Source organism: Nicotiana sylvestris, chromosome 3 (genome assembly GCF_000393655.2).
Source record: "Nicotiana sylvestris chromosome 3, ASM39365v2, whole genome shotgun sequence".
Classification (NCBI taxonomy): Eukaryota; Viridiplantae; Streptophyta; class Magnoliopsida; order Solanales; family Solanaceae; genus Nicotiana; species Nicotiana sylvestris.
In genome coordinates this window covers 168802795-168874883 of record NC_091059.1, presented here as the reverse complement: position 1 = coordinate 168874883, position 72089 = coordinate 168802795, and the positions used below count along the sequence as shown (strand labels likewise).

Below are 72089 nucleotides of genomic sequence, written 5' to 3'. Positions count from 1 at the left end.
TCTGGCCCACAATTTTCAAAAAATTCAAAAATATTTTCCATTACTTGCTTTTAGACCCCAATTTTTAAAAAATACAAAAATATTTTCTTTTAATTTCATCTCAAAATCCAAAAATATTTTCATTCTTCTTTCAAAAATTGAAAAGAAAATTCAAGATTCAAAAATAATTTCTTTTTTCTTTAGAAGTATTTCTTTCATAAATTCAAAATAAAAGTCCAAAATTCAAAAATATTTTCTTTCTTCTTTAGAAGTTTTTCTTTCGAAATTCCAAAAAAAAAAAAAGTCGAAATTCAAAAAAAAATATCTTCTTTAGAAGTCTTTCTTTTCAAAAATTCTGGAAAAAAAATCAAAATCAAAATCCAAAAATATTCTCTTTCTTCTTTATAAATCTTTCTTTCGAAAATTTAAAAGAAAAAAAATTCAAATTCAAAATCCAGAAAGATAGAGTTAGTTTATTTCCTTTATTCCTAATCTTCCCGAATTACGCAAGATCTGATTCATGTTCCCACATGATACGTAGGTAACCCACATCAGGTTCGATTAAATGTTTTTGAAAAAAAGAAAAAAGAAAAGAAGGTGAAAAAAAGAGAGAAAAAAGAGAGAGGAAGAATGATCATAATAAGGACCGACTGAGTCCATTCTAACCTCTTTTTTTATTTTGAATTGTAAAGAAAGTCGAGGTGGTCGATTTGTGGTAAGATGGTAACACAAGATCCAAAGGAAAAATGCCATTGACAACTGACATCGAAGTTGTTGCAAGCAGTCATGAGACTCAGGGTCAAAGGGCTCAACAAGAGTCTACTATGGTTGAGGAAAATAGAGTACTGAAACAAAAAATGACTGAAATGTGTCAAGCATGGCCAATGGCTAAGGACCGCCCTTTTCTTCTCATGGTTTCCTATAATTCACACCCATCTCGACTACTGCCATTCCGGTCTCATTGCCTGATCAGTCCCATCCACCTGGGTTTAGCCTTTATCCCAACTGTACGGCTACAGTTGGAACTTCCGTTGCATGCTCTCAAAGTTTGCCATTGACAACCAATCAGACGACCACTGTTGTTATGCCCGTCTTCACCATCCCACAATCGATGGTGGTGCAGAGGAAAAATCATGAGTCACAATTTGCTACCTAGCAAGAGCAGTAGCACTCTCCTGAGTACCACTCGTACTTTTTTGATCTTCCTGCAAACATTGAGAAGCCTGCCCAAAAGATGGCACATGAAGAAATTACCCAAAGAGTGAAAAGCTTAGAACAACAGTTGAAAAACATGCAAGGGTTGGTAGGTCAGAATAGTATTGCCTTCAAAGATCTATGTATGTTCCTCAATGTCCACTTGCCACCTAGTTTCAAGAATCCCAAATTTGAAAAGTATGATGGACATGGAGACCCCATAGCCCACCTGAAAAGGTATTGCAATCAACTAAGAGATGCAGGAGGAAAGGAAGAATTACTGATGGCTTATTTTAGGGAAAGCCTTATGGGAGCAGCCTCCGAATGGTTTATGGATCAAAATACCTCTCACTGGCATGTCTGGTATGACATGGCTTGGGACTTTGTCAAACAGTTCCAATACAACATCGATATTGCCCCAGATCGCAATTCCCTTTCAAACCTGAAGAAGAAACCAAGTGAATGTTTTAGGGAATATGCCATTAAATGGAGAGAGCAAGAAGCTAGAGTTAAGCCACCCATGTATGACCACGAGCTAATCACTATCTTCCTTCAGGCACAAGAGTCAGATTACTTTCAAAACATGATGTTCGTAGTTGGTAAATCCTTCTCGGAAGCAATCAAAATAGGAGAAATGGTAAAGAATGGCCTTAAGACAGGCAGAATTATAAGTCAAGCAGCTCACAAAGCTGCAACTCAGGCTGTCCAAATTGAATCTGGTGACACAAATGAGATGGATGAAGAAATCATGATGATATCGAGGTCGAGAAGAGGTCCTAGGAGAACGTCTAAAAGGTATGGCCAGCCTTGTATGTTTTCCGATAACTCCCATGAGCATTACTATCCACCTCAAAACCCACAATACTCTGTTGCTCCTCCTCAGTATGTTGCCCAGCCACCAAAACACCCTAGAAGGCGAGCACGAGCACCGCAAAATCTCCACCAGCCTCCAAAAAATTTTCAAGTGCCCTATAACCCACATCCAAGCCAGGGGTATAAGGGGGAACAAAGGTTGAAAGATAATTTTACACCAATAGGAGAGTCTTATGCAAGCTTTTTTTTAGAAATTAAAGCATTATGACATGATTGCACCTATCCCTCCAAATCATGTGGACCCACGTGCGAGAAGCTTTGACCCTTATAAAAGGTGTGAATACCATTCCAATGCCCAGGGGCACAATGTTGAAAGTTGTCGGGATTTGAAAAGAGAAATAAAAAGGATGATCCAGGAAAACCTGATTGTGATCCAATACAGTGACACCCAGAATATCATGCAGAATCCTTTACTTGCACATGATGATGCACACTTTGTAGGGATGATACTGGTGACATGGAGTATGAGAATCCTTTTTGGAACTTGCCGACTGAAATTGGAGAAGGCCATGGTGATTCTGATGAGTAAATTTGTGGCTAAATGTCAAGCTTAGCAATTGAAAAGTAATTCCCTCCTCATTAGGAAGGAATCTTGGTAGTTTGTTTTGATGTTTTTTCTATTATTTGGGTTATTTCAGGGTTATGATCCAGATTTTATTTGTTTTATTGAGTCAAACCCTTCTATCCCTCTATTCTGTTCGTGTGAGTCTTGTCTACATGTTTTGTTGCTATTTTCATTCACCGAGTTGTTTTAGGGCTGTAACTCGGATTTTAGATTGCTTGTCTTGTTGTCAAACCCTTTCATCCTTTACTCAATGAAATATAGTTTGTCCTTTTGTGCATTTTGTTCTTAGTTCTTTTCTCGCTAGTTCTAATGACATGACATGCATGCGGAAATTTTGGCCAGATCTTAGAAACTTATTTAATCTGGAATTGGATAACTGAGAAAAAAAACAATTTTGAGGATGAATAAAAAGTTGAAATACTTTGGAATTAAGTTTGAGTAAAATTCACCTTCAAATCATTGTGAAAATTGGTCTTGAAGATGTTTAATCAATTGAAATTTGTTGGAAAATTTGACATTAATAGATGGGAAGTATCTTTCGACCACGACACACCAAGAAGATAGGCATGTTCATCAATGCTATGATTGCAAAAGGATACTATGTTTAGCGTTCTCAAGGCTGGGAAGCCCTTTTTCTGCTATCCAAACATTTTATATCCTTCGCTACCCCTTTGAGCTTGTGTTATTTTCTTTGATCACCCTCTTTTGGAATCAAGTTTAGAGTCAAGAAAAAAAATGAAAAAACAAGAGAAAAAGAATAAAAATCCATGTCCCAAGAGTACAAATTGGATCAATTCTTAGAAAGTTCAAATAAAAAATAGAGAAAAAAAGAACGGTCGAAAGTCTATGCCATCAGAAGATAGAAGCTGGGGCAAACAAAAAAAAAGGAAAAAAAGAAGAAGAAAAAGAAAAGAAAAAAAAAGACAAAAAGAAAAATGAAAAATAGTTTAGGTCAGATGTTTGAACTCCGTTAGACCTGATTCCTTTAAAAAAAGGCATACGTAGACAACCTTACGGTTCAGTCCAACCAAATAAGAATTCAAAAAAAAAGAAAAAAAAAGAAAAATCCAAAAATCCCCAGTATCTGAAACTGGGGCAAAAAATTTATTTCATTTTAAAAAGAGTCGATTCCATGAGTTGTGAGTCTATAACCCCTCATTTTGAGTTTACGTTGAGTCTTCATGCCGACCTTTCTTTCCAAACCTATCCAAAAACTTTCCAAATAAAGACATCCCGATATGCCTTCAAGAATGTCAAGAGACGCATGTAATGAGCAACAGTTGTCATGACGTAAAACACCGTCGAGTTGTTCACAAAAAAGAGGGAAAGAAAAAGAAAAAGAAAAAGAAAAATGAGAGAGTCTTATTAGTAAAAACCCTCACGGGCACTGTAATACGACGGTAAGCAGAGATGAATAAATGAGAGAGACTTGTTGGTGAAAACCCCTCGGGCACTACTTGTCGAAAGTGAGTCGTGAAGTTGATGCGAAGAATTGGTATAAACAAGCCTGACTTCAAAGGTCATAAGAATGGTAAAAGGGAAGATTGGATTAGTTTGGTAGATCGGACGTTAAGTCCAAAATGCATGTCATGATCATTAAGGCTAGTTATTAAAAAAAAGAACTCTTCATTATGTCCTTCCGACAGGGGCATTTCTTGTTAATACTTGTTTCTTTGCATCATTGTGTCCTTCATTCTGAGTTAGTCCTGTCAAAACAAGCAAGAAAAGATTTCAAAATCTGCTACCAGCTTTTCAGTTGCATAAAGTAAATTTGGCCAGCACACTCAGTTGTTACTGTTAGCGTGCCTTGAGGATTCATGCAAAGGCTCCCCCAAAAGACTCTTGTCAGCCTACTTAGTGCAAGCAAAGATAACATGTGATTCTCTCTGATAGACAAATTGCTCAAAAGCAGGAAGTCATTCAAGATATCAGAAAAAGTCACCTAAGAAAAATCTCCAGTTGGGATAAGGCTGAGTGAGCCACAAATACAAATGGTCATGGGTGTAAAACAATTAGGGTTGATGCAGAGCAAAAGTCTCTTGAAACCGACTCAACTGATTGAGCAGAAGCCAAGCTGCCCAAGACGTCAAGGCCACAAACCGACCATCACCTTTTAAAACTGACAAAGTTTTCTTTGTTTGAAACAAGAACATAGCAGCAAGGAAAGTGGTTCAAAAAAAAGAAAAAAAAAGGAAAAGAAAAAAAAACAACAAAAAAAATCAAAAACAAAAAAGAAGAAAAGAAAAGAAGAGAAGAGCCGACAAAAGGAAGTTTATCAAATCTTCATCTTTATTTGTCTTATTATTATGTATAAAATCTTGCCATTAATCTTCACATTTTGCCTCCTAGGATAAAAAGTCCTAGTCTGATGGATTTTCCTCCCAATATAAACGTCTTAGTCTGATGAATCTTTCTCCTAAGATAGAAAACCTAGTCTGATGAATTTTCTCCTAGGACATAAATCTTAGTCTGATGAATCTTTTTCCTAAGATAGAAAACCTAGTCTGATGAATTTTCTCCTAGGATAGAAGTCTTAGTATGATGAATCTTTCTCCTAAGATAACAAAAAAAAGCCTAGTCTGATGAATCTTTCTCCTAGGATAAACATCTTAGTCTGACGAATTTTTCTCCTAAGATAAGAAAACCTAGTCTGATGAATTTTCTCCTAGGATAGAAATCTTAGCCTGATAAATCTTTCTCCTAAGATAACAAAAAAGGGACCTAATCTGATGAATTTTCTCCTAGGATTCAAATCTTAGTCTGATTAATCTTTCTCCTAGGATAAATGTCTTAGTCTGATGGATTTTTCTCCTAAAATTAGAAAACCTAGTCTGATGAATTTTCTCCTAGGATAGAAATCTTAGTCTGATGAATCTTTTTCCTAAGATAGAAAACCTAGTCTGATGAATTTTCTCCTAGGATAGAAGTCTTAGTCTAATGAATCTTTCTCCTAAGATAACAAAAAAAAAACTAGTCTGGTGAATCTTTCTCCTAGAATAAACATCTTAGCCTGACGAATTTTTCTCCTAAGATAAGAAAACCTAGTCTGATGAATTTTCTCCTAGGATAGAAATCTTAGTCTGATGAATCTTTCTCCTAAGATAACAAACAAAAAAAGGACCTAGTCTGATGAATTTTCTCCTAGGATCAAAATCTTAGTCTGATGAATCTTTTTCCTAGGATAAACGTGTTAGTCTGATAAATTTTTCTCCTAAAATTAGAAAACATAGTCTGATGAATTTTCTCCTAAGATAGAAATCTTAGTCTAATAAATCTTTATCCTAAGATAGAAAACCTAGTTTGATGAATTTTCTCCTAGGATAAAAGTCTTAGTCTGATGAATTTTTTCCTTGGATAATAATTTCTTAAAAAAGATGTCTCGATTAAAAAAAAGGCGTTGGGACAATTTGTTTAAAAGAATGATTTTCTCAAAAAAAATGACGATGATTTTTCTAAAAAAAATTCTTCTTGGTTCATTTTAGCATGGGTACACAAGTCAGTAGTCTCATTTTTTCAACATAGGGTGTCCACTCCCTAGTTGATTTTATTTTAGACATAGGGTCTCCACTCCCTAGTTGCTTTTTCTAACATAGGGTCTCCACTCCCTAGTTGAGTTTATTTTAGGAATAGGGTCTCCACTCCCTAGTCTGATTTTCCAACATAGGGTCTCCACTCCCTAGTTGAAGTTATTTTAGACATAGGGTCTCCACTCTCTAGTCTCTTGTCCAACATAGGGTCTCCACTCCCTGGTTGATTTCATTATATATATAGGGCTCTACTCCCTAATCTCTTTTTCTCAAGGATACACAATCCTGACTTCTATTGCTTTCAATAAAAAAGTAGTTTAGAATTTTGTTACAATAACTTACAAAATTTTCCTAGTGAAAACTGGGGCAGAAAAATTTTGTTCGTTTGTTTGTTTTGGTGTCTGAGCAGGTTTTATCTCGAGGCACAGGGTTCGAGACGACTAAAAGAATGAGTCTCAATCCAGAATAAAGAAAAAGAAGAAAAAGAAAAAGAAGTGAACTCAAAGTGCAGAGCGGAGAAAGATGTGGACTGTTCAAGATATGATTGAAGTCACAAGCTTCGCATATCCCGCCTTGACCCGAAAAGTTGAAGAAGAAAGAACCAGCACCTGCCGCTAACAAGCATCAAGATTCAGATCAGAGTCCGCATGAAGAACCAGCCAAGACTCAAGATCAAGATTCAGAAGACTCATAGATAGGAATCTTGTAACTCGTAGCTGATAGGCTTAGTCTTTTTAATTTGAATTTTGATGTAATAACAGGACCGCGGACCGGAACCTCGACAGAACGGCACCTCAATCGGCTCTCCAGCTCAGTACTCCATCACTCTTCCTAATTCTGAACTACACGTGGCCTGATTCTTTTATAACCAAGGATATGTATGCAGCTCAAATACTAGGGCTCAGTCACATTCTCCTTTCTCTTAGCATTATGTCTCTCAGAATAAGGGTCGGGTCAAAAATAAGTTGTCTAGTTGTTCTTTGTCTGAAAACTCTTCGTGTTTCCAGTCAAAGAGGGGCAGCTGTAGACATGTAATTTTTGACTCTCCCCAAGATTTTACATATTTTAGTATTTAAATATTTAGTTTAGGTCTAATATAGATACTTTAACTAATTTTGACTCTTTTACTTTATTTTTGTTATAAAAAAAATGAAAATTCCAATATATATATTTCTTTTATTTAGGTAATTGATATATCATCTTGTTACTTTTAATTTATCTACCTTCATAAAAGTCGAAAATACAAAAAAAAATTAGTTTCACTTTTATTATTTAGTTTTATATTAGTTTATTTTAATTAAGAGTTATTTTTACACTTTATAGATAAATTGCATCATTTGATCTTCTTAGCCTAAATTCAAACCCAAAAGTCATGGTCCAACCCAATTTCCTAAATCCAAACCCAATTACTTTTAGCCCAAATAATTTTAGCCCATTACCTCATCCTTAACCCTAGAGACCTCTTCCCATAAATAAAGACATATATCCTAAGATTCTAAGAGGAACGGAAAAAAAAAAGCAACACATTTTAGGGCTACACTGCATATTTTAGAGTTGGACAAAAAACACACCTGCCTTCTTTTTCTTCTTCCCCACATTCATCTTCTTTCTCTAAACCTCCATTAAACTCACCCCCAAAAACAGTTCGTCGAAGCCCAGCAAATTCCAGCCAAACCACCACCAAAGTCGACACAAAAAATATCCAAAAAACCAATGCCAAACAGATCTGAAAATCTGTCAAAACCAGCTAAAAATCAACCCCAATAACCAGTGAAAAGCAGCCCGAAAAATGCCAACAAAAGCAACCCCAAAACACAGCTGAAATCTTGCAATCAGCTGCCAAATCCAGTCAAAAAAAGCTCCAACAACTCACCGAAAACAGATCCAGAAAAACACCAAAAATAGCACAAAAAGAGCTCAAAGTCTTCACCACAACTCCAATGAAAACCCATCCTAAATTTCGGCTTTCTATTTGCTGAAACACAGTAAAACCACCTGCCAAATACCATAAAATCAACAGGAAAACTCAATTTTTTGGTGCTTCAAATTTGAGCAAAAATAGTGCAAAAAGGGGGGTCTTCGGTGGAGTCACATTCGAGCCAACGAGCTGTCCGCCTGCAACTCTGAGAGGTTCTGGTCGAGTTTCTCCTGTGTGGTCACGGTCGATGGATAAGTTTAGCTGCCAATTCATTGTAGCTATCGTGTACGCGGCTGGAGTTTTACATTTTTTTGAAATTAATATAAAGCTTCAATCTTTAAGGTGCAATCCCTTTCTTTTCTTACAGTTTCAATTACTTGGTTAACTTCATGTTTGTTTAAATATATGAACGCTGCCCCTATGTTGTTGATTTAAGTAGTTTGAGCACGTTGATTATTTGGAATGTTTAATATTTCTTTGATTAATATTGCCTCACTGATTTTCTTAATAAGGAATTTTCACATTAGGTCACAGTAATTATTATGCATATGCTTGTACATAAAGACAAAGCGTATTCTTCGAGCTTGGGTTTAGATACCCATTTTTGAATTTTCTGTATTTCATTATTATGTTAAAAGTTGATTGGGTGATATTTTGGGGCTGTCTAGTATTAAGGAAAAGAATTTGGGCCTAATGGTTGATTTTTGGTTAATAGGCATAAACTTTGGAAGTGTGATGTGACAAAAATTAATGAATGAATTGTAAAGCCTCAGTTCTTAAATAATTGAAGAGGAGTCTTATGACAACAAAGAGTTACAATGGTAGTGCTTAGGCAAATGTCTTCTAAATTTATAGTTATATTTGTTCCAACAAAGGTTTCTCCTCTTGATTTAACATATTGCACATTTTACAACTTATTCATTAGAAGGAATTCGCAGGATGTTTCTTTTTCTTCAAACACAAATGCTATGTTTTCTACGAAAAGAAGAGTTGAGATAATAGGCCTAATGGTCGATTTTCGTTTGATCGGATCCGATAAGAGTTACAATGTTGTCAACTTATTAAGAATGTGCTAGAACTCATATGCCGTTTCCCCACAACTTCATATCCATAAATTTGGCATCACCATAACTTCACAGATTAGGAAAATAATAAAAATGCATTGGTTGCTTTAGGCGCGCTTTACGATAAAATCATCGTGACTATGGGTACGACTCCCGTGACATAGTTATGATACATAATTTCTGAATTTGGGTGTGCATTTCATGTGACCCGATCATAACAACTTTGAACATTAATAAAATAAAATATGTCACGAATCGCGGGTGCATTTCATGTAGCGTGGTTTGCGGTGTGTTTTCCAAAACGATAAGTGTACGACAACCGTAACTTCTTCAAGAAACAATTCCATAAATCCTAAAAGTGTTTATAATAATTAAAAGGCGGTTATAAAGCTAAAAATGCACAATAGGTTTAAACATGTAGTAAATCAGATAATAAGGCCAATGTTAATAGTTTAAGCGACCGTACTAGAACCACGGAACCCGGGAATGCCTAACACCTTCTCTCGGGTTAACATAATTCCTTACTTAGAATTTTTGGTTTTGCAGACATTTTAAACAAAGTTAATTTTCCTCGATTTGAGATGTAAAATAAACTGGTGACTTGGGACACCAATAAACTATTCCAAGTGGCGACTCTGACTAAATAAAATAATCCCATTTGAATAATGTCACTTTAATTAGAAAAACTCCCATATTCCCTCGGGTGTAAAAATGGAGGTGTGACACCCGAGTTCTATGGTTTTAGCAGGGTCGCTTTGATCATACTTGGCTTAATAAAATTGTTTAATTACTTATGTAAGAAACCTATGTGCTTTACCTCTTTTAATTAAAAAATTATCCTAAAACGAGTCACGCGTACGTGTACGCATTTCGTTTGGCACGCAAAAAAATCATGTCATGCGAACGTGTCCACAATTAATAACGCTTTATTATTATTAAGAAAGTTTGGCCAAAGTTGCGCGAATGCATACTCCGGTTTTTTTTTAGGATTGTAATTATGTCACGCGAACGTATACGCAACCACGATGATATATTAAATGTGCCTAAAGCAAACTACAAATATCATTTTTAATATATAATTATAACATTTGTGAGGGCCATAGGTGATTTAATTAAGATGGCACACCTTACTCTATTTTAAAGAAAAGAACTACGTTCAATTAGAGGATTATAAAGTCCTTGATTAATCTACCTCAAAAATTTAATCTAAAGCATTGAGATAAATTAACGGGCCCAATTACATTAAACAAGATTAAACTAACTGTGGACCAGCTGATGTTTTAACAAAAAACACATTGGGCTGGATTCGAGATTGAGCCCACGACTTGGAATGGAAAGCCATCCCTTCCCAGCGTTTTAGTTGGGCCAGAAAACAAGCCCAGTAATATGATGAAACTCTGCATCACAAGTCATTTTTTGGGGCAAAAGAAAAAAAAAGAAAAGGCTGCGGCAGATGATTCTTGGTCCTGAAATTAGGCCAAAAACCAAAGAAAACCAGATCTGGTCAATTTGGGCCTTGCATCAAACAAATTAACTCATCAGGTCCAGAATTAAACTGAAGGCCTTCTTGAGTTTTGGCTGCTTAGACACACACAAGAAAGGCAAAGCTGGATATCAATACTAAAATAATTGAGCTATTTACAGGACATGAAATGTTAAATTAAACATAATGATATGTTAAAACATCAACTAACTTGACTGAAAACAAACTAGCGACTTAATACTTAACCACACTATACAAAGCATATCTGTTAAATACAAAGTACCATTGGACAACACTCTTGTTATCACGAACGGCCCAAGCCAATTTGGGGTGAACTTGCCTTTCGCTTCAGCCTGATGTGGAAGGATGCGTTTCAATACTTTCTGACCCACTTTAAATTTCCGGGGATGCACCTTCTTGTTGTATGCTCTTGCCGTTCTCTTTTGATACAATTGGCCATGACACACTGCTGCCAATCTTTTCTCGTCAATCAGACTCAATTGCTCCAAACGGGTTTTGACCCACTCATCATCATCAATTGCGGCTTCAGCAACAATCCGAAGGGATGGAATTTCAACTTCCGCATGTATCACTGCATCAGTACCATATACCAACAAATAAGGAGTTGCACATACTAAAGTGCGAACAGTAGTAAGATAACCCAACAAAGCAAAGGGAAGCTTTTCATTCCATTGCCTAGAAACTTGCACCATTTTCCGAAGTATCTTCTTTATGTTCTTATTGGCTGCCTCGACTGCTGCATTCGCCTTGGGGAGGTATGGGGTGGAATTTCGATGCGTAATCTTAAACTGTTGACATACTTCTTTCATCAGATGACTGTTAAGATTAGGACTATTATTTGTGATGATCACCTTTGGGAAGTAGTCAATGGCCACCAGAATGAACCTGTGTCCGTTTGATGCCGCGGGCTCAATTGGTCCAATGACATTCATACCCCAAGCAACAAAAGGCCACAGTGCAGACATTGTACTCAGACGACAGAGAATGAATCAAGTCTCCGTGTACCTGGTATTGATGATACTTTCGCACAACATTGATACAATCTCGTTCCATGGTGAGCCAATAACAACCTGCTCGAAGAATTTTCTTTGGCAGAACATACCCACTCATATGTGGCCCGCAGATTCCGAAATGCACTTCGGTCATGATAGTTGTGGCTTGTCTGGCATCTATGCATCTCAACAATCCAAGATCCGGAGTTCTTTTGTACAAAACTCCTCTACTGAAGAAAAAATCTGTTTGCCAAACATCGAATTGCTCTCTTTTGATCTCCCGTGGCTTGTACCGGATATACCCCCAACTTGATGTACTCTATGATATCGTGGAACCCGGGTTCACCATCAAGTTCCTCTTCCACCATGTTACAGTAAGCGTGCTGATCACGGACCTGAATATGCAAAGGGTCAATATAAGTCTTATATGGATGATGTAACATCGACACCAGAGTAGCCAAGGCATCATCAACCTCATTGTGGATCCTAGGGATACGCCTGAAATCCACTGATCTGAACCACTGACAAAGATCCTGCAGACATTGTCAATATGATATGAGCTTTAAATCTCGAGTCTCCCATTCTCCCTGAATCTAGTGTACCAACAGATCTGAATCTCCTAAAACCAGCACTTCCTAGACTCTCATGTCCACAGCTAACCTTAAACCCAAAATGCACGCTTCGTACTCAGACATGTTGTTGGTACAATAGAAACGAAGTTGAGCTGTGACATGGTAGTGGTGCCTTGTTTTAGAAATGAGTACAACTCCTGTTCCAACACCTTTCATGTTAGCAGCCCCATCAAAGAAGAGTTTCCAACTGGGCTTTTCATCCTTCTTGACCTCGTAAATATGCATTACCTCTTAATCAGGAAAGTAAGTCTTCAAAGGTTCATATTCTTCATCCACCGGGTTCTCGGCCAAGTGATCGGCCAAAGCTTGGGCTTTCATCACCGTCCGAGTCACATATGCGATATCAAGCTTTGTGAGCAAAATCTGCCACTTTGCGAGCCTTTCTATGGTCATGGGCTTCTGAAAAATATACTTTAAAGGATCCAGGCGAGAAATGAGGTAAGTAGTGTAGGATGACAAATAATGCTTCAACTTATGTTCTACCTAAGTCAGGGCATAACATGTCCTTTCAAGGGGAGTATACTTAACCTCATAAAATGTGAACTTCTTGCTGAGATAATATATGGCTTGCTCTTTCCTACCAGTGATGTCATGCTGACCTAACACATAACCAAATGAATTATCCAGGACTGTTAGATAAAGAATTAGAGGTCTCCCGGGTTTCGGCGGAACCAACACAGGTAGGTTCGACAAATACTCTTTGATTTTATCGAATGCTTCCTAGCACTCATCAGTCCATTTGACTGCAACATCCTTCTTTAGAAACTTAAAGATGGGATCACAAGTTGTCGTGAGCTGAGCAATAAACCTGCTGATGTAATTCAGCCTTCCTAGCAGACTCATCACCTCGGTCTTGTTCTTTGGCATTGGTAATTCCTGGATAGCTTTGATCTTTGACAGATCCAACTCAATGCCCCGCTGACTGATTATGAACCCCAACAATTTTCCATATGGAACACCAAATGCACACTTTGCAGGGTTGAGCTTAAGATTGTACCTGTGGAGCCTCTGGACAAACTTTCTCAAATCTTTGACGTGGTCAGACTGCTTCCTGGACTTTATGATCACATCATCCACGTAAACCTCAATCTCTTTATGCATCATGTCATGGAATATGGTAGTCATTGCCCTCATGTAAGTTGCCCCACTATTTTTCAAACCAAATGGCATGACCCGATAGCAATATTTCCCCACGGTGTGATGAATGTCGTCTTTTCCGCATCTTCATTATCCGTTAAGATCTGATAATACCCCGCATAGCAGTCCGCAAAAGACCCAATCTCATGCTTGGCACAATTATCAATCAAAATGTGGATACTTGGTAGTGGGAAGTTGTCCTTTGGACTTGCTTTGTTGAGGTCACGGTAATCAACACACACTCTGGTTTTACCATCTTTCTTTGGCACATGCACAACATTGGATAACCATGTGGGATACCACATGACTCAAATGACCTTTGCATCAACTGCTTTGTGACTTATTCTTTAATCTTCACACTCATGTCGGTCTTAAACTTCCCTAATTTCTGCTTGACGGGAGGGAAGGCTAGATCAGTTGGCAATTTGTGGACCACCAAATCGGTACTCAAACTTGGCATGTCATCATACGACCATGCAAAAATAGCCTTATATTCAAATAATGGTTTAATTATTTCTTCCTAATTTGTGGTTCAAGAAGGACACTTATCTTGGTTTCTCTGACATTATCTGGATCTCCTAAATTGATTTTTTCCGTTTTATTTAGATTAGGCTTGGGTTTTCTTCAAAATGTTTTAGTTCCTTACTAATCTCCTCAAATGCTTCATCCTCATCATATTCTGTTTCATCATCACACTCTATTTCTTAGATTATTATTTCAGAAGTAGATTGACTTTTAAGACTTGGCCGAAGATTCCTCATGCATGTCATGTCATTGAAACCAGCATAAAAAACTGTACAACGAAGAAAAGAAAACAAAATAAGAACTATCAAATGATGGAAAAGGGAAATTGCATTTCATCAAAAATAAAGGATAACAGGGTTTGTACATCAAACAAGCAAAAAATAAAAAATCTGGGTCACAACCCTGGAATAACCCAGATAGAAAGGAAAACAAAACAAACTACCAAAACTCATTCGGAGTAGGGAGAGGAGTAGCCTTCCAATTGTTAAGCTTTATATTCGGCCCGACGAACTGCACGTCTGCTTTGCTGGAACCTTCTCAAACTTCTACCATGTTCACATCATCAAACAACTTCTGGAACCTTTCAATTAACTCTTCATCAATGTCAACTACAAGACTTGGAACTGTTGACATTGAGTGTTTCCTGGCACCGGGATTGACAAAGGACCTAGAGAGATGCGGGATAGGCTTCGAAAGTTCCCACGCATTCTATTTCAACCTTTTGGCCCTTTTCACATATGCCGTTGTGGGTTTGAATCTGAGACCGAACATAAACAAATTTTCAGGGAGGGACACTGGCTGTACGATACCCTACAGGGATGCACCCAGACCTTTACCTGGCACAAAGCCATTTTTCAGCATTTCAGAGGCCACCATGACGGATGTAGAGGCTATCTTTGGAGTTGGAATACATTTCCCTTATGGAATCTTCTCAACCTGCACTGTTTCAGAAATATGATAGACCCAAGGCCCCTTGTCATCTTCGGCCTCAATAAACGGGATAGAGGCATCACTGTGAGCACACAAATTCTCCTCACCATGTACGACAATCTCATGTCTGTCCCATTTGAACTTGACCATCTGGTGCAAAGAGTACGGGAGTGCTTTGGCGGCATGTATCCAAGGTCGACCTAATAGAAAATTGTAAGAGACGGCCACATCCAGTACCTGGAACTCCATGGTGAATTCGACTGGTCCTATTGTCAATTCAAGCACTATATCACCAACCGAGTCTTTTCCTCCACCGTCAAAACCCCGAACACATATGTTGTTCTTTCGGACCCTTTTAGTATCAATTTTCATCTTGTGCAGAATGGAGAGAGGGAACATGTTCGCACTGGAACCAATATCCACTAACACCCTAGTGACCACAAAATCTTTACATTTTACTGTAAGATAGAGAGCTTTATTGTGTTCAGTACCTTCCACAGGCAACTCGTCATTAGAGAAGGTGATCCTATTCACCTCAAATATCTTGTTGGTGATTTTCTCCAAATGGTTTACTGTAATTTTGTTGGGGACATGAGCTTTGTTCAAAATTTTCATCAGGGCCCAACGATGCTCATTTGAATGGATTAACAATGATAGCAGGGAAATCTGAGCGGGCATCTTTCTCAACTGCTCCACGATGGAGTAATCTTGTACCTTCACTTTTTTCAAAAACTCCTCCGCTTCTTCTTCAGTGACTGCTTTCTTTACTAGAACTGGATTATCTCTAAATGTTTTAGCTTTCCTTAACTCTTCCGGGGCAAAACATCTCCCCGAACGAGTTAATCCCTGGGACTCATTGACTTCTTCTTTCACTTCCTTCCCCTTATAGGTCACTATCACCCATTCATAGCTCCATGGGATAGCCTTGGTGTTGACTACTGGCAACTGGGTTATAGGCTTGATGATGACAGGGTCCGTACGGGCACCTCTACAATTATGATAGGCTTACTCGCCAACCCTGGCACTATCACCTTTGACTTATCTTGCTTTGCTACAACATCACTTGGGGATCTTTTCTCAACTACCACAGATGACTCACCATTTGTCATGCTCAACTTGTTCACTGATCCTTCAACCATTGGTTTTTTGATTGGCTTGACCTCACTAGACCGAATCATCATAACGGATTGTGAAGGCTTCTTGGGCTCCCCCTCCTTATGTACTATATCGATCATGTTTGTTTCATCATGCGTTGGCAATGGGTTCTAATTGATGTTAGCTGCTTCCGGAGTTTGGACCACAATCTAGTTTGTGTCGATGAGCTCATGGATGGCATTTTTCAAGTGCCAACACTTCTCTGTATCATGCCCCAGAGTACCAGAACAATATGCATAGCTCAAGGAGTAATCAAGATTTTTTGGAGAAGGGTTTGGCAATTTTGACTCAATTGGACTCAGCACATCCAACTGCCTCAATCTCTGAAATAAACTGGTATAAGACTCCCCCAACGGGGTGAAAGTTTTCTTCCGCTGCAACCTCTCATTTTTAAATACTGGTTTGGGCCGGAAACCTCAACCGACAGGGTTTCGGTAGGCTCATGGGGGTGGGTAAGCATTTTGTGGAGCCAGGTAGGTGTTTTGTGGGGCTGGGGCACGCTATTGTGAGTAGGAAGGAGGTTGAGTATATGACTGTCCGTGGTGGATAGAAATCTGAGGGTCTGATGACGGGAAGTAATGTTGGGGTGGATTATATAGGGTTTGGGTGTAGGTTCGGTGATGGGGTCGAGGCTGGGTATAATGGTGTGATGGGCCCCTTGGTCCAAACCACGATCCTGAATCAACTATTGTCACAACTTCTTTCTTCTTCTTTCCGATCACTCCCCCGGTACCATTCTGAATGGCTTAGGTAGTTGCTTTGATGGCCGAGTAGCTCATGTTTTTGCTTGATTTAAGCCCTTCTTCCACCATGCCACCCATCTTCACTACCTCGTTGAAAGACTTGCCTATGACCGATATCAGATGGCGAAAGTAAGTAGGCTCCAGAGCCTGTAGAAAGTACTTTACCATTTTGTTTTCCTCTATCGGAGGGTTGACTCTTGCTGCTTGTTCTCTCCAGCGAAAACCATATTCCTTGAAACTTTCACTAGGCTTCTTCTCAATCTTAGTCAAAGACAAACGATTTGGAACAATCTTGATGTTGTATTGGAAATAACGAGCGAACGCTTGGGCCAAATTATCCCAGGTATACCATCTTCTATGATCCTGACGAGTGTACCACTCCAATGCCGCACTACTCAGACTCTGGCTAAAGTATGCCATCAACAGCTCATCTTTCCTACTAGCTCCTCTCATTTTATTGCATAATCCCCTCAAGTGGGCCACCGAGTCTCCATGCCCGTCATATAGGTTGAATTTAGGCATCTTGAATCCCACAGGCAACTGAACATCGAGAAATAGACACAAATCTTTGTAGGCTACGCTCACCTGGCCTCCCAATCCCTGCATGTTTTCTGAACGATTATTCTAGGATTCTTACCTTTCTGAACATCTCCTCATGTTCTGGGTTTTTAGGTGGTTTCTCAGTCTCAACAGGGAGGTCTAAATGAGGAGTGTAGGAGTAATGATCTGGGGCCTTAAAAGTAGGCTCTGGGGGATAGTATTGATTATCTTGGTTCTGGAATAATGGCTCACTCAAGGATCGATGGAGTGTAGCTGGTGGGGGCGCTAAGAAAATAGGGGTGGCTGGTGGAGGGGGTATGAGATTGGTTTGGCTGGTGGTACTTGTGTGGTTTGGGAAGTGGTGGTAATGGGTGAAGCCTGGTGCTTGTTGTAGAGATGAATAAACAATGGGAGGTTCTTGGGATTGAGCTAGTGGCGGGATAAAAGTAGGGTTGGCAGGGTATGATGGTGGGGGATGCCCTTTTACCCATGCTTTGTACATTTCGGCCATCTGATGTTTCAACTTATGTAGTTCCTCTTTCAGATTAACCTCAGACTCTTCTCCCTCTCTCGATGGATCAATAACACTTGCACCCAGCTCTTGGCCAGCCATGTTCAACTTGTTTTTAGACCTGGTATTGTACGAGTGGGTTGCCAGAATGCCGAACAAACTAACCACCTGCCTAAACTTGATGACAACAAGCAAACTTGTTAGTGATTAAGAGCTTAACAGATAGGCAATCGCACATTGGGGATGCAATGCACCTAAGCAGTTAACCATTTCTAATATGCATTTGAATGGCTGCTTGCGTTATCCCGGCTTTCACTAATTATCATTTTGCAATTTCTTTCTCTTTTTCCTTTTATTCTTGCTTTTCTTTGCTTGATTCTTGTCTTTATTCTTTTATTCTCTCATTTTTCCTCTCTTGTTTTGCATTTATTTCTTTCCTCGCAATTTTCTTATTTTCTCTCCTCTTTTCCCTTTTCATTTCATGGTTATGATCGAATCCTATTGGGATTGCCTGCGTATTATGACGCTACATGAATCAGACCAAGTGTAGTTCTAGGGATAAAAAACACATTTTTGATTTTTCAATTTTTTTATAAAATAAAACATTCTGGGTTTTTCCTATTACAACGACTCCACGCTACAGACTTAAACATTTTCTAAAACTTAAAACAAGACTCGAAATGGACTAACAAACTCTAAAAGAAATTGCAATACAGACTCGAAAGATAAAATCAAGAATACATAAGTGCTTCCACTGTTGCTCCAGTTGGCCTTGCTACGGGCCTATGTGCCATATCTTCTCGGAGACGAAACATTTCATCCATGATCTGTCGAACAAAAATCATCACTAAAGCGAAGAACATGGACCGGGTCATATCTTCGCACTCGTTGCACTTCATCACAATATAGTCCGCAATCCTCCTAACCCTCTCCCTGATGATATCCTTCTCTTGTAGCAACCTTCCAATCTGCTGAGATCTGGAATCCAAAACTTATTCAGCTGTATGATTTTGCTCTTGAAGCTGCTGCATGTCTTTTTCTAGCTGCGACATCAGGGCATAGCAGTGCTCCCTTTCTGCTTTGAAGTCTCTTGCCTGCTTGGCCATTTCATTCTCAAGAACATTGACCTTTTTCTTTAGACCCACCATTCCTTTGTTGTACTTCTCCTTCAGTTGCCGAACGAAACTGGCCCATCCCTCTGCATTCTTAGCTAATTTGGCTCGGGCATCGGCTAGTTCAGCTTCAGTCTTTTGCAAATCATCCTCATAGTCACGTACTTTTTGCGTAAGGCTGTAGATGAGTTTTTCATCTTTTCTGCTTCTGCCCGGGTTTTCAGCAGCTATTCTCATTTTTCGAACTTGGGCTCAGAGATCTTTATTTTCTTGGGCCAACCTTCTTCTTTCACCTTCAGCCTCTTGTGCCTGGAGATCCTTATTGAATTCCATGTTTCTCAGTTTCTCTTCCAAGGTGTGAATCGCGGCTTGATATTTTTTCTCCTTTTCTCCCCAGGCCAATCTTTCTTGGATCATCAAAAGCTTGAACATGAGGTCTCTTGGAAGGCCTCTCTAGCTCGGGCTCGGGCTCAAGCTCTGGCTCATTGTTTGCACAGGACCTTTTCTCAAACCAAGCAGCGTAATCTGGATCCATTTCCCCCTTTGCAACATCTGGTACCTGGGTGCTATTTTTCAAATACCGGCAACCATTCCAATCCTGTTGAACTAAGGTTTCGGGCAATGCAGCTTCTGGATGTAGCTCAATGACCTGGGTGGTTAGATCTTCATCTTCGGGCACCACCTGATATCTTCCTAACTACCTTAAGACCCTCTACGGTGCATATGGATGGACACTCCTCAAACCCATCAACATTAGGTAACCCTTGGTAGTCGTCATGTATATGGCTTCTATCATCGGAAGCCATCCTATAGTCCACTCGACCTGACTTGCTTTGAGAGCTTTCAACTAGGAGACCCAGGCTTCAAACCCTTCTGGAGCATTGTAGTCCTTCACCCTTTCCTCATAGCTCTTGATGAAGTTATCTGTGCTCGAACCATAGCTCATAAATTTGGGGTGATGGCGGAGATGCACGATCAACCACATTTGTAGAAGAATATTGCAACCTTCAAAGAATTGAGCTCCGTCCTTGCACAATGTCAATGCTCGGTAAATGTATGCTAGCACTAACAGCGCAAGTGTATGATCTTTCTTAGTAATGAGGATTTGTGCAATTCTGGCCATACGGATATCCACTGTCCCTTCTGCATTTGGAAAGACCATAATTCCCAAAAACGCCACAATGAAAGCGAACCGACAATGAATTTGCCAGAGGCCCTTATCTTGTTTGTTGTTCAAACCCTTTTCATGCATTTCGAACCTAGCTGAGTGCCCGAACCTGAAGTACAAGAAGTAGAAAGAACAACACCCTTTGCTTACATGAGCCTTCTTCATCTGTTTATTGATATTCAGAAGGTCAAAGAACTCGTGCACAGAAGGAGCCCTTGGGAATATAAGTTGTTGTTTCCCCAAGTCCAGTCCAATATCAATATACCCGGCCATTTCCTCCAGAGTAGGGGTGATCTCAAAATTCGAGAAGCGAAAAACATTGTGGACGGGGTCCCAAAAAGTTACCAAAGCCTTGATTAGATCTTCTCGTGGTTTGATTTCTAGAATGTTTACAAGGGCACCCAACTGCTCTTTCACCCAATCCCGACCATCTTCATCTAGATCATTCCACCATGCGCAGCTGCAGCTGAGCCTGTTCTATGACCAACTCTGACGGATTCTGGACAGTGTTCATTTTTACCTGTGGAAGGTTAAGGTTAGGTTTGACTCTAGCGGATTTTTTTTTTTCAAAACAGGTTTTTCAATTTCTAAAAGAAAAATCAACGGACCATGACTCACTCCCCTCTATGCTATTTTAGCAAAAGTGGTCGTTTTTGCAAACATGGCCCCTTCACAATTCCAAACAAATTTTGAGGCCGGGGATAATTACTTTATGGATAATGACACTTTACCGACAGACTTATCCATTCTTTATGAAAATAGCCTTTCGACAACTGAGGATACTCTGAGGCTATCCCGGCAAGAGCAGCTTAAGACATATCCGAAGCTGGATCGGCTTATTCTTTTGACCAAAACCTTTCACTACATTTATTTGACCATTTACTCTTTTTCTCTTTTGTTTTTGAAAAATAAGGCTGAACCTTATGTAGGTTGCCTACGTATCCCACATCCGGTGAGAATCAGATATGCGTAGTTCGGTAAAATCGAGAATATACTAACGTTCTCTTTTTTTCTTTTCCTTTTTTTTCTTTTTTTACCTTAATGACTATTCTGATGAGAAAAGAGAAATAAAAGAAGCAAATCCTCTTTCTTTTTGAATTTTCTAGACTTAATGTTCTAGAAATAAAGAAAATATTTTGAATTTTCATTTGATATCCTAAAAGAAAGATTTCGACCCAAGAAATGAAAAAGATAAAAAATATTTTTGGATTTCAATTTGATTGCCTAAGGGAGAAACACTAAGAATAAACTAAAGATAAAGTATGCTTTTTTTTTTCTCTCTTCTATGTACAATGTCCTAAAGTTCTAGTTAAAACAAAAAGAATTTTTTTCCCATTAATTTCCCAAAGAACAACCTCAAAAGAAAATCTTTTTTTTTTTGGATTTTTGGAATTAATATCTTAAATAAAACTTTTAAAGAGGTACTAAAAGAAAATTCCTTTTTTTAGTCTTAATAACTAAAGAAAATATAAAAATAATTTTTATTTTGAGTTCTAGATATTAATTCAATAAAGGAAAACCACCTTAAATGATTTTTTTATTCCTAGAATTAGTATTCTAAAGAAAATTTCTAACGGAAATATAAAATGCAACATCTCTTTTTTTTTTGGACTTTTGATTTATAACACACTTTTCAAATGCAAAATAGAAAGTACAATAATAAAAAAAACTCGACATTACTATACAAAACTAGAAGGTAAAAGACAATATAAAAAGAAAAACAGACTCAATATATAAAAAAGAAAAGAAAATCTCCTTTTAATCTACTCCTGAATGAGCGATCCTGACTAGATGGTCATGGGGCTCTGTCATGCTCAAACTCCGATAAGTAAATCCACACCTGTATGAGAAAATTAAGACCAAATAAAGTTAAAGATCTAGAATGCTATGTGAGACAATAACTCTTCCTGTTGGATACATTCAAGACATGATTGTGACTATTTTTTAAAAATTAACCTATGTGGCTAAAAATGGCTAAAAATACAAGATTTGACTAAGACCCCGCGAAGCCAAGAACCTAAGACTCACTAGGAAGACCGGACCCTATGTGGGCTGCCTAAGTATCACGCCCTGAAAGACAAAAATCAGGTATGCGTAGTTTGGGCAGATTGGATACGGGCGAGAATTAAAAAAAACAACAATTAATTTAGAGAAAAATATGTTTTTCCTCTTTTTTTTTTTTTTTTTGAAAAATGATGAAACATGTAAACTCTTTTTGGATTTTCTTTTCCCTTCTTTTATTTTAGGAAAATGATGAAAAAGTGCAAAAAAAAATATTTTTGAATTTTTTCATGTTTTTTTCTTTTCTTAACAAAAATGTGAAAGAAAACATAACTGGGCCCTACTTTCTTTATTTTCACACTTCACCCTCTTTTTCTTTTCCTTTTTTTCCTTTGCCCTCAACTATCATTGGTCTTCCAAATGACCCTTTTACCCTTGAAGATTGCAATATGTAGCACATAGGATGCATCAGGATGGTCTTTTATTTTTGAGTACACCTATCCTAGACGGACCCAACCCCTGGGTTGAGTCCCCAAAGTCAAATGCACATGATACAAACAAACGTGCCTACTAGGGATCCGACATGAGGATATGTTATTCTAAGTTTAAACATGGGGTTGTGTTCTTGACCTGGCTTACCCGAGCGGACTACTCGAGCCGAAGAGGGGGCAACGTACCGGGAGCACTAAAGTCTATCGGCCTTGTTGTTGGCCCAACCTCGTTCTATTTGGTATGACTTCTACAGAAAAAGTGGGACACGCCAACGTGTGCACCATTTTTAGAATACTCAGAGGGGTGGCGTAAGAAAACAGTTATATACAATTCAAATAATATCAAAGCGATAAATAGACGGCAATTAGCACATTAAGTTCACAAAATACAGTAATATCAACAATAAATAAAGCTAAGTAAAAATCATATTAACAAACTCGAATTTTTGAACCCTGAACCAGAGATTCTGGGTTCGGTCCCCAGCAGAGTCGCCAGAGCTGTCACACCTCCTTTTTCTACCCCCGGAAGGATATAAGGGAGTTTTTCCAATTTAAGTGACAATCGAAACAGGATTATTATTAAAGATCAGAGTCGCCGCTTGAGATAATTTATGGTGTCCCAAGTCACCGGTTTAAAATCCCGAATCGAGTAAGTTGACTCTTATTTATGGTCTGCGAACATAGAAATCCGAGTAAGGAATTCTGTTAACCTGGGAGAAGGTGTTAGGCATTCCCGGGTTCCGTGGTTTTAGCACGGTTGCTTTGATCATACTTGGCTTAATCAAATTGTCTAATTACTTATTTAAGAAACCTATGTGCTTTACCTCTTTTAATTAAGAAATTATCCTAAAACGAGTCACGCGTACGTGTACTCATTTCGTTTGGCACGTAAAAAAATCATGTCACGCGAATGCGTCTACAATTAATAACGCTTTATTATTATTAAGAAAGTTTGGCCAAAGTTACACGAATGCATACTCCGGTTTTGTTTTTAGGATCGTAATTATTTCACGTGAACGTATACACAACTACAATGGTATATTAAACGTGCCTAAAGCAAACTACGAATATCATTTTTAATTTCTAATTATAACATTTATGAGGGCCATAGGTTATTTAATTAAGATAACCTCACTTTATTTTAAAGAAAAGAACTACGTTCAATTAGAGGATTATAAAGTCCTTGATTAATCTACCTCTAAAATTTAATCTAAAGCATTGAGATAAATTAACGGGTCCAATTACATTAAACAAGATTAAACCAATTGTGGACCAGCTGATGTTTTAACAAAAAACACATTGGGCTGGATTCGAGGTTGAGCCCACGACTTGGAATGGAAAGCCAACCCTTCCCAGCGGTTTAGTTGGGCCAGAAAACAAGCCCAACAATATGATGAAACTCTGCAGCACAAGTCATTTTTTGGGCAAAAAAAAAAAGAAAAGGCTGAGGCAGATGACTCTTAGTCCTGAAATTAGGCCCAAAACCAAAGAAAACCAGATTTGGTCATTTTGGGCCTTGCATCAAACAAATTAACTCATCAGACCCAAAATTAAACTGAAGACCTTCTTGAGTTTTGGCTGCTTAGACACACACAAGCAAGGCAAAGCTGGATGTCAATACTAAAACAATTGAGCTATTTATAGGCCATGAAATGTTAAATTGAACATAATGATATGTTAAAACTTCAACTAACTTGACTGAAAACAAACTAGCGACTTAATACTTAACTACACTATACAAAGCATTTCGGAACCCAACCGATCATTCTCAGGAATACTGGTTTCAGACTAAAGTCCTGCTTCAACACATTCTCAAAAGAACTCAAGGTTTGACATGAGCTTGGATATGCATTTATGAAGAACAAAGTGTATGCTCATTGCAACAAATCACTTGTAATACTCAGCAACGCTTTTATGACTTAACTCCATCTAACTTAACTAACAGCACTATTCTAAAAAGACAACAAACATTTCAGCATAATAAGCCAACAGGAGCATACGATCAGACGCAAAAACGTATCTCGAACCCAGAAAAGGCAAACAAAATTTCAGACATCATTTTAGATTTAGCTCGAACATGAATCGACATTCAAACCTTTGCAAACAAGAATAGACCTACAACTGCGAAATAGCATGGACTGGATTCATCTAAACCTAAAGATATGCATGGATTGCGTATACCAGTACAATTCAAATAACATTAGCAAGAAAGCTTTGCAGAGACATCAAAAGAGCTAATCAAACTTTTTCATTAGTAAAAGGACATACTTCATGTGAACTATACAATCATAGCAGATATTCATTTGAACAAAAATAGGCATTCATTTGAACTGAGAGATGGCAAGCCACTACAAGATAGATTCATTAACCAATGAACAGATCATAGATGCAAGTTCTCAAAGTTGTAACATTCTTAACACACTCGATACAAAAAGATCGAAATTTCATACCTTGAGAGCAACACAACAAAAGAAAAAGAAAAATAAATCTTTGATTTCTGAGGAATGAAAAAACCACAGAACCAAAGAGAATATCTACAGCTCAATAAACAGCAACAGATTCAAACTTTTCGACGAATTCCATTTTTCGCCCAAAATCCATAATCGAAGTAAAAAAACTTTATTATTTCGAAATTCTAAACAAAAGTTGACATCAAAGTGAAATCATGGAACACTCAATAATATTTTTTCTCTGTTCTGGTATAAGAAAATGAAGAAGAACAATGGAAAAGAAGAAGAAGATTTTGAACCTTAATTTTCTTCCTTCAATTTTTCTCCGAAAAAAAATCTCTCAAAAATCCTCCCCTTCTTCTGAAAATATCATTTCTCTTATATAGGCATTCAGGTATTCTCGAACCTTTTGCCCTCCTCTCCAAGAAATCTCCAAAAAAAAATCTCCCAACAAATCTGATTTTTTACCCCTCTTTTGATGAAAGAACGGACAAATAGAGGGAATGGATCAAATTGAATTCAATCCAACGCTCCTCATTTTTTCTCATTTCCATCCGAAGGAGTAAAAATCCGAAAATAAACCAAAGAGAGGGCATGTGAGAGAGAGGGAATTTATCAGAAACGGTTAAAATCATTGGTGACGTGGTGAAGATGGGGCCCGTGTGAGTGAACTCGCCTGAGTTTTCAGGCGAGTTAGGGTCGACTCAGCTGATAGAGAAGATGCATAGTAGAGAGGCGCTGTTTCTGGGCTCTTAGGATCTAGGGTTTGTTTTAGGAAAATATTATAATGGGGTTTATATATTTTGGGGTAGTGGGGAGGGTCAGAGGCAGGTCGGGGCATGAGTTGGGGCGGATTTGGGTGTTGGCTAGTTGGACAAGTTTAGAGCGTTGGGCCTGATTTGGGATGGAAAATTGGCCCAATTGGCCCCCTTTTCTCAATTCCCTTTTTATTTCCTTTTCTTCGTTTTTCTTTAATTAAAAATTCTAAATTAAATTTCTAAATTAATTCTAAATTATAAAATTAAACTAATTATCTAATTATAATATTTATAACAATTACTTGATCCTAAATTAAAAGAGAAAAATCACTATTCTAAGAATTAAAAAAAATGTAAAAAATGAACCAATTTTTTGTGATTTTCAATTTAGTAAAGCAATTAATTAACTAATTAATCCTGAAAACATGGAGACAAAATTTAAATGCAATGCATGACATTTTTGGTATTTTTTCATGATTTTAATAAAAGTAAACATGCACAGAAATGCAAACAATTAACAAAAGTTCTTACAAAAATCCTATAAAATTGAAAATAATTGGAAAAAATCTATTTTCTTGGATTTTATAGGAGTAATTCATATAGGGCAAAAATCACGTGCTCACAGGGGTATCACTTGAGGGGTATGATTCCCTAGGAGTTGGGTTTGTCTGGTGGACGATATTTTGGTTATTTTGTAGTAATTTTCCATTCTTCAGTTAGGATGTTTCCTTGCTCGCTCGTCCGCACGGTGCTTGCGTTCTTGTTTGAGCAAACAACAGAAGGTGGGCCAGGATGATGTTCTTCTTATCCCGATTCGATGAGTTGGTGAATGAAGGTGCATCTGTGGCATTGCTCGCTTTGCTTGGTGTTTCAATAGTTAATGGGGGTGGCACTTTCTGAATTCGGTAACCGTATTCAGCTCTCTTTCCCCCTCTTTTTTGTGCCTTCGTCCTGTGCGGGCTAGGCTTGTTTTGGTTGGTTCATGGGCTGCCCGGCGTGCGGGGAAGAATGTTAGTTGCAACTTCTGCTTGTATGACCTAGGTTGGCGTGTGAGGTTTACTTACCGTGCCTTTCGCTGGGTGATTATGTTTCTAATTTTTGATCTGGAGGAGACTAGGAATTTTTCACTAAGAAATCTCCACAGACGACGCCAAATTGTTTAACCAAAAAGATATTGAAACCTTTTTGATTAATACAATTAAAGAAGATGAAGAGTTAAATCTTATTCAAACATAATAGACTCCATATCCATAAGCAAATCAGAAAATAATGCATAAGATGAAATAGGGGCGATCAATCTTTTTGAGGTTTTTCATTTCTTCTCTCACTAATCGATGGAGATGAATATTTTACATAATCAATGGAAGATTGCTTTGTCTTCTTTTCCTAATAAGATTACAGAGGAGAGGAGAGAGAGAGAGAGAGAGAGAGAGAGAAGCCCCCATTTCTAGGAAGGTTCCCTTCCTATATATAGTTATGGAATCTTTACTATGTCCTTGGGTCAATGCACTTTCATACCACGTCCGCTTTCGTCGTTCCTTGAGTATTGTTCTTTGACATGGCGGATGTTGTGAGTACGAGGTTTGGAGCAAACCATATCGTTTTTCACTGTCTCGCTGCTTGGACGTGATCTCGGTTGGGTCGACCGCATCGTCAGATTTTGACCAATACAGTTTGAAGTTATATACATTTGTATTGTAAAAATTCATTTACACTGATCGACCTTACACTAGATCACACATCGACCATCGTATAGGCGTATTCAGGATTTAAACTCTATGGGTTTAACCTTTAAGGTTTTTAAAATTGAATCTATTATATTTTTAAATTTATGGGTTCGTATCTAATAATTATTTCAAGTTTAATGAATTTTTACGCTTAAATTTATACTTCACAACAAAAGTACTGGATTAAGTTGAACTGGATCCACCCCAGATATTGGGATATACTATTAACCATGCGGTTTAAATATAGTATTTTATTTTATTCTTTATAGAATAATTATTTATTTAATTTATTCAATTCAATAAAGTACTATTTTAAATAGATCATTTGTTACATGTGTGTCCTTTTATTTATGTTTTGGATAATTTAATGTATGGAGTCTTAGCTTATGCACAGAAGGTTAAATTGTCGGTTCTCATAATTAATAAACTATGTTCAAAATCGAAGATATTTGTCACGACCCAAAATCCACTAAGGGTCGTGATGGCGCCGAACAGCGTTGTCAGGCAAGCCAACGACAAATAACTAGTAACTTCTCATTTTGAATATTTCTGAAATCACTTCCTTTGTACGTTTAAACAATACATAATAAATTTCACTAAATAACTAATGAAACATTTAACAATTTTAAATCTCTGAATAAATCCATAGACATCCCAGAACCCAGTGTCACAAGTGCATGAGCATTTACTAGGGAATAAAATAAAATACAGTAACTATCCGGAATACAAGTGGACAGAAACAAATATATAATACAATCCTCTGAAGGAAACTCTGCTAGCTACGGACGTCTCGATATATGCAACTCATCTAAGTTTTCGTATCAACCATGCCGCTATGCCACTAAGCCACTAGCCACACATAAACCTGTGCAACAAAAATGCACAGCAAGGATAGTATGAGTACGAAAACAACGTGTACCCAATGAGTATCCCGTCTAATCTCGAAGAAGTAGAGATGAGAGGTCGACTTCGACACTTACTAGCAGTCAATTAGTAATATATTATTAATGCGAATAATCATGGATTTATTAAGAATGACAGTAATTTCAAACAAGACACGAACAAGTAAAAGTTTCTTTTTATATTAAAAGTCTCCAGATTCATAATTTATAAATTTTCAATTATCTCAAGCCGGGGAGAGCATATATCAATATCAATAATTCTCAAGGCAAGCAATACAAGTAAGCGCAAATCATGTCGAGGTCGTACGGCCCGATCCAACAATATTTAAAAATGTGCACTGCCAGAGGGTCGAATGGCGTGAACCATAGATGCATCTATTTAATCTACCGAGGCGTTCGGCCTATTCCAAAATTAAACACACACAGACAATCAATCAAGAAGTCAACAGGGAACAATTATCTAAGGAAACGCCAATTCTCTTTTAAAGATTTTTGAAAATGAAGTTTAAATCTTTTTAGAAATTCATTTACTAATCCGATATGATTTAAGCAATTCAAAATGTCAACAAGATTACAAATATTCCAAGATTAGCATGCTTTTGGGTCCTAGACTACCCGGACTTACACATAATAGTAGCTACGCACGGACTCTCATCACCTCGTGCGTACGTAGCTCCCACAAATAGGAGCATGTAACCAATTAACTCACCTATGGGGACAATTCCTTCTTACAAGGTTAGAAAGGAGACTCACCTTGCTCCGAAGCCTATATTCCGATTCAAGAACGCGCTCAAACCTCCATTTAGAGCTGAATGATCCAAAACTATTCAAAATAGGGTAAGAACTAGTCAATACATGCTCAAAAGTTCATACTCTAATTATTAAACCAATTTTCCAACCCTAAATGCAAGGTTCCTAAAATTCATCCCCAGCCCACGTGCCCGGATTCCAGAAATTTTTGAAGAAAATTGTTACCCATAACCTAAGGATTAAGAATATATGATTTTTACTCCATTCCCTAACAAATTTCGTGGTTAAATCTTGTTTTTACCAAATTCTAGGTTTTTCATCTAAAACCCTTGATTTTCCCTAATTTTCACCTGTTAATCTACCTATAATTTATGTATTTAACTTATGATGTGTAGAAATTACTTACCTCTTTGATGATGATGGAACCCCTCCTCAAATGCCCTCAAAAATCGCCTAAGACCAAGTGGGAAATGAGGGAAATGGACTAAGTCTCGGAATAAAAAGTCATTGCACCAGACGCAGAAGTCGCATTTGCGACTCCCAGCTCGCAATTGCGATGGTCGCATTTGCGACAAAGACATCACAATTGTGAAGCCTAACTTTCCCCGCCATGGTCGCATTTGTGACAAAATGCTTTGCAAATGCGAAGAGGACAGCATCGCAAAAGCGATGGCCCCCTCACAAATGCGATCTCCCCTTACCAACCCCCAGGTTTGCAAATGCGAGCTCCCTCTCGCAAATGCGATGTCGCATTTGTGATCCAAACACTGCAAATGCGGTCATACCAGTACCAGCAGAATCAAACCTTCTCCAAATTCCATTTTTGATCCGTTAACCATCCAAAATCCACCTGAGGCCCTCCCGGGACCCCAATCAATCATACCAACCAGTCCCAAAACACATTACGGACTTGCTCGAGGCCTCAAATCATATCGAACAACGCTAAAACCATGAACCGTACTCCAATTCAAGCTTAATGAACTCTAAAATTTCCAACTTCTACTTTCGGTGTTTAAACCTATCAAATCACGTCCGATTGACCTCAAATTTTACACACAAGTCATATTTGCCATTATGGACCTACTCCAACTTCCGGAATCAGAATCTGACCCCAATATCAAGAAGTCAACTCTCGGTCAAACTTCTGAAAACCTTAAAATTTTTATCTTTAGCCAAATGACTCCAAAATGACCTACGGACCTCCGAATTCACTTCCGATCGCGCTCCCAATACTATAATCACCATATGGAGCTATTCCCTGTCTCGGAATCCCAAACGGACATCAATAACACTGAAATGCACTTCAACCCAAACTTATAAAATTTCTTCCAAACTGCTAACTTCCACAATAGGCGCCGAAACGTTCCCGAGTCTTCCAAAACCCAGTCCGGACATACGCCCAAATCTGAAACCATCATACAAACCTGGTGGAATCTTCGAATCCTGATTCCGAGATCGTTTACTCAAAAATCCAATCTTAGATAATTCTTTCAACTTAAAGCTTCTGCAATGAAAATTCTCTTTCCAAATCAACTTTGAACTCCCCGAAATTCGATTTCGACCACGCGTACAAGTTATAATACCTAAAACGAAACTGCTCATGGCCTCAAACTGCTGAATGGCGAGCTAGAGCTTAAAACGACCGATTGGGTCATTATATTCTCTCCCACTTAAACATACGTTCGTCCTCGAATGTGCTAAGAACTGTGCTGGAGTTGTCCGAAATCACTGTTTAACACCTACAGCCCCTACCCATTTTACCACAACTCAGTCGAGCACCCTAGCTCGATCGATCTAAAGATATCCTTTTTCACTTAAGCAAATAAGCCTTAGAGCCCAATTCCAATATCCAGAATTCTATGTCAGGTCTGTTCTAACATACGTTCTTCGTATCAATAGCTACACGCAGCACCAAGACATTATTGTATACCTTAGCTGAATTCACTCCTTGCACCACTTTATGCATAGGACCGCAATAACATTCTCTGATCAAAATAGTCGAAATTCCATGAATCCGATGCTCCCATTGCACCTCATGACATAGATAGGTCATGCTCTAACTCTTACAATACTGCCACGACGGAAGAGATGTGTAGAAATTCATAACCAACTGCCGAACCAACAAATCATTGGGTCTATACTCCTGACAAGAACCATCACCTCATTCTGAACCAAATAATGGTCTTAGCTCCTTGATGTACTTCATATAATCAGATTGCACTGATCCGAAATCCAATGATCTCGTCTCACCCAGTACGAATTGCTCAGGCAATAAGTCAGCCAGACATGACCAAAAATCTCGTATGATGTCACAATGTGCCAATAGGCTACCCAACTCGAACGGGATACAAAAGGAAAACGAACCCCTGGAAGGAACTACTCAACTCACGCGTTATTATGAACTTTTCTCAGAAATGGAAAACAAGACACACAAAATAGAATATAGAAAGTTGTATTCAACATCACACTGTTGCGGTGCGCAACCCGATCCAAACAACATACCCATGGCGACGTGCCACCCGATCCACACATAAAATTCACATAAGGAGATACACACCGAGCTAGATTGCTCATTACAACAAAATACAATATGTCGGTCACAAGCATGCTAAGTGCATAATACCATCCCTGGGGAGACATATAGCGCTATAACCACAACCGAGGTGCGATATACTATCTGAATCTCAAGAGCCATTCTGCTCATATAACATTATCCCTACGCAAAATCTCAACACATAAGAAATTCACCAAGCCATTTCACATCTCACACGACGCAATGTGTCATTACATGAAATAGCTGACGATGAAATAACACCCGACTACTCTTCCATAAGGAGCGCATTGCTGAAATGAACGCATCTGGCCTAATATAGAGCCCATATTCACATTTAAATCCATCCACAGACCTCAAAGCTGATTCTGATCACACTGAACTAGGCCAATAACCTTTCATGGTTCTATAATAACCCTTTTTTTCTCATAACACTCAAGAACAACCATCATATCCGGAGTAATCCTCCACAGTTCACAACCCAATAAACCGAGTGCCCTGCAGGCATAAATTCTCAATTTAACAACATCACTACAATCTTCATACTTGATTTAACTCTTCAATCAATCAAGTGGCTACATGCCACACTAATACAAGATTCCCGTGGAGCACGCTCCCACAGCCTTCCGTAACAAATAACAGGCCTATACATCCAAACCACCGGCCGCACTAACGCTGAAAAGCGATCAAGAATCCTTAACCAGGATGCAAAGCCTTTTTCACAAAACACCGATCTCAACTAACGTTGAAGACAATACCAACTTACCTTAAACATCGAAACTCCTTTCCTGCTCATCCGAGCTCGTGACATCCTTGTCAACACCGAACTGCAACCTTGACCTCACTTCAAATTTCATACAGCTCACTGCACCTAACAAGTCAATATGCGATAGTACAAGAATTTCATCATAACTCCTGAACCACTATTAGGGTAAACACTTCATTACATAGAAACTTTTTACTTAGCTCATTCCAAGATAACCATAGCTACACGTGAGTGAATTCTCATAACGGTAGAACATTCAAATCCTCAAGTAGTTGTCTAAACTACCATAACCCTTCCGGGATCTGCCTATACATAACAAGGCCATAATACTTGAATACTTCCAAAAAAAATCAATTACGGCGGCCGTCAAGCCTCGCATGTACCACCTCAAATCACATGCATAACTTAATCACGCTGAAGAAACTGATCACCGCTTATGCCAATTCAACCATGGCTAATCAATCTAACTTCTTCTAATTCATCCTTAACTTGCCTTAAAGATAATAATAGCTCTATTACTTACATCACCAACCTAAATCCACACTCATCTTGAGTAACCCCATTCCACGAGACCATATTGTCTTCAAACCCATGAACCGTTTCACACCCTCCTTGTATGCACATTCGTATCTTCAACTGATACACCTATTTTGATAATTCCTCTACGAATCCGAAGTCTTTTTCTCGTTTTCCTCCCAATGCTACACTGCAAGTTGAAAATATCATAGAATATTCTGAGCCTCTTATCATAATCTTCTACAAAAGCTCGATTCTTAACCATACTTAAGAACTCGAAATCCTTAGGCACCATACTTTAACCTTTGAATTCACTAGGAACGTTATTCACATGAACACCCATCTGCACGAAGCACCCGACTGAATCACTTCCCTTGTAAATCACCTCTGTATGAAGCATAAATCCTGAATCTTCCCAAAACCCGAACATGAGCCAATAAGGCCAACTATAGCACACCTTTAACAATTCCTTCACTTAAATTACTACTTATGTTCTTTTCCTTAGCTGAAATAACTCATCAATATGCTGGTAATCCTAAACTTTACAAATAGACGACTATGCAACCTAACCGTAGGCGGTGGGACTCTCCCACTTAGCTTGAAGTCACTATTACACATCTCTAAAACCCACCAGGATTCTTTATTTCTTATTAACATGACCTTACAAAATTATATCGCCAGATTCCTCGAAATCCTTCAATTAGCACTTCATGAATACCCTGAATTTCCATCAACATTCACACATTCGACCTCTTATCGGAATGGCCAGTAAAATCCTCCGCAGAAGCTTCGCCAACCACGCGACCGCTAACCTGCTCACAGGGATTAACCCACCTGTGGAAATCACTTTCTGACATCTTTCAACACTACTGCACGGGGTACAATCACTACGACATCAATAACCCATCCTGAGTCCGAGCTCACTTTCTAGCTGCATAAGTCCATTCACTCCTCGTGGACATCAACTAAACGTGTGACAATATCTCAGATTCAAAGTTATGTTGTATCCTTCTTCATTTCAAGTAGTTCTCTTCCGTTATATCAAATCTCCTGCCGCAAAATAGCCCATGCTCCAAATTAAATCCGTAGACCCCAATCATCAATCACTAAAATTCTCAAATCATTCCAAACTCTCCTTAAGGTGCGTAGTCATCCTACCGCAAAGCCCATATGCAACTCCGCCACTCCCTCACTTTGGCGGAACTCACGCCTTTAATCGACTGCTCGACCTTTGCTTCTTATACCTGGCCTTCTAGAAGTTTTAACCACCGCCTGACACTCCCCACATGTCCTTCCTTATCCTTTGCTGCTCAGTTGTTGCCTTAAATAAAATCTATCTTTGTAGCGCTTGAACCCACGAACCGCTACTAACTTTAAATCTCCTCGAGGTCATATTTCTTGGGCCATCAACCCTAAATATACTGATTCAATCCTTAACCACCGCACATCGCGATCTCTAACAGTCGTCTCTCCATTATTATTTCACAATATCCATACGCAAAGGCGAATCACAGAAGATCATAATACTGCCAACCTTAACATATTCCATCGAGGATGACGACACAACGTCGCGGATAAAAATTTCCACCACACTTAAAAACACCAAGTCTCGTTACTCCATCGATCCAAATCTGGACATTCATAGGCCAATTTCTTTTCTCCACCAAAAATGAAATACCAAATCTTGGAATTATGCACTTAGTAGACCTCCTATCAATTCATACACTGCTTCCACACATAGGTAAACATCCCACCATCACATCAAATATCGTGCGATAACAATTCATCAACATCATAGCAACCTCTGCATAGCCTTAATACTCTAAAAAGTATAGCTGCAGAGCTGAAATGACAGAATACCCTACCGCAAGGCGATGAAAATAGCCTAAACAACCATGCGGGGAGAAACATCCCGCACCACATCTTTAGTACCATTAAAATTCCTCAATTCCAGATTTATAATAAGCGTGTCACGTCGCATAAGATCAAATAGGAAGGAAATAAAGGCATAAGCCTCAAAGGAACCAAATCGCACGATGATGAATCAATGAGGGAAGTGCTCCTAACAGCCTTGTAGCCTCTCAAATATAAGTACAGACGTCTCCGTACCGATCCACAAGACTCTACTAGATTCGCTCATGACTCATGAGACCTAAGGGAACCTAATGCTCTAATACCATGTTGTCACGACCCAAAATCCACTAAGGATCGTGATGGCGCCGGACACCGTTGTTAGGCAAGCCAACGACAAATAACTAGTAACTTCTCGTTTTAAATATTTCTGAAATCACTTCTTTTATATGTTTAAACAATACATAATAAATTCCACTAAATAAATAATGAAACATTTAACAATTTTAAATCTCTGAATAAACCCATAGACATCCCAGAACCCGGTGTCACAAGTGCATGAGCATTTACTAGGGAATGAAATAAAATACAGTAACTGTCCGGAATACAAGTGGACAGAAACGAATATACAATACAATCCTCTGAAGGAAACTCTACTGGCTACGAACGTCTCGATAAATGCAACTCACCTAAGTCTCCGTATCAACCATGCCGCTATGCCACTAAGCCACTAGCCACATATAAACCCGTGCAAAAAAATGCACAACAAGTGTAGTATGAGTACAAAAACAACATGTACCCAATGAGTATCCCGTCTAATCTCTAAGAAGTATAGACAAGAGGTCGACTTCGACACTTACTAGTGGTCCACTAGTAATATATTATTAATGCGAATAATCATGGATTTATTAAGAATGACAGTAATTTCAAATAAGTCACGAATAGGTAAAAGTTCCTTTTTATATTAAAAGTCTGCGGATTCATAAATTAATAAATTTTCAATTATCTCAAGCGGGGGAGAGCATATATCAATATCAATAATTCTCAAGGCAAGTAATACAAGCATACGCAAATCATGCCGAGGTCGTACGGCCCGATCCAACAATATTTAAACTGTGCACTGCCAAAGGGTCGAATGGCGCAAACCATAGATGCATCTATTTAATCTACCGAGGCGTTCGGCCCGTTCCGAAATTAAACACACACAGACAGTCAATCAAGAAGTCAACAAGGAACAATTATCCAAGGAAATACCAATTCTCTTTTAAAGATTTTTGAAAATGAAGTTTAAATATTTTTAGAAATTCATTTACTAATCCGATATGATTTATGCAATTCAAACTATCAACAAGATTACAAATATTCTAAGTATAGCATGTTTTTGGGTCCTAGACTATCCGGACTTACACATAATAGTAGCTACGTACGGACTCTCATCATCTCGTGCATACGTAGCCCCCACAAATAGGAGCACGTAACCAATTAACTCACCTATGGGGAGAATTCCCTCTTATAAGGTTAGAAAGGAGACTCACCTCGCTCTGAAGCCTATATTCCGATTCAAGAACGCGCTCAAACCTCCAATTTGGAGCCGAACGATCCAAAACTATTGAAATAGGGTAAGAACTAGTCAATACATGCTCAAAAGTTCATATTCTAATTATTAAACCAATTTTCCAACCCTAAATGCAAGGTTCCTAAATTTCATCCCCAGGCCCACGTGCCCGGATTACGGAAATTTTTGAAAAAAATTGTTACCCATAACCTAAGGATCAAGAATATTTGATTTTATTCCATTCCCTAACAAATTTCGTGGTTAAATATTGGTTTTACCAAATTCTAGGTTTTTCATCTAAAACTCTTGATTTTCCCTAATTTTCACATGTTAATCTACCCATAATCTATGTATTTAACTTATGATATGTAGAAATTACTTACCTCTTTGATGATGATGGAACCCCTCCTCAAATGCCCTAAAAAATCGCCTAAGACCAAGTGAGAAATGAGGGAAATGGGCTAAGTCTCGGAATAAAAAGCCATTGCACCAGATGCAGAAGTCGCATTTGCGACTCCCAGCTCGCAATTGCGATGGTCGCATAACAAAGGCATCGCAATTGTGAAGCCCAGCTTTCCCAGCCATGGTCGCATTTGCGACAAAATGCTTCTCATTTACGAAGAGGACAGCATCGCAAAAGCGATGGCCCCCTCGCAAATGCGATCTCCCCTCAGCAGCCCCCAGGTTCACAAATGCGAGCTCTCTCTCGCAAATGCGATGTCGCATTTGCCACCCAAACACTGCAAATGCAGTCATACCAGTACCAGCAGTATCAAACCTTCTCCAAATTTCATTTTTGATCCGTTAACCATCCGGAATCCACCCGAGGCCCCTTAGGACCCCAACCAATCATACCAACCAGTCCCAAAACACATTACGGACTTGCTCGAGGCCTCAAATCATATCGAACAACGCTAAAACCATGACTCGCACTCCAATTCAAGCTTAATGAACTCTAAAATTTCCAACTTCTACTTTCGGTGTTTAAACCTATCAAATCACGTCTGATTGACCTCAAATTTTGCACACAAGTCATATTTGTCATTACGGACCTACTCCAACTTCCAGAATTAGAATCCGAACCCAATATCAAAAAGTCAACTCTCAGTAAAACTTCCCAAAAACCTTAAAATTTCTATCTTTAGCCAAATGACTCCAAAATGACCTACGGACCTCCGAAGTCACTTCCGATCGCACTCCCAATACCATAATCATCATACGGAGCTATTCCCAGACTCGAAATCCCAAACATACATCGATAACACTGAATTTCACTTCAACCCAAACTTATGAAATTTCTTTCAAAATGCTAACTTCCACAATAGGCGCCGAAACGTTCCCGGATCTTCCAAAACCCAGTCCGGACATACGCCCAAGTCCGAAATCATCATACAATTTTGCTGAAATCTTCGAATCGCGATTCCGAGATCGTTTACTCAAAAATACAATCTTAGCTAATTCTTTCAACTTATAGCTTCCAAAATGAGAATTCTCTTTCCAAATCAACTCCGAACTCCCCGAAATTCGATTCCGACCACGCGTACAAGTCATAATACCTGAAACGAAGCTGCTCATGGACTCAAACTGTTGAATGGAGCGCTAGAGCTTAAAACGACCGGTCAGGTCGTTACAATATTAATGGGTAAAATATCTTGATGATTGTGGCACAAGATTATAGTATCATTTGTCTTGATTATGGGAGTGGTTTTACTCCAACTTCTTGTGCTAATATACTTAGTGTATATTGAACAGACCAAGTAGAGAAAAGATGTTTTTGTACTGAATATATATAAAATATTTTCTCTAATTCATTAAATGAACTTATACTCCTAATCTTGACATAATTATTATGATCAATGTGATTTATTTATTGCTTTGATTTATCAAAAGGTACAACTATATTCGGAGTAGTGTATGCCTAACAGATTGGACAATAACGAATAGTATTTGTGAAATAATAATCACTAGTTGATAGAATTCATGACTCGGTTTTGAGTTTGATGATACCTCTTTAGGTAAGCTTATAAGTTTTCATGTGAAAACTCAGCCGGTGGATTTTGTATCCGTCACATGAAATAGTTTAAGCAGAATTATAAAAGATTTAATTAGTTGATTAAATTAAATTTTCAGTGATTTAGTTTAATTAACTGGTATTTGGGATCTTAACATGGGGAATTAAAATAAATGTTAGTGAATTTTCGAAATTCATATTGAGGAGTTCAATTGCAGTTTTTTTGTGGAATAAACTACAATTAATTAGAGTAAGAATTAATTCATGAAAATTTTCGAATGAATACTGTAATTAGCAGCCTATTATTATTTGGGTGAAAAGTGATTTTGGAGAAAAGTCATCCGGTAGAGTTAGAGTAGGATTCTACTTGTGCAAGTAGAATCCTACATGTTTTTTTAGCGCTATTTTTGGCTGAAAAACGTGTCTATTTGAGGAAGATAATTTTCACCTAATAACTCACTTTTAAGAGTTGTATTGTTCTTGCCCACTCAAAGCAAGTTCGTCCAAGGTCATACTAGGACCATAGCAGAAGACTACATCCCTAAATTCTTGATGTGTGAAGGATTTGTACAACGATTTCAAGAGGTTAATGCTTCTAATCTAATAATTATATCATTGTCTAGTTTACATGTATTTAATGTCAGGTTTGTATGCTTGCTTTCGCAACGCATGTTCTAACACCAGAGCCATCACAAGTTAAACATCTAACTTTTTAGCCATGTGTTTAGTCGTCAATCCTTGTCTTAAGTAGTGTCTAACTGAGAATTTCTATCAATATTAGAATCTTAGTAAAATTATTGCTAAAGGCCAGAAATTCAACATGACCCATGTTGCTAACCAGCACGATTTTTTCTTTTCTTCTGGGTTTACAATGCAAACATGATTCGTGAAAACTCTTTAATTTCTCTTTAACTCCTTTCTATAAATATTATATTCATTCTTGAAACTTTGTTATTTCCAACTAGCCAGCTGCTTGGCCGGTATCCAAATTACTTTCGGCACCGTTCTCTTCGAAATGACAAGAAACATAGAAAATCACATGCTCGTCTATTAAATAAAAATTATAGGTCCTGCCATGAAATTACTCGCTATTTGTCATTTACTGAAAATCACGAGGGAATTAGATTTTTTTTAAAAATTGGGTCGACATGAGCTTGGAATTTGGATCAAGCTATATTTTGGGAGTTCAGCGGCTTTACCCCACCGTCCAAATGTCCAATTCCAAGAGCTGTTAGACCAGAACCAGAGGCCAATTCTGATTTTAAGTTTTACGAGGCCAATTCTGTTAGACCAGAACCAGGGCTTAGCTTTCCCTTCTTCCCAAATCTCATCACGCCTTTTATGGGCGACATCCGAAGCAACACTCGCTCTCTGACCATGAATGTCACATCACAAACCTTGCGGTTGGCATAACTCTTCTGCCTGGACTGAGCTATACGAAGCCTATCCTGAATGATCTTAACCTTATCCAAGGCATCCTGAACTAAATCCGTACCCAACAAAATTGAGCCTCTCCCCGCTCAAACCATCCAACCGGCGACCGACACCGCCTACCATATAATGCCTCATAGGGAGCCATCTGGATGCTCGACTGGTAATTGTTGTTGTAGGCAAACTCTGCTAATGGCAAGAACTGATCCCAAGAACCTCCAAAGTCAATAACACATACTTGGAGCATATCCTCCAAAATTTGAATAGTACGCTCGGACTGTTCATCCGTCTGAGGATGAAATGTTGTGCCCAACTCGACCCGTGTACCCAACTCACATTGTACTGCCCTCCAGAAATGCAAGGTAAATTGCATACCTCGGTAAGAAATGATAGAGACGGGCACACCATGAAGACGAACAATCTCCCAAATATATATATTCAGTCAACCGCTCCGAGGAATAGGAAACCACCACAGGAATGAAATACACTAACTTGGTCAGCCTATCCATAATAACCCATACTGCGTCAAACTTCCTATGAGTCCGTGGGAGTCCAACAACGAAATCCATAGTGATACGCTCCCACTTCCACTCTGGAATCTCAATCTTCTGAAACAAACCACTAGGTCTCTGATGTTTGTACTTTACTTGCTGACAATTCAAACACCGAGCTACATACGCAACAATATCCTTCTTTATCCTCCTCCGCCAATAATGTTGCCACAAATCCTAATACATCTTAGTGTCCCCCAGACGAATAGAGTACAGGAAACTATGGGCCTCCACTAGAATCAACTCACGAAGTCCATCCACATGAGGCACACAAATACTACCCTGCATCCTCAAAAGTTCATCATCTCCAACTATAACCTGCTTGACACCCCCGTGCCGCAGCGTGTCCCTAAGGACAAGCAAATGAGGATCATCATACTGCCGATTTTTGATACACTCAAATAATGAAGAAAGAGCGACTGTGCAAGCTAACACACGGTTGGGCTCAGAAATATCCAACCTCATGAACTGATTGGCTAAAGCCTGAACATCCAAAGCAAGCGGTCTATCCCCGACTGGAATATATGCAAAGCTACCCATAATGGCTGAGTTCCTACACAAAGCATCGGCCACTACACTGGCCTTCCCCGGATGATACAAGATGGTGATATCATAGTCTTTCAATAGCTCCAACCACTTCCTCTGCCTCAAATTTAGCTCCTTCTTCTTGAACAAGTATTGCAAACTCTTGTGATCCGTGAACACCTCACACGACACGCCATATAAATAATGCCTCCAAATCTTCAGTGCGTGAACAATGGCTGCTAAATCCAAATCATGAACTGGATAATTCTTCTCATGGATCTTCAACTGTCGCGAAGCATATGCAATAACCTTGCCATTCTGCATCACCACTGTACTAAGTCCAATACGAGATGCATCACAATATACTATATATGGCCCTGAACCTATAGACAATACCAACACCGGCACTGTAGTCAAAGCTGCCTTGAGCTTCTGAAAGCTCGCTTTACAATCGTCCGACCACCTAAACTAGGCACCCTTCTGAGTCAACATGGTCATCGGGGCTGCAATAGATGAAAACCCATCCACAAACCAACGGTAATAGCCCGCCAAATCCAAGAACCTCCGGATCTGTGTAGCTGATGCGGGTCTAGGAAAGTTCTTGACTGTCTCTATCTTCTTCGGATCTACCTGAATACCCTCTGCTGATACAACGTGACCCAAAAATGCAACTGAACTCAACCAGAACTCATATTTCAAAAACTTAGCATATAACTAATTGTCCCTCAAAGTCTGGAGAACGACTCAAAGATGCTGCTCATGCTTCTCTCGGCTGCGGGAATAGATCAAAATATCATCAATGAAGACTATGACTAAGGAATCTAAGTAAGGCTTGAACAATCGGTTCATCAAATCCATGAAAGCTGGGGCATTTGTCAACCCAAATAACATCACTAAGAACTCATAATGCATGTATCGAGTGCGGAAAGTTGTCTTAGGGACATCGGATGCCCTAATCCTCATCTTATGGTAGCCAGATCTCAAATCAATCTTTGAAAACACTTTGGCACCCTAAAGATGATCAAACAAATTATCAATCCTCGGCAATGGATACTTATTCTTGATTGTGACCTTGTTCAACTGTCGATAATCTATGCACATCCTCATCGATCTATCCTTCTTCTTAACAAACAACACCGGCGCACCCCATGGCTAGACACTAGGTCTAATAAATCCTTTATCAAGCAGGTTATGCAACTGTTCTTTCAATTCTTTCAACTCTGGCGGGCCATACGATATGGCGGAATAGAAATGGGCTGGGTGCCCGGAGCCAAATTAATGCAAAAGTCAATATCCCTGTCGAGTGGCATCCCGACAAGTCTGAAGAAAATACCTCTGGAAACTCACGAACAACAGGCACAAAATCCATAGAAGGAACCTCGACTCTAGAATCACGAACATATGCCAAATAGGCCAAACATCCCTTCTCAACCATACGCCAAGCCTTCATATATAAGATAACCATACGGGTGGAATGACCAGGAGTCCCTCTCCACTCTAAACGAGGTAAATCCGACAAGGCTAAGGTCATAGTCTTGGCATGACAGTCCAAGAGAGCGTGGTAAGGTGATAACCAGTCCATCCCCAATATGACATTAAAATCAACCATATCCAAAAGTAGTAGATCTACTCGGGTCTCAAGACCCCCAATCACAACTATACATGAACGATAGACATGATCCACCATAATAGAATCACCCACCGGTGTAGACAAATATACATGAGCACTCAAAGAATCATTAGGCATGACCAAATACGGGAAAAAATAAGATAACACATAGGAGTATGTAGACCCTAGATCAAATAGAACTGAAGCATCTCTACTACAAACCAGAACAATACCTGTGATAACTGCATCGGAGGCCTCAGCCTCGGGCCTGGCTGGAAGAGCATAACATCGGGACTGGGCCCCACCACTCTGAACTATGTCCCTGGGATGGCCTCCTGCTGGCTGGCCTCCACCTCTAGTGGCCTGACCTCCACCTCTAATACCTCTACCTCCACTTTTAGCTGGATGAACGGACAGTGGAATACCCGGTGTCTGAACTATGACACGGGAACCCTGATGCTATGACTGAACACCCACTAATCTCGGACAAGCCCTTTGGATATGACCATACTCACCGCACTCAAGGCATCCACCTGAGTGCTGCACCTGAGGAAACTGAGACTGACCCTGGCGGGAAGGCTAACCATGAAAATAGCTCTAAAGAGGAGGTGCTCTGATAGGAGCTGGCTGTTCCGAAGGAGGTACATAAGAACCACCCCCCTGAAGCTCCATGAGATGCTTGTAGTGATGAATGAAACGGCTTGGAAGGATGGCCCCTACTAAAAGAATCCCTACCTCCAGACAAGGCACCACTGAACCTGCCAGAATGACAGGGCCTCTTGTCAGACCCCTGACCACTCCTCTATGATAAAACCATCTCGACTCTCCTGGCCACATTGGTCGCATCCTGAAAAGAAATCTCGTTCCCCGTCTCCTTAGCTATCTGCAATCAAATAGGTTGAACGAGTCCCTCAATGAACCTTCTTACTCTCTCTCTCTCTCTCTCTCTCTCTCGGTGGGAAGTATAAGAAGAACATGATGGGACAAGTTAATAAATCTTGTCTCATACTAAGTGACGGTCATAGAACCTTGCTGGAGACGCTCAAACTGCCTCTTATAGTTCTCCCTCTGAGTGACAGGAAGAAACTTTTCCAGAAAGTGCTGAGAGAACTGATCCCAAGTCAAAGCAGGTGACCCAGCTGGTCTAGCCAAACAATAATCCCTCCACCAAGTCTTGGCGGATCTTGACAGACAAAAAATAGCAAAGTCGACCCTGTTGGTCTCCATATTCCCATGTTCCATAAATCCTCATGACAGTTGTCCAAATAATCCTGGGGATCCTCAGAAGATGTACTGCCAAAAGTGGTAGTAAAAAGATTGGTGAACTTGTCCAACCTTTACAAGACATCAGCAGACATAGCTGGCCCCTCACCGATCTGTGCCACAACACCCGGCTGAGCTTCTCCAACTGGCTGAGCTACTCGAGTCTGATACTAGGGAGCCATCTGCTCCGGAGTGCGAGTAGCAGGAGTCTGGGCTCCTCCTCCAGCATGAGAGACAGCTGGTGCTACAGGAAATATGTCTGCCTGAGTGACGCTTCCCATAAGGCCTACTAGACGAACCAGAGCATCCTGAAGTACCGAGGTGGCGATGAACCCCTATGGGACCTGAGCTAGCCTTGCTGGAATGGTCTGGGCTGGAGCCTCCTCCTCAAATTCTACCTGAGGCTCCGCTGCTGGTGCTGGTGCTCTGGGCTGAGCCCTGCCCCTACCTCGGCCTCTAGCACGGCCTCGGCCTCGTCCTTTGCCCCTCGTAGGAGCTACCACTGGGGGCTCGGACTGCTGATCAGCGGATGAAGAAGCACGTGTTCTCGCCATCTGCAAAAGAATAGAGTAGAAGTTCAGTTAGCATTGAGAAATCAGGTCGCACGACAGAGAAGAATAGATGTGAAGTTTTCCTAAACTCTATAACTTCTGGGGGATAAACACAAACGTCTCCGTACCGATTCCCTCAGACTCTACTAAGTTTGTCTATGAATTTTGAGACCTAAGCAACCTAGAGCTTTGATACCAACTTGTCACGACCCAGATTTTCCATCATCGGAGTCATGATTGCGCCTACTAGTGAAAGCTAGGCAAGCCAATAATTACAGATTTTATTATCCTTTTTCCCTATCTTTTAACAATTTCACAGGTTAACATATGATAAATAGCGGAAGGGGGAACATGTTGCGAGGAATATCAAGTACTAACAGAATTTCAGTAGAGAAACATAAAGAACACCATAACTTCATATCAGCAAGAATAAGGAAAACAGTAACAAGTGCATGACATCACCTTTGTGCTTCTACTCTCGTTCTTACCATAAGAATCAATATTCACTTTTGTTCTTTCTTGTTGCGGCGTGCAACTCGATCCCATATGTCCACCCTTATTACTCCTTGTTGTGGTGTGCAACCCGATCCCATATAATATTGTTGCGGCGTGCAACCCGATCTCATATAATATTGTAGCGGCGTGCAACCCGATCCCAATATACAAATCAACACCAATCACAAAAGATTCTCGGCTAGGGAACAATAGTATAACAACAATATCCCGGCAAGGGAAATAATATCATAGCAATAACATCACGGCAAGGGAAACAATAACATCCCGGCAAGGGAATCAACAGTATACCTCATCTCGTTTCCACCATCACTTCACAACATAAGTCTCAACTTGAGCCAATGCTCAACAATGGTCAATTACCAAGAATACTTTCATAAGCCTTGTTCAACATTTACAATCATCATATTAAGCGTGAACAATACATAACGGAGCAACAACAATAATAGTATAAGACTCACGGGCATGCTTGACACCAACGTATAGATACTCGTCACCATACCTATACGTCGTACTCAACACTTAACATATAGCAAATAAGACCACAACTCTTATTCCCTCAAGCTAAGGTTCGGCCAAAAACTTACCTCGAATTCCAAGGCCAGACTCAAGCCTCAAATACCGCTTTCCCTTTTGATTCCACTTTCAATTAACTTGTACCTAACCCAAATTAATTTAATAACATCAATAAATGCTAAAAAATTCAACTCCAATGCTAAATTATAGGTTTTCTATCTTTTCCCCAAAAAGTCAAAAATCGACTCCGGGCCCGCCAGGTCAAAACTCGAGGTTCGGACCAAAACCCGATCACCCATTCACCCACGAGTCCGAATATGCAATTAGTTTCAAAATTTGACCCCAAAATGAGGTCTAAATTCCAATTATTCAAAAAGCTCTAACTCTACTAAATTCCCAATTTCTACCATAAAAACCCTAGATTTTTGGATGAAGATTGATAAAATGCAAAGGGAAATTGAAAGAAAAAGGTTTAGAATCATACACCAATACTTTGGGGAAGAACTTGCCTCTTGAAAATCGCCTCAACGCTCTCTAGTTTTGAAAATATGAAGTTGTGGGCTAATTTCCCGTTTTGCTACTGTTTTAAGTGCTAGGCGATAGTGTTCATCGTGATCGCGTGAATACTGTCGCGATCGTGAAGAGTAGCCTCCTAAGGACTTATGCGATCGCGACATCCTCCACGTATTCGCAAAGGGTAGACCCCTCCTGGCCTTCGCGTTCGCGTAGAAGAAAGGGTTGATTCCCAGCCCATCCCCATTTTACTATACGGATTCGCGTAATATAGGTCGCGTTCGTGTAAAGCAGCCCCCAGTGCTTCGCGTTCGTGACCCTATCTATGCGTTCATATAGAACAACCCATCCCCAGCCCAGTTTCCCTTCCGTGATCGCGAGAGTTACTATGCGATCGCGATGCATGGTGCAACAGGCACCAGAAGCAGCAATCATACCAGCTTTTCCTAAGTGTAAATCACCCCGTGGCCTATTCGAAACTCACCCGAGTCCTCGGGGCTCCAAACCAAACATGCACACAACTCTAAAAATATCATACGGACTCGTGTGTGCAATCAAATCGCCAAAATAACATCTTAAACAACGAATTTAGCATCAAAATCAATGAAAAATCTCAATAACTCTTAAGTTTCCAATTTCACAACCGAGGGTCCGATTCACGTCATATAAATTCTGTTTCTTATCAAATTTTACAGGCACAACTTAAATACCATATTAGACCTTTATCGCGCTTCGGAACCAAAATACGGGCCCGATACCATCAAATTCAAACATCTTTAAATTTTCAAAAACTCTTATAGTTTCAGTTAAACAATTTCTTTCAAAAATTCATTTCTCGTGCTTGGGACCTCGGAATTTAATTTCGGGTATACATCTAATTCCCGTATTTTTCTATGGACCCTTCGGGTCCGGGTCTGGGTACCCAAAATGTGGACCGAAGTCAACTTAAATTAAATTTTTATGGCAAAATTAGCATTTTTCTCAAATTTTCACATAAAAGCGTGACCTCTGTGTAGAGTAAGTAAGTAAGTTAGGAATATTCCGCAGCATGTGAGAGTCAACTCTTGAGGCAAAGATGTTACACTATTAGACTCAATCCTTGTGATATGTTCTTGGTGTGATGAGTTAGAGAAGTTGCTTAGCGAAGGAACCTCTGTAGAGTATGGTTGATTGGTCGGGGACGAGCAATGGTTTAAATGTGGAGTGTTAATAATAGGCTATATTCATGTAGTCTAGTGACCATTTACGCCCCAACTTAGCTATACTTTATTGCTATATGAAGGTTGAATGACAACAAATGGATCTAATTATGAATTTTGTGTTTTGCAGGAGCAAGTCCTGATTATGAGGACATTAAACAGTGTTTGGAGTTAATTTGGAGCAAGGAAGGCCAATCGAAGGTGAGTGCGCGTGAAAGAACAAGGAAAAAAATGGAAGACAGTTGAGCTCCATGAGCGCGGACCAACCGCGGCCACGCTCGTCAGGCAGAAAAAAATGCAATGCACGGTCTGACCGCGGTCCGAGCGCATCCGCGCTCGTCAATGCGAGGAACTTTATTTCAGGTGTAAATTCGTAAGTTCGGGGGCAACTCTCCTTAACTTATAAGAAGTCTCGCTCACCCAAAAAGAAGGTATCAAGGTTTTTAAAGGATTATTGAAGGCAAGAAGAGGCAAGAGGCAAGGCGGAAGATTCGGCGTAGAGTTTTACTTTTCTTCCTCTTGTTTTGATCATTAATGATGAATTCTACTATTATGATTGTGAAAACGATTATGCGTAGCTAAACTCTTAATCTAGGATTTTGATGGAATCTCTTGGAGGTTGAATTTCTTGATATGTTAATATAGATTTGCCATAGTATTTTCTCTGTTTGTTCAACTATATTGTGATTATTGTTGATTGAAGGGTCCTCAATCGGCTGTGCGTATTTTGTATGCATTACTCGGGAGAGAGTGTATATTTAGGTAGTTGTTGAACAACACCACTCCGAACGTATGTGGGGGATCAATACGAAGGGTTTAAAGGTGGGATTACGGATAACGAAACCTTGGGTGCGATCTAAGTAAGCTGTAACTAAGGCCAGCTAGCGTAATTCGGGAGAATATGTCTAGTATATTGTCGTAATTACTCGGGGAGAGAGTTACGACAGTCAGAGTGCTCATGATCGATAGAGAAGACTTAGGCAAATTTATAGCAAACATAGCGGAAAGGACTCCAACAAGAGGGGAAATCAGAACTTTAGACCATTCTCATTCTTGCTTACAACCAGATTATAGCTAGTTCTTAATTACTACATTTTTATTACGTAATATTTAGACAATAAACACCCAATTTGTTACTCAAATATCTCTGAAGATTGAATACGTGACTAGCGTAATTTGGGAGAATATGTATAGTATATTGTCGTAACTACTCGGGAGAGAGTTACGACAGTCAGAGTGCTCATGATCGATAGAGAAGACTTAGGCAAATTTATAGCAAACATAGCGGAAAGGATTCAAACAAGAGGGGAAATCAGAACCTTAGACCATTCTCATTCTTGCTTACAATCAGTTTATAGCTAGTTCTTAATTACTACATTTTTATTACGTAATATTTAGACAATAAACACCCAATTTGTTACTCAAATATCTCTGAAGATTGAATACGTGAATTTTTGTGAATTCAATAGTTGTGATTGATAGGTTAATTCCCTGTGGGATTCGTACTTGTTAACCGAAATATATTAGCAGCGACCGCTTTGTCCTTTTTATAAGGCATAGTTGAGCGTGATAAAAAAAAGACTCTTGCTAATAACTGTATCAATTTAACTTTTTGGTGGAATTTAATTTATTGCTAATGGAATTCATTCTACTTTCATTAATCCGTAGTGTTGCTTTTTTCAATTATTAAAAAAGTTAAAGGCGTCTTTGGACGTTCTAGTGGGATCCAAAAAATGGCCCTTTTAATTATTAGTTTATTATTTCTGATTCTTCATTTGAAGTAGCACTTTTAATGATTTTTTATTTCATATTTTTTCACGCATGTTAGATGTTAATTTAGAAGTTCTTTTGTGGGATGCTTTGGCCAACTCAAATGCTGTGTTTATGATTTCGGATGAAGAAAATATCGCCATTGGTGGACTTCATTAATTTCAACGAACTATATAATGAGATTATATTTGATTTCAATACATGTTAGAATCGTGATCATATAAAGAAAGAAAATGGTTTGAGATTATATGAACAGTTGGAAACTCCAGATCTTTTAACGATTTGGTTTGCATAAAAAATTGTGCTTTATCCACTATCAGATTAGAAAAAGTATTTCTAATCTTTACATATAAAAACGATATGTACCATATTACCACCTTGGATATAACTTAATACACGGTCAATGTAAATATCAAATCTTTTTTCTGCCTTGTTTATCTAGTTTATTATTCCCGTTTTTTATGAACGATTATCTGTTATTATTTTTTAAGTAAGCTGATAGTCAAAAAAACGTCCACGTTAATTAGTGCAAGATAATATAGTTCCACGTCACTCTGTGTCAACTAAAACATAGAGAAATAGAAGAATGCGATTTTTTTAATTTTTTTTTTTTTTTTTTTTTTTGCAAACTGGAGTTGAAAGACTGAAATGGAAGGATCTTATGACATTTTTAGGCACGTTTTTGTTTCATCAGAGATAAGATATTTTTTACTAGCAAATTTCATGAAGTTTAAAACTTTTATGGTCTATGATGATAAAATAGCAAATGATCTTACATCCAGATTAAAAGATTTTATCGTATAAATTTATTGAAGCAATCCTTGAAGTTGAGGCATTTGAAAAGAAAAGAGTTAAAAAAGGGGAGGATTACACTCATGGTGTAAATAAGCTAAAACTTCAGAGTTGAAGTTCGTCAGTTACAAACAAAAACTTCGCCAGTTACAAAACAAAAACTTCAGCTCTAGATTTGAAGTTCACCAGTTACAAAAATCAAAACTTCAACTCTGGAGCTGAAGTTCACCAGTTACAAAATAAAAACTTCAGCTCTAGAGCTGAAGTTCGCCAGTTACAAAAACAAAAATTTCAGCAATTACAAACAAAAATTTCAGCAAATAGAGAACAAAACTTCAGCTACTATGCTTAAGTTCAATAATTACAAACAAAAATTTTAGCACACTTGCTACTTCAGTTCCGTCTACTAGAATACTGAAGTTTTGCGTGATTGTCTTTGCTACTTCAGCCCCGTATGCTGAAGTTACGCGAAAAAGTGGGTACGCTTGCAATTTTTTTGCAAAGCGGGCACAAGTTAAAACATAACCCAAAAAGCGGGTATAGATGCAAATGCCCCATTCCTTAAAGATTTGAAAGAAAAATTAAGAAAAAAGTGAAGGACCAACCCGTCCTAGCCATTCTTAGGGATGGGTTGGGCAAGCCATTCTGAGGCGCATTAAAATGGGGGCATTTGTATCTATACCCGTTTTTTGTATCACGTTTTAACTTGTGCCCGCTTTGCAAAAAAATTGCTAGCGTACTCACTTTTTCGCGTAACTTCAGCATACGGGGCTGAAGTAGCAAAGGCAATCATGCAAAACTTCAGCATTCTAGTAGCCGAGCCTGAGTTCAGCTTTAGAGCTGAAGTTTTTGTTTTGTAACTGGTGAACTTCAGCTCTAGAGCTGAAGTTTTTGTCTTTGTAACGGGGGAACTTCAGCTCTAGAGCTGAAGTCTTTGTTTGTTTATAATTTCATTTGCCACACCATCTTCTTTCTATCAATAATCCTTGCAGTTGTGGCTGTTTTTTTGCTCTTAAATGATACAACAACAACATTATGGTGATGATCTTTTGCATGCCTTGATGATGAAATTACACTTCTGTTATTGTGACATGCAGACGTAGAAATACATTGACCCATTTATTTGTCTTCACGATACCAATAATCCAAATTCTATTTAATTCCCAATATTTGAACTCCTTTAAGAATTTAATTTCGGGGCCATCTCTGTGTGTCGAGCAAGAGCTGGGAAGAAAGAAGAGCAATTACTTGACCCCTATTTTGTGCTATCTTTTCAGCAAAACAAATTTGTGTGTCGAGCAAGAGCTGAGAAGAAAGTAAATTGGTTGTTTCAGATGTATAGGTTGGCGTGAAAATTTATAGGACTCACCGGGAAATAAGAAAAAGCAGATAGGGATGAACCTTACTTCTGGAAAAAGAAAAGATAAAACTTTGAGGAGGAGGAGGAGGAGGAGGAGAAATGGACTGAAGTTGATTAAAAAGTGGGTACAAGTTAAAAGTTTAAAAAAAAATAAATATAAGTTAAATGGGGGCGTCCTATTGCAATTTTTACATTAAAATGATGGGCTTGTCCATCCTAGTCCAACAAATTGAAAGGCCCGCAAGAGTTGGCTTGTGTTGGGTTGGGCTGGGCTGGCCGTTTTGATTATCTTTGTTAAATGACGTTTTGGAGGAGTATTTACTCTATTTTTGCGGATCTCCGTCAGTGTAAATTTTCAAGTTAATTCATGCACCTTGTATATAACACATGGCATATGACTTTTTTAATTCATAACTCCCACTGATTTTTTCGGATGATTCCTTAGTACTCTTAGCATCAATTTTATATATGGAATGGCTGAAACTATTCTTTCTTCCATGTATTCCAATCCATAACTAATAATAACTAAACTAGAGCTCGTGGTTTTTGTCTGTCACATGGTATTGGCTCTTCGCATTTAGCAGATGAAGATACCAAGGCTTTAAATACATTGCATCAGAAATGAAACCGTACATAGACCCACCATTTTTCTAATCCACTGATATCAGAATAAATTATTAGATTTCTCCATTAATAGGGAAAGAATATGTCGATGACATCTCAGCTCTATTTCCTCATCTAACAAAACACTGCTGCATTTCTTAGTCCTAAATGAGATTAAACCTCACTTTGCAGATTGCCTAGTTGTACTAGTTCCTCTATCCCAACTTGCTTGGCATAAAGTAATGAAACAACTTTTATTTCTTTAACTACAATGTACTACTTTTCCAAATATTTCTAAAAATTATGTTACTATAAAGAAAAAGCTTGTGATCATGTATGGTACCTTCTATATTTAATTTCGACAACCGATCGTGTTTGAAAAACACACCATTCTTCTGGAGGTAGCAAGACTAACTCACTGAATAAGCCGGATAACTCTACTTCATGTGTACTTCACGTCAAACATGTACATGTACTACGAACACTTCAATAATCAAGCTATATATTCATATATACTCTTTAACTAATTAGATTTTCATTTGCAGTGTATAACTAGCAGCAAATGCTAATTGTTCATCAGTGTAATGTTTTACATTTCATTCGCTGCCACGGTGATAAATTCGCACATTGAAACCACCAGCCATGTGTGCGGTTAAAAGAGGCACAAAAACCGGCTTATCTACATTCACCGGTTTAATCTCGAACCGCCTTAGTACTGAAGCCAACACATACTTCATCTGTGTGAATGCCATTTCTTTTCCCAAACACACCCTTGGACCTGCTTGAAACACTGGAAACTTATAGGGACAAACACTTTTCGACACTCCCTTTTCATCCAACCACCGCTCCGGTTTAAATTCAAGTCTGTCTTTTCCCCATATCTCCTCCATTCTACCCATTCCGTACTGGAAATAAGTAACTCTATTCCCTTTTTGAACTCTTGTACCGTCGGGTAGAATGTCATCTTTAGCCGCATGCTTTGAGTCCCAAGCCACCGGCGGATAAAGCCTCATTGATTCATTCAAGCATGCTTGTAAATACTTCATCTCTTTCAAGTCGTCGAATTCGAGTGCCTTATCGCCATTGTTGATCGAAGTTATTTCATTGATCATTTCGTTTTTGACGTCGTGATGTTTGGTGGTTAGCCAAAAAAGCCAAGTCAAGGCTGAAGAAGTTGTATCTCTTCCGGCCATTAGAAAACTTATGACCATATCTCTTACCACCTCATCTTCGTGGCCAGCAATTAATAATCTAGAGAGAAGATCCATGTTTTTGTGATCCCCATTTTCACTGATCTTTTGTTTCTTTTTCTCTATGATCTCGTTAATACAACAGTGAACTCGTTTCACGTTTTCTTTCAGCTTCTTCTCTGATCCTAAATTGAGCGCTCTCTTGGTTTTCCAGACCGCGTATATAGGCGCCATCCCACGCATGGCACACGCTTGTGAAGCGTTGTCAAACGCTTCAACCAGAATTGGCACGTGCGAAAGATCGTCCAAGCAATGTGGGTCAGTACCGAGCGACACCTTGCAAATAGTGTCGAATGCAAAACACCTAAGCACGTCTTGCAAGTCCACAATTTTGTTAGATTTTGCAGCTTGGTCAAGCAATGGAATCAGTCTCGTCTCAACTACTTCTTCTAGAGTTTTGACCACGAATTCCCTCAATGACTTTGTGCTGAACTCGTGGCTAGCCAATTTGCGCTGCGTGTTCCATCGCTCGCCGTCTACGTTGAAGATCCCCATCCCGAGAAAATCGCCTAGAATCTCTGTAAATGGCTGGCCTTTTGGATAATTAGTAAAGTTCGTTTTGAGAATGTGCTCAACGTTAGTTGCATTGGCTGTGATTATAGTTCGAGGGGCACCAAAGCGTTGAACTAGAATGGTTTGTGTGGGTGACTCAGACAAAAGTTCAGTGTACCAATCCAATAGACGGTGACGATTTTTGTAAAAGGAAATAAGACAGCCAAGGATTGGGTAAGAGGAAGGGCCATATATGGGAGTGATTCTTCGGAATTTGAGATGAAGTTTTTTGGAGAAAGATAAAAAAGAGAAGGAAAGAAACCCTAAAATGAACGAAAGTAAGAGGGAAAGAAACATCTTTTTTAGAAAGTGATGAGTGTTTCAGTGGCTTCAAAAGGAAGACAGGGGCTAAAGGAAAGAGTGAATGAGGTTTGATTGATTTGTGAGGAATAAGTGGCTCTATTTATATGTATGTGGAAAGAAAATGACACGAGGGAGGAAATTTGCCACACTTCATTATTATGCAATATTTATCACGTGATTCTTATGTGGAAACTGGAACTTGAAAGTGGGCCGCTGGTGGAGAGCTTTTAAGAGTCATGCGCCGAGAAAATTAAATGACTTTCTTTTTTAGATATCTATATAAACAGTAAGGTCGACAAACCCTAATTATCGTTATGTTCTAACCATATGGATATGGTAGTTACTAACTTACAGTCTTACACATAATTAAACACAAGTCTATGTCGGCCTATTTCACAACTGAGTTTGTACAAGCTAAGTTTGAATATGTGGTTATATATATGTGTGTACATCGACGCCGATGCGTTGTTGGATGACACAATATGAGGCCAATGGCCTCTTATTCTACATTGAACGAAGACGAAAACCGTGAACAACTCAAAAGATTCATTCTAGTCAACCTGAAGCTTCTTTTCATACTTTTGACCATCCAATTTTATGTGTTTGAGCATTATAGTCAAATTTCAATACTTTTGACCATTCAACTTAATCTTCCATGCATGTATTAGAATCAAATTAATTCATATTAAAAATATTACTAAGGTTTGTATTTGTAGGTCTGTAGAATAAGTTCTGGGTTGAATAATTCATGTTTGTTTTTTTGGATTAAAACCCGCTATTGTTAATAAACTGTATTGCTAATACACCAAATATGTTTGTATTGTTTACTAATGATACCACATAAAGTGCGGCATCACGGAGATATTAGCAGCCGCACATATGACCCCTTGGTTGACTAAACTACCCTTTCTTTATTTGACTTTCAAGTTAGTTAAAATAATCAGAGGCGGAGCAAGTATTTAAGACTTATGGGTTCAAAATTTTAAATCTTTTAAAATACTGGGTTTTAAATTAGTAATTTATACATATTCAATAAATTTTTTAAGACAGATACATAATTTGGACCAAAACTACTGGGTTCGACGGAACCCGTATGTTCTACTCTCCCTTCGCCCCTGTAAATAACTATATTGCAGTCTAACTAATTAGTTTTATAACATTATGTTTCAACTATATATGTTATTAAGTGTAAAAAAAAAAAGTGTAATCCTTTTACTTTTGAGCATGTTTTCAATACTTTTGGATACTTATTACGGGCAAATATATGAGTCAGTTTGAATTATTTTTAAGCTCTAATGTTTTTAATTCGTAGGAGTATCATACTACTTTACACAATTTCATCGTATTTATATATCACAGTCACACTAAAGTCTAAACATCGTAATTAGACCGAAACTAATCGTATGTTTCAATTAACATTTCCAAAGAAAAAGTTTTGCTGGCAGCTGCCTAATAGTGGGGTTTCTTAATAACTGGTCCAGTTGAAGAAAAAGAAGAAAAAAATAACTTGTCCAGCAGTGTTGTAGTGATAAGCATTAAATACGTGATCTATAATTTAGCACGTTCCAGGGTTTATTCCCTAACTAATAGAAGGGGGCCAAGATATACGTAACTTAATTATTTGCTCCATTGAAAGGACAATTATTTAATAATTTCCCTTTTTGGTTTTACGTCGACATCAAAGTCACACCATTTTTTCTTCCTTTTAACAATCCGAATAGAGCATTTAAAATATTGAGGATTTACATGTAACTATCGATCACAACTAATTTTGAATTTAGGCGAGTATAATGTTATTGTAATCATTCAGTATCCATCGTTGTAGCTCACTAGACCCAACTAATTCAGATTTGTAACCTTCGGAAAGGCCCATTGAGTAAAGAAAAAAATGCTCCATATTAATAATTTTTTTATTTCTAAGGCTCAAACTCGAAATTTCTGATTAAGAGCGAAGGATCCTAACCATTCATGTGTATCACTTATCACCCCATCATTTCTCATCCCTTCGTCTGTTTGCTATCCAAGGATGTGTCGGCTAACAATGTTTTTGAGGTATCAAATTAAATTTGACAAAATGAAGTAATGTAAGGAAAGAAAAGAAGTCAGGAAAAATGATTAATTAATTAAAATTTAAAGGTCGGTAGAAATAAACTTAAATCAATTGGCCTGACGTTGGTGTATACATCAGTAAGTATCACCAAAATCTACCGCAAATTAAACCTAATTTTTGGCCTGGCGTTGAGCCGTTAACTATTGCCTTATTTTTTCTTCTTTCCAAATCATTGCCTTAGCCCTTAAGCTAACTGGTTTCAAGCTGAGAACATCAATATCACAAATAATTTTTGTCAAAAAGATAACAAAAGGCCGGTAATTTAACATGACCAATATATATTATTGCAACCGACCGAGCATTTATCCAAGTGGTCCATTTATTAGGAATTAAGATATCCAATTAAAACCCTTTTTTTTTAATAATTCCATTGCCTAGAAAAGAATATAAGAAACAAAGTGTGAGGCGAAACATTAATTAATTCATCTGACTAACTAATATAGAGCGAACAAAAATCATGCTTCCTAAGTAAAAAGGATCTAGGACTAATCTTGAGTTTAAAAATGATTAAAAACGATATATGCATAATATGATGTATCCAAATTTAATTTACGACGAATTTCATGGATCACTTTTTCATTTACATCTTCATGCCAAATACTCTTACTGAAACTATCCACAATTAAAAATGAAAACTTTTGGAATGAAGACTTTATGTCAACCTGTTTGACTGAGCACGAAGTTTAAGAAAAAATGAAGACTTTTGGAATTTGTGGTCTTAAACAAGTCAAAAAGAGACCCAGAGTATTTGTACGATTATAAAAGCTTTTAATTAAGGGTAGAATTATAAGTTTAAGCTAAATTGTTTCTAAATTTAGAAAGGGTCATTTTTTCTTTAAACGGACCAAAGGAAATAGGTTCACATAAATTGGAACAGAGGAAATATAAATTATGTTGGTCAATAACCTTATTTGTCATTTGTTAAATCCATTTACACCTTTTCTTTTCAGACTCTACTTCATCCTTATGTACATGACTATATTCCTCTACAATTAAACTCTGAGATTTTTATTTACCTCCTTTCTTGCCGGTTCAGTAAATTACAGCCATTTCATTTTTGGAAGCTTGTTATTCCGCAATTTGAAAACGTCGCGCCGCATTTGGTTAACTATTTATTTCCCTTTTCTTGTTGCGTAATGATAAGTTCAATTTAGAGATTTCCACTACAGTCCGACTAACAATATCAATCGTACTTAAAAAAGCACGTGATTCTTATTTTGTACTAGTAATCATTTGATCACAGGTCATTTGCTTCTCAAAAGGCCGTTATCCAAATTAATTTCGGCGCTTTCCTCTTAGATTTATATACACTCGTCGTTTAAGGATAAGTCCTACCGCGACAGTACTTGTAAATTGTAATGTGTCATCTACTGAAACGCATGAATAAAGAGAGAGAAAAAAGAACAGAAAATTGAGTGGACATTAGTTTGGATTTGTATTAAGTTTTTTTCCTGGTAGTCTACCGTCCAATTTTCAAGAGAAAATTCTGCTCAAATTACGACTTGTCACATATTATGCCATCATATTGATGGGATTTGTGTAAGTTTGTGATAAGCTTTAATTTATCACGAGCTCATAATTTGAAAATGATGCTTCTATGTCGACAACTCAATTGCATGCCCAAGAAATACGCTCCGTTAGTTGTAGGCAAATTTAGAGTGTAATTTATATGCGGTTTAAAGGATACGAGGTTTAATTCAACACGAATAATTAATAGCAGATAAGTGAATTAAAGACGAAATAAACGATCAAACCAATCGCAATGTTATGACCAAGCCTCATCTTAGATCGAACAGTGACCTCGTCTTCGATTGGACCCTCGATTCGAGCCCAATCATGAATCAAGAGCAGAACAAGTGAGAAGAGTTCTTAAAAGTATCTAGAAGGTAAATATCAACTTTTAATGCTTTGAATTGGGTGTTACAATGCGTCCGATAAAAGAAAAACTTCTCCTTTATATAGTAGGAGAACTTTAGTCCTAGTATAAGTCTAAAAAGGTAAAAATCTTCTTTTTAAGGTAATTATTGATGAATAGTTGATTCTAAACGAGATTTTCGCCATAATGTCTGGTCTAGGGCGATTATTACGCCCCCTATCAGTTGTGCATAACTGTCCATCGCATCTCCCGAGGGCTAAATATTATACTCGGTCTGGGGTGCGTTGTTGTACCGTGTCCGATGTCCGATATATCGTTCATCCTTCCCGGGTCTCGATATGATGGGTCTCTATCCCCGATTACAATCTCGCGGATCTTTGTTCTCCCTTCGTTTTTTCATCGGGGAACCGGGGTACACAGATAGTTCCCTTGTTTTCCGAAGGGTAGATTTATCGAGCAACGGAAAGCGAAAAATGAACCCCGATTCCTTCCTTCATACGTTACCACCGAGTTGTTGGGTCAAAGAAACGTCACATCAGTCGCATCATCCTGACTTCGAGCATGTGTCAGCCGCCGGTTGACTGTCCTCGAATGCGAAACGTCACGCAGTGATTGTTCTCCCCTATAAAAACTCTTACCCTTTTTTATTTCTCCACTTTCCGATTCCAGAACCCTTCGACTTACCTTCAAATTCTCTACTTACCTTTAACTCCTTCAAATCTTCATACATAGCTCCTTAGACCTTCATATCTTCATCCTCAATCTTCATACATTCTCTTTGAATCTTCAACCGAGACTTTCATATCTTCATCCCATCTTCAAATCTTCATATTTTTTCTTCAAACCTTCATATTTCCCATATCCCCATGGCAAAAACTTCAAAATTCATGCCTCAGCAAATCGCTCATTTATCTTCCAACCCGGCCACAGACGCCGAGGTGACCATTCCTGAGGCGGCCCAGGAGTCTCCCTTGACGAGCTTCGTACCCGGGTGTTGCTCTATTGGGAATGTCTTCAACGTGGAGACGACCTTCAGTTAACAAGACCGAGGCGAGGGAGCATGTTTATACATATGCTCTGTTACTGAGGAAACAGTAACCATAGTCCGGGTAGACAGTAACTGGGAGGGAAATGAAGTGGTCGTCCCCGGACTTAACGAAGCCATCACCACTCACATGGAATGGTACTTAAGTGTTTACACTTACCCCTTCACGTTCACCCCGGTAGACCCCATATTTCTCGACTTCTGCAAAAGATACGAGGTCTGCCTTGGGCAGATTCACCCGTCCTTTTGGAGGATCGTAATCCTCCATTGACACTTCCTGAACAATACCAAAGCACCTCAGTTTACCCTCGCCATCTGCTTCGTTTATACAGTCCCTGAATCATTTGAGGGAGGCTGATCAAGCTCATTCACCGAGCAAGTAAAGCTCCATTCTCCAGCATCGACGAGGACCGACATCGAGGTTGGCAGGGGAGGTTCGTTCGGGTGAAGCCCGAAGACCTCATTCCCTCCGAATTTCTACCGTTCCCCAAAAAATGGAATGCATCTCGTAAATCTTTTCCTTCTCGAGTATTTGGAATTCCATTTTATTATTTTCCTAATTGCATGTGTTTGTCGTTGTGAAACGGTTTCCCGCGTTCCTAACATAGTCCCCCTCTTTAAGGAATAGATAGAGGGGATATGCAAACAAATGCCCTACTCCGAGCGCGCATGGAGCAAGCTTTAGAAGGGCAAGTGGGAGGCCCGTTCTCATGGTGAGGTTCTCTCTGAATTATTACATTCATACACTAGAATTATATTTCGCTAAGTTTTCTTCCTTCTCGTATCTTTGCCCAAGACCACCAAGCTCAGGCTATTGGATGATGATGAGGATCTGACCGCGCTCACTGTACCCTCCGCTTCGGGACAGCTCGGGGCTACCGCAAATGAGGAGAAAAGGAAGAAAAGGAAGTCTTCGGACTCTCTGAATGCCGAGGTAAGGAAGAAGAGGGTGGCCATCTGGATCCAAAAAAACAAAAAAAGTACCAAGTCTAAGGTACCGAATTCTGATTCCCTCTACTGACTCAGGGATTATCCCGAGGATGACGACCTCGAGTTTATTGTTCACGGGTTGACTATCAAAGAGGGGGAGCAAGAGGCAACTCGGAAAGGTAACCAAGAGGTCAATCCTCCTCTAGCTCGGGGACCAGGGGAAGAGTTTGAGGTTATGGCCTATCGTGAAAATTCTCCTGCCCAAAGGATGCAGCCGGTGTCATTGACATCGCGGAGATGCCGTCTTATACTGAGTCCATGCTCGAAGAGGCTCAAGCTGATAAGGAGAAATAAAACAAGATGGCACTAGGCCTAGATGATGCCTTCAACACGTTCTTCAATGGCATGGACATGGCCGCGTTGGAGGACTTCTCCGGGTTTGGTCACCTAGAGGTCCCAAAAAAGGATGTGCCATTAGGAGCAGGCGAGCCGAGCTCGAGCCGAAACTAGTGAAGCAATTCCCTGCCCCAAGTGTGGACCCTAACCATAAGAGAACGATCATTCTTACTTTCCCAACAGATGCCCGGGCAATGTCCGCTCTGGTGGGCGTGGACAACTACCTTCATTATTTGGTGACCGAGAAGGACCAGACAAAGATGAACGAAGTAGGCATGTCTAGCCTCTTCAATGAGGCACAACAGGTACTAAACCGGGTAAGACGTTTATCCTTTGCATCCTTCGGGGATTTTTGCTCAGCATATTCTAATAGCCTCATTGTTCTTTAGGGCTTCGGTGCTTCATCATGAAAGCTTCCTTCAGTTCCGCTTCGAGATCAGCCAGCTCAAGTTCGAGCTTAAAGAGCAAGTCCGGAAGAAGGGCATGTATAGGACTCTTAGTAAATAACAAGATGAGGCCCTAAAGGACCTCCTAATTCCCTGAGCCGAGCTGGAAAAGGCTTAAAATATGGGCTTGTCTGTGAAGTGGGAGCACGCCTACCTGGTCGAGAAGGTAAATATCTTTGAGGCTAAAAATAAGAATCTACTCGTGGTGACTAATATTGCAACCTCGTAGGTCAAAGAGAAGGTAGACATGATCGACCAACTTCGGGATGAGATGGACAAGGTCAATGCCACGACCGAGACGTGAAAGGGAGGGATGGAACATCTGGCTTCAGAGAAAGAGGCCACAAAATAGGAGCTTGCCTCGGTCAAGGACAAACTCCTTGATGAACGCATGTTTGATCTCGAACTGTGGTCCCCTCTTCTACTTAACCAGATGGAACTTTGGGTCCAAACTCTTCTTGTGAGTGGTTACCTCCGGTGGGATCCCTGTCATGTCAAGGTAGGACCAAGCGAAACAATTGGCGTTAGCTTTAAGAAAATCAATAAGTTTTTTCCTAAGATTGGGGGTTAACCTCGTGCCAAGGTATACCTTTCGATCTAGTAGATGCTCGATTAATATGACTTGCTCTAACTCTTCAACCGTTGATTTGGTGGCATCGGTGTTATCAAGATCTATGAATGATCTCGGGATGCCATAATCGTCCTCTTCACCTGATCCTCATTCTTCCTGTTTCTCCAGTTCGACTGAGGCCGGTATCAGTGATTTCTATTTAATCTCCTCCTTTTTGGTCAGTTCTGTGTTTCTTGATGTTGATATCACGGGCACCAGTATTACCTCATCGACATTAAACATCTCCCTTACAGTCTACTGTTCTTCATAGACCGTTTTGATTCTCCCTGGTGTGGGAAATTTCAATGCCTGGTGTAAGATCGAGGGTACCGCCCTCATATTGTGGACCTTTGGCCTTTCTAATAGAGCATTGTACCTCATGTCCCCTTCGATCACGTAGAACTTCATTTCTTGGATTGTTCTGGTGATGTTTACTATTAAGGTTATCTCTTCTTTTGTGGTTTCACACGTTATGTTAAATTCGTTCAATACCCGGACAACTGGTATGATTTGGTCCTATAACCCCAATTGCTTTAGATCCTTGATCTGATGATACTGGCTGAGCTACCTAGATGAATTAGCACACGTTTAACTCGAGATTTATTTATAAGTACGAATATTATCAGTGCATCGTTGTAAGGCTGTACGATACCCTCGGCATCTTCGTCGCTGAATGAAATGGCTCCCTCCGGAACATAATCTCGAGTGCATTTTTCCTTTGTAATAGATCCTTTAGTGCGTTTGATCATAGGCCCTTGGGGAATATCGACTCCTCCGATGATCATGTTGATCACATGCTGAGGTTCCTCTTATTCGACCTGTTTGTTGGCGTCCTAATTTCTGAAGTGGTTTTTGGCTCGCTCACTCAGGAATTCTTGGAGGTGCCCGTTGTTGAATAATAGAGCAACTTCTTCTGTTGATTATCAAAAATCTTTGGTCCTGTGACCATGAGTTCCGTGATACTTACAAATCAAATTAGGATCTCTCTGGGTAGGTTTGGACTGTAATGGTTGGGGCCATCTGGTCTCTTTGATGTGCCCTATGGCTGACACAATGCTAGCAGCGCCACATTGAAGTTGTACTCTAATAATCTCGATGCTTCCCTACTCCTGAGCAGCCTATCGAACCTATTCTTTCTCATCATACCTCGACCACTAGGCCCTCGATCTCTTCTCTTCTCATTCCTTGTGGGGGTGACGCTCGGATCCATTTCCCCTTTGTTGTGTGTTATATAGTTGATACCGATCTCATACCAGTCTTGGCTCTTGATCAATGGCTCTCTTAGGTCTATCATCGGCCCTGACAGGGTAAACAGATCCAGAAGGGGCCCCGAGTTAGTTATCCTCGACCCTGATCTTCGACTGGTACCTATTGTGGACGTTGGCCCAGGTTACCATCGGGTACTCCACCAAATTTTGTTTTAGATATTGAGAAGCCAAGGAACTTTGAGGGTTGAGCCCCTGAGTGGACGCCTGAACGGCCTAATCATCTGCAACCGGTGGTAGGTCCATATGTTCCATCTAGAATCTTGAGAACTCCCTGAGCATCTCGTAGTATCCTTTTGTTTGACCTTGAAAAGATCTGACTTTATGGTCTCAACCTTGATGGCCCGGCATGAGCCTTACGAAAGCATTTGCAAGCATAGCGAACGAGTTAATGGAATTTTAGGGCAAGTTGTGATACCATATCATTGCTCCCTTGGACAAAGTCTCCCCAAACTTTTTCGATAACACCGACTCGATCTCATCATCTTCCAAATCGTTCCCCTTGATTGAGTATGTATATGAGATCACATGCTCATTTGGATCTGTGGTCCCATTATATTTGGGGATATTGGTCATACGAAACCTCTTCGTGATCGGCTTTAGTGCCGCGCTCGGAGGAAAGAGCTTCTGGATAACGTTTTTGGAGTCTGGTCCCTACAATATCAGGGGTGCTCCGTGATTTGATCGACCCTAGAGTTGTATGTTTCCACCTTCTTGTCATTAGCCTCAATCTTTTTCTTACCTAACTCCACCCATTTTGTAACCGCTTCGAGCATTTTCAGTACCTCGTGATTTACCCCAAGCTCAGCTTCACCTGATCTCTTGGTAATTTATTCATTTCTTCGAGTGCTTTCGCGGGATTGTTCGGGCTCGACCCTGTTGGGGGTGTGGCTTTGATTTTGTAGATGTTCTATTGCCGCTTGTTGAGCCTGCAACATTTCGAAAATCATTTGTAGGCTCACCCCATCACCTTCGCCTTCAGGCGCTTCTCGAGTTGTTGGTCGGGGTCCCCCACGAGTACTATTTTCGGGGTTAGTTGGCAAATTTATGTTGATGGCCACTGCGAATTAGCATCAACCAGGTTGGCAGATGGGAAATCATTGGAATCGGTAGGAAGGACATCGTTGTTGGGAATCAAATTATTATTTTCACCATGATGGCCATACTCAGCGTTAACGTTGAAGTGAGAATACTAAGAGTTTGACATTTTTAGGCTGGCCAAAAATTAAGATTTCAAAGAACAAGCATAAAATAGGGTGTGTTATGGAGATTCATATCGAATCACCACAATTATCCTTAGTCCCATGGTGGGCGCTGAACTGTTTACCCCAAAAGTGGGTAACAATTAAACTTATACGTGGTTTGAAGGATACGTGGTTTAATTCAACATGAATAAATAATAATAGCAATTAAATGAATTAAAGACGGAATAAACGATCTAACCAATCGCAATGTTATGAGAAAGCCTCATATTAGATTGAACAGTGACCTCATCCTCGATTGGACCCTCGGTTCGAGCCTAGTAGTGAATGAAGATCAGAACAAGTGAGCAAAGTTCCTAACAGTAGCTAGAAGGTAAAAATCAACTTTAATTGCTTTGAATTGCGTGTTATAATGTATCTGATAAAAGAAAACTTCCCCTTTATATAGTAGGAAAATTTCAGTCCTAGTACAAGTCTAAAAGAGGTAAAAATCTTCTTTTCCCAGTAGCTATTGATCCATAGTTGATTCTAAATGAGATTCTCGCCATAATGTCCGATCGATGGAGATTATTACGGCCCTCTATCATACGTGCATAACCTTTCATCACGTCTCCCAAGGTCTAGAAATTATACTCGATCTGGGGTATGTCTCGTTACCGTGTCTTATGTCAGATATATCGTTCATCTTTCCCTGGTCTCGATATGATGGGTCTCTAGCTGCGATTATAATCTCGTGGATCCGTATTCCCACATCGTTCTTGTAACGATCCGACCAGTCGTTTTAACTATTGGCATCTTGTTTGTCGACTTAAGGTCTCGAGCAGCTTTGTATTGAGTATTATGACTTGCATGTATGGCCGAGTTCATCTTTCGGATGATTCAGGGTTAATTTGGAAGATGAATTCCTGTTTTAGTAGCTTAAGCGGTAAGAGTTGACCAGAGTTGACTTTTGTGTAGATGACTCCGAAATGGCATTTTGATGATTCAATAGCTTCGTATGTTCATTTCGGACTTAGGTGTGCGTCTGGATTTTGATTTGGAGGTTCGTTGGGTAATTTGAAGTGTTTCAGCGAAAATTGAAAAATTAAAGTTTTGGAAGGTTAAGAGGTTTGAGCGAGAGTTAACTTTGGTTATATCGGGGTCAGAATGCGATTACCAAAATTTGATTAACTTCATTATGTTATTTGGAACTTGCATGCAAGATTCGACATCATTCCGGGTTGATTTGGTATGTTTAGGCACGAATTTTAGAAGTCAGAAGACTTGGAAGTTCATAAGTTTGATTAATAGTGTCATTCGTAGTTTCGACATTGTTTGATGTGATTTGAGACCACGAGCGAGTCTGTGGTATGTTATGGAACTTGTTGGCATGTTTCAACGGGGTCCCGGGGGCCTCTGGTGTGTTTCGGATGGGCTACGGACCTTTTCTCCATATTGTTGGACTATTGTTTTGCTGGTATTTGATTTTCTTCATGGCGTTCACGCCAACTCCTCCGCGTTCGCGTAGTGTAATTTTGGAGGCAAGAAATATTTGTTCTTCGCGTTCGCATGCTACTACCTACGATCGTGTACCTGTGCATCATCTTTCTTCGCGTTCGCATTCCATGTTACGCGTTCGCGTATAACAGTTGTAACAACTGGTAATTTACTCATTCTCCTTTGTGATCGCATGTGACCTCATGCGATCGCATAGTTCAGTCCTTGGGCCATCAGAGTTCCCTTATTCGCGATCGCATGTATCTATTCGCGATCATATATATCTATTCACGATCGCGTAGCATAATTACTGGATAGTAGTTATTTGCTCTTCGCGATCATAATTGACTTTCCGCGATCACAATGTACAAATACCTGGGCAGTAGAATATATTTTTCAAAATCAAGGGTTTGGCCATTTTTATCATATCTTGACTTGTAGAGCTCGGTTTTGAGCGATTCTTCGTGGGCTTATCAAAAAAATCATTGGGGTAAGTGTTCTTCACCCGAAATTTATTATATTCCATATTTCTATCTTTAGTTTTACCTTATAATTAGTGTTTTGAGTGGAGGAAAATGGAAATTTTTTGAAGAAATCTTTCAAAAGTAAAATGATGATTTGAAAGACGAATTGATGTCGGAAATTGATAATTTTGGTATGGTTGAACTCGTATCAGGATGGGTGCTCGGATTTTGTTAATTTTATCGGATTTCGAGATAGTGACCCTTTTGGGTTGACTTTTTAGTTTTTGTTCAAGATTGAAGCTTTAATATCCAGAATGGTTTCTTATGAGTTTTATTTATGATTTGAAGTTATTTTGGCTAGATTTGAGCCGTCCAAAGGTTGTTTCAGTCGAGAAGTTCATTTTAGAGTAACGGTCTAGCTTCTTTGAGGTAAGTATATTGCCTAACTTTGTGTGGGGGAACTACCCCTTAGAATTTGAGTCTTTGGTGCTAATTGTGTCATGTGAAGCCCGTGTACGCGAGGTGATGAGTACATGCTCGGGCTTGTTTGTGGAAATTTGACCATTTCGGGCTCTTAGGTTCTTATGTTCATTAGATATGAAGTTGTTTTGTTATGTTAAACTCCCCATTTACTAAATTCATCTTACGTGTCTTAACTGGAATTAATTGCTCCATGTTTTATCCTTATTGCCGATTAAAGTCTTATGTTCCTTAACTGAAGTTGTTGCTTCATTTATTTCTATGCGATCCTTTCCGTAATTTCTTATCCTGGATTGAAGTTATTATTATATTTCTCATGATCTGCTTATCCTTAATTGAGTTTGTTAAATTTCTTCCATAGTTGCTCAACCTTAATTGAAGTTTTGTTATCCCTTATCATTGATGACTTACCCTTAATTAGAGTCATTGATTCATGTTTTCTCTCTTATCGTTGAATTGTACTTATGTGAAATCTTTTCTATATAGTATCTCTTCCTTGTTGAGTTATCGCTATATTGTACTCTTATTTCCTGTCGTGTCTTTCCTTGTGAGTTCGTTCTTCCGTCTTTTTGTATTCTAGAGTTCCTGAGTCGATTTATTTGTTGTATTCTTGTGTTATTATCATTGTCGTTTTGGTATTCAGTGTTGTGTGTGGCACGAGGTTTTTGCCGTACGGATTGTTATTGTGGCACGAGGTTTCTGCCATACGGATTGTTATTGAGGCATGAGATTACTGTCGTGCGGGTTGTTATTGTGGCACGAGGTTTCTATCGTGCGATCGTTATTGTTGCACGAGGTTTATGCCGTATGGTTGTTATTGTTTGCACGACGTTTATGACGTGCCATTGTGATTCATTTTACGATTTGAGACTACGAGGCGGTACCTCGGGAGGGCTTTGTTGTCATTTTCCCTTCTCTGTGCACTTGTCTTTGATTGTTATTTTTCTTAGCATACTACTAATTGTTTTCCTCTATGTTGTTCTATTTGTTTAGTGTTATGTAGCTAATCTTGTTGTGTTTGTCATTACGTCTATTTCATTACTGTCTTATTTACACTGTATATTTCATGATGATCGTTTCTTATGTGCCATTCCTTATCTCCACTCTTAATTGCGGACTTGAATTGTGGTAGAACACTTACACAGGAATACACGTTGAATCATCAATATCGGTTTAAGGAGATGAGTCCTGACATTATTGACCATTACATGCATTCTTCTCTACTTACATTCTGTGTGATAGTTTTCCTCTTGGAACGTGAGTCGTTCGTGTGGTTATGGATTGAAATGTGGGCACAAGGTACCGAGGGATTAGGGTTCAAGAATTGGGACCCGTGAGTTGTGATTATGAGGCTCGGTACTTAGTGGAAATGCTTGAACAAATCTGGTGTGTGAGCGGTTGTTCTTATTGAGTTGTTACTGGTTTTTCCTCTATTTGGTTTCACTGACTTAGGATGTGTTCTATTTACTCTACAGCATTATTACCTGACTGCTTCCTATTAAATATTGTTGTTATTAGTGAATCATTGTAAGTATTAATTTGTGTTCCTTATCCTGCTTAGCTTTATATTAATATTGTTTCCTATGTTAGTTCACCTTCACACTTGTTCAGGTTGTTTAGTCATATAGGTGTCTGTCTCTCGTCATTACTTAACCGAGGTTAGTCTTCATACTTATTGGGTACCGCGGTAGTGTTCTCATACTACGCTTCTACATATTTTTGTGCAGATCCAGGTGTCATGGTTGTTGTTGATTAGTAGCTGGTTGGTCGAGCTGTGGAGACTCAAGATACCCTGTCGTTGTGTTTGCATACCTCTGAGTCACCCTCTGATTTTGTATTTGTACTATTTAACTTCCATTCCAAACAGTTTTAATTAGAGATTTTCCTAGTAAACTCAGTAAAACTTATAACTTGTACCACCGGTTTTTGGAATTGTAATTGCGTATAAGATTTTTATCTCATATTCTTCGTTTGATGGTTGATTTCTTCTATTAATTCAGTAAGTGTTAGGCTTACCTAGTCTTAGAGACTAGGTGCCATCAAGACATCCTGCGGAGGAAAATTAGGGTCGTGATAGTTCTTTCATCGGGGAATCGGAGGAGGCATTGTCCCTGATTTTACCCATACACAACATTATAAATTTTCTTAAAGATAATGACGGTGTAAAGCTTTTTCACTATCAATACATTTTAACGTAATTGATGTTTTATACTTCAATTCCATGCAAGAGGGGGGTGATTTATGTGGTGTTCAATTTTCGCGTGCACTGATTATAGAAGTACCTGGTTCTTCTATGTGTTTCTTAAATGAGTATTGCGGAAATAATAAATGCGAAAAGTAAAGAACACAAGTATTTTTACGTGGAAAACACCCCGCTCAAAAGGTGAAAGACCACGACCTACTACTCAGTAGGACTTTTTCCAATACTTCACTAAATCACTAAGCCAAAACAACATTTACAAAAACACCTTTGTAAATCTAAGGATTACCTCTAATCCCGTTATAGCAACCAGCCTCTAACTGTTGCGACACTTCAAGTTAACTCTAACTTGAATACTTAGAGTACCTAATACAATTGCTTCTAGATAAAGCTGAAAGGTACAATATGAAAACACCTACAACAATTGAACTAGAATAAAAGACAGACACTTGGAGTTGGTTCTTCTATCTGGTTCATGTAGCTTCAGGTTCGCACACTTGATTCACAGAAGAATTGCTTGCAAAATGCCTTGCTATTTTGCTCTCAACTCATGTTTAACTTCAGCTTTTGTGTGTACCTGTAAAGTGAGAACATCCTGTAATTTATAGAGTAAGTAGAATAGAAAATAACTAGAGTTCTAATGCTACTCTTCCTTGGTGGAAGAGTTCCAGTTAACTTCAACTTCTAACTCCTTTCTTATCTTGGATAGTATTCTCTTTCAGTAAGGAGTCCTTCTCCTTATCAATTATGGAACCTTTTCGATCAAGAGATATTAGATATAACAAGTTAAGCCTACCTCCCTCACGTACATCCCTTATACTTGAATCTGCCTATGTCTGTGTACATTGTGGATGAACCTGGTTCATATTTGAGTTTATTTGTCAATCTTCAAAACAAATTTCACTTGGAACAATAGTATTGTAGTAGGTTAATCTATTTATTAGGTTACTAATTCCACCTTTTCATGGATAGTTTCTTGTGGTTATTCTTTCGGTGATTGATAGTATAGAATTCTTTTAAGCTGTCAATGCATATTAGTGAAACTCTTAGTGAAAATATCCTATGTATATTAGCAATACATTGCGTTTAATAACACAATAGCACCTCGAATTATTCAACTCAGAATCTGATCTATTCTGCAGAAGAACAAAACGACCCTTAGTAATTTTCTAATATGAATTTGACTCTAATACATGGAATAAGACCATTAAATTGATTGGTCAAAAACATTGAAATTTGACTTTAATACGTGAAAGATTATAATAATGGATGGTATTGAAATTGTTGCATAATATGAGGTGTATTATCATGAAAAGAAGCTCTAGGTTGAATAAAGAAAGAAGCTTACAAGCGGTTTAAGGTCGTAGTCTTTCTTGTAGCCGGTTGTTTGACACAAAAGATATAAGAATCAATTTGGACAAATCAATCAAAGAATATGGAGGGATAAATCCTTGCTTAGTCTAATAATCTCTAGAATGAAAGATAGTTAAAGAAAATATCGATGATAAGAATTCTTCAATCGTTTATGTGAGTAAGTTTATAACCAGTATATAAAATTCGGACCCCCCCCCCAAGACTGTCGTTTGCTGTATATATAAAGAATAAAATCCTACTAAGCTATAAAAGACAAATTATAAGGAATATTCCAAGTATCTACTAATGGGTCCGTATTATTACAAGGGTCATACAATCTCATGCTTGTCTAGAGGTCGTCCTCCGCTGGACGTCAGGTTACGAGGACCTCGCCGTTCGTCGTACTCATTGACGGTCGTAGACGTTCAAATTTGGACTCATACAGTTAGTCCCTCCGCTTGTCGAGGTTGCAACTTGGTGCGTCTTCGATGAGCGGACACCCTGCGTTCCTACGAAGAAATTTGATCCTTCGAAACGTTATGACATTGGCCAATGGTGGGTGGTCGGCATGCCTGGAAAGACACCGGGTTATACATTTTACCGGGAAATGATGGCATCTTCAGGTAAGTTATCAATACGCGCGTTTTTCGAGGCAGGAGTTGATGGATTGTTGCTTCGATTCTGGTCGAGGTTGTAACTTGGTCGTTCGATTCTGGTCGAGGTTGCTTCGTACTCATCGACGGTCGTAGTCGTTCAAATTTGGACCCACACAGTTAGTCCCTCCGCTTGTCGAGGATGCGTTCCTACGAAGAAATGTGATCCTTCGAAACGTTATGACATTGGCCAATGGTGGGCGGTCTGCATGCCTGGCAAGACACCGGGTTATACATTTTACCGGGAAATGATGGCATCTTCAGGTAAGTTATCATTACGCGCATTTTTTGAGGCAGGAGTTGATGGATTGTTGCTTCGATTCTGGTGCCACTATGTGACCTTCCGCTTCGATTCTGGTGCCACCCAATCCTATAAATAGGGATAGGGTTGTTTTTTCAAAAGTTCTTGGCCATTCCACTTCTGAATTCCCCTCCTTATCTCTCCGAGCTAGCACTGACAATATTCCGCTTCTTCTCATATTCTTCGTTCACAACTTCGTCTTCCTCCTTTGTTTCTACGGTATCAACATCTCCTTTCTCTTTTAACGAAATCATGTCAAAGCAATACCGATCTTGCGAAGGGGTTCCTGAAGCCGCTCCATTGTCCATGGTGTCCCCTTTGGGCGGTGAAGATACAGTAGTAGAAGAGGGTGACAACCTTCCTAAGGTGGAGGAGTTACTGCCGAGACACCCCATGTCTCGAAGTGACTTCCTCAAAGATCCCCCTCCTACTCCGGACCCCGTACTCTCTGAGACAGAGCAAGTTCATATTGACACTCTTCATGTAAAGTATGGCATTCCCGCTCATGTCGATATGATTGCGGCGGGGAGAGATTTTGTAAAGGTTCACAGACATGGGTACTGTGCTTTTTACGAGTACCCTTTCATGATTGGCTATACTTTTCCTCTCTTACCCTTAGCGAAAGAGTTTTGTAGGATCTACCAAGTTTGCCCAGCACAACTTTTGCCATATACGCTCAAGATACTTCTGCTATTGACCAAGTATGCCGAGTTGGCGAAGTGTGACGTTTCTATCCACCACCTTTTGCACATGTTCACGCTTGGCTTCCACAGGGGTACCATGGTGTATCTAAGGCTCAGTGGCATAAACGGGATGGTGGTTAGGACGGACGACCGGGCCAGTTGCATGTTTTGGCACAAGTACTTCTTTGTTAAAACCGAACATATCGTTTCTTACCCCGCCAGGTTCCCAGAGCGATGGAATGAGATTCATAAGTATCACCACTTGTTTTACTCTTCCTTCGTTTGTATTCATTATAAAGTTTATTTGCTTCTTATTTGCAGATATGGGACATCCACCTCACCCTATTGCGGGTATCAGGGATTGGGTCGCCCATCTGTTTCCCCATGCAGCGAAAACCCGAGATTGGCCTGCCTTCGTAAAACGTAAATGCCCTAAAGTTCCATCTGGTAAATGTTTTCCCTACAACTTCGTTGGCTATATAACGTTGTTTATTGATACGGCCCTTGTGATAACAGGTCGACGAGCTTCCAGGCGGAGGGCGCCAGTCCCTACATTTCGACAGGCCTTTGTTGTCGCGGACACATAGTTTATTTTGAGTGAGTCTATTCGAGAGGGTTGTTCTCAACCTATTCAATTAGAAGGTCCCTCTCGAGTCGTGGTCATGAGGGAGGAGGCTTCTTCAATGCCGGATCCACACCCCTTGGGCGAATCCTCTAACGGGGATGAGCCATTATCAAGCAAGAGAAGGAGAATAGAGCTCGGGAAGGGCGTGACTTTGGATGCTGATAGAAGTAGGGCGTCATAGACGGTACTCGTACCAGTATTTATGGCTGACGCCATTTATCAGGGAGATCTCCCTAAGCGAAAGGAGTTTACCCAGGAGCCAGCTTCGTACGCTC

General features: G+C 39.2%; 4 protein-coding genes across 4 annotated transcripts; 1 reads left to right on the top strand and 3 right to left on the bottom strand.

The window, feature by feature from the left end:
• Positions 1–1213: 1213 nt before the first annotated feature.
• LOC138888335 (uncharacterized) lies at positions 1214–2575 on the top strand. Its single transcript, XM_070170187.1, has 2 exons — positions 1214–1968; positions 2488–2575. Exons 1-2 carry the CDS (start codon positions 1214–1216, stop codon positions 2573–2575), a joined length of 843 nt encoding a protein of 280 aa, XP_070026288.1.
• A 9268-nt stretch (positions 2576–11843) lies between these two features.
• On the bottom strand, positions 11844–12473 carry LOC138888334 (uncharacterized). Its single transcript, XM_070170186.1, has 2 exons — positions 12381–12473; positions 11844–12149 (listed from the first exon to the last, which is right to left on the bottom strand). Exons 1-2 carry the CDS (start codon positions 12471–12473, stop codon positions 11844–11846), a joined length of 399 nt encoding a protein of 132 aa, XP_070026287.1.
• Positions 12474–18781: 6308 nt separating this feature from the next.
• On the bottom strand, positions 18782–19138 carry LOC138888333 (uncharacterized). Its single transcript, XM_070170185.1, has one exon. The coding sequence runs from the start codon at positions 19136–19138 to the stop codon at positions 18782–18784; it is 357 nt and encodes a 118-aa protein (XP_070026286.1).
• Positions 19139–52013: 32875 nt separating this feature from the next.
• On the bottom strand, positions 52014–53780 carry LOC104217827 (cytochrome P450 94B3-like). Its single transcript, XM_009768162.2, has one exon. The coding sequence runs from the start codon at positions 53691–53693 to the stop codon at positions 52191–52193; it is 1503 nt and encodes a 500-aa protein (XP_009766464.1). The 5' UTR covers positions 53694–53780; the 3' UTR covers positions 52014–52190.
• Between the last annotated feature and the right edge of the window lie 18309 nt (positions 53781–72089).

Coding starts and splice junctions, on each gene's coding strand:
- LOC138888335 (XM_070170187.1), top strand. CDS start 1,214: ATGGCACATGAAGAAATTACCCAAAGAGTGAAAAGCTTAGAACAACAG. Junction 1,969..2,487: donor CCTAGGAGAACGTCTAAAAG/GTATGGCCAGCC, acceptor CACACTTTGTAG/GGATGATACTGGTGACATGG.
- LOC138888334 (XM_070170186.1), bottom strand. CDS start 12,473: ATGCATATTTACGAGGTCAAGAAGGATGAAAAGCCCAGTTGGAAACTC. Junction 12,150..12,380: donor AAGGTGTTGGAACAGGAGTT/GTACTCATTTCT, acceptor CAATGTCTGCAG/GATCTTTGTCAGTGGTTCAG.
- LOC138888333 (XM_070170185.1), bottom strand. CDS start 19,138: ATGAGAATAGCTGCTGAAAACCCGGGCAGAAGCAGAAAAGATGAAAAA.
- LOC104217827 (XM_009768162.2), bottom strand. CDS start 53,693: ATGTTTCTTTCCCTCTTACTTTCGTTCATTTTAGGGTTTCTTTCCTTC.